Genomic DNA, 72,089 nt, shown 5'->3' with positions numbered 1-72,089 from the left:
TAATTGCATCTTAATTAGTATCTGTATTGGTCAAGACTGGTTTTTTTCTTAATCTTTTCTTTTTTAATTAATTTATTTTATTTATTGATTTTTGGTTGCATTGGGTCTTCGTTGCTGCACGCCGGCTTTCCCTAGTTGTGGCGAGTGGGGGCTAGTCTTTGCTGCGGGGCGCAGGCTTCCCATTGCAGTGGCTTCTCTTGTTGCGGACACAGGCTCTAGGCACGTGGGCTTCAGTAGTTGTGGCACGTGGGCTCAGTAGTTGTGGCTCTCGGGTTCAGTAGTTGTGGCTCTCGGGCTCTAGAGCACAGGCTCAGTAGTTGTGGCACACAAGCTTAGTTGCTCCGCGGCATGTGGGATCTTCCCGGACCAGAGCTCGAACCCGTGTCCCCTGCATTGGCAGGCGTATTCTTAACCACTGCACCACCAAGGAAGCCCTGTCCTAGCTCTGTTTTATATTTAAATAATAACGAAACTGTCATTTGGAAAAACAGTAGAAGAAGCAAATAAACAGAAAATGCCAAGAAAAATAAGTAAAATAGGTTTTGAACTTACATTCACTTTTAAACTGATAGCTTTTCTCTTATTTTTCAGATAGTCTCTGTCTTCTTTCCTTGAGTTAGGTATATAGCTTTTGAAAGCAATATTTGTGTCTTGAATTTAATTAAAAAGCTTTACCCTGGGGCTTCCCTGGTGGCACAGTGGTTGAGAGTCCGCCTGCCGATGCATGGGACACGGGTTCGTGCCGCGGTCCGGGAAGATCCCGCATACCGCGGAGCGGCTGGGCCCGTGAACCATGGCCGCTGAGCCTGCGCATCCGGAGCCTGTGCTCCGCAGCGGGAGAGGTCACAACAGTGAGAGGCCCTCATACAGTAAAAAAAAAAAAAAAAAAAAAAAATCTTTACCCAGTTGAAGTCTACTCTCTAAATTTTGAAATGTATTACTTTTTAGACTAGTTTTGTGAATGATATCATTTAGACTTTGAAGTTTATGCAAAGAAAGTCCAAGGAGTAATTTGAGATCAGTGAATATTTATGGACGTTGGTCTTCAGGCGGTTAAAAATATCCTCGAATATTTTCTCGATTTAACTACAGGTCAAATTGCTTGGGGCTGTGAAAATGATGATTTGTGTACAAATATGTGATTATTGTATTCCAGAGTTAAGTACTTTCTTCATGCTAAGAAATCAGAATGACATTTACAAATGGTCTTAGAGATGATAAACTCTATATAGAGTCAATGGTTTGTAACACATTTTCTTGAAAGGATGCAATAGAATTCTGGTTCTAAGAACTCTATTCATTTTAATTTTTTTATTGATACTAAATGACTGTTGTGTCCCTAAAGCCACTTTCTTTGCTGTTTCCTTTTAAAATGAATACAAAAAATATTGAGGGATTGGAAGATTAATTTGTTTCTGAATTGACAATACTTTTATCAATAAGACAAAACTGTAATGCGAAAGTTTGTGATCAAATGTAATTCCTGATTTTTTTCCTTCTTTTGAGGTTTTAATACTATTTTGCAGTGCTTGTCAGAATATTTCTCTTCAAGTTCCTTCTTATCTTCAGGCTGAAGCACTTGTAGGCAAAGGTGAGAAACCATGTTACGAATTTCGTAGTTTTAACTACTACATTTAGCTTCCAGCTGCTCTTGTAAAGTTTGGGATAAAAGCCATATGGTAGCTACTTGCATTAAAATTCGACATGAAATGAAAGATAAACTACTTGTTTTTTGGTAGTGGTTAGAAACAAAGTACCAAGTTAGCTGTACACTTTTCTTGCCAGAAAAATTAGCAAACATCAGAGGACTAAATTATCTTAGTTTAGTACAAAAAAAGAGAGGCACCAAAACCAGAAACATGTTTTAGTTTCCTATGACTGATCTGCTTCCAACATTCTTTACTTGATTACACATAAAACAGATGTGTCAAAATTGAAATGTCCCAAAATAAAATTTATGCTTGAGTTTGATTACAACGACCAAGTACCCATCAAGAATTTATGTGATCTATTTCACAGAATAGCTTCAGAAAGTCAAATAAAAATTTAAGTAGTCTTACTATCACAGCCGTACCTGAGGCATGGGTTGGTTGTTCTGAGTCCAGGGGTAACATTCCTTTCATCAGTGTTTTTCATTAGCCTTAAGTTTACATCGAGAAAAACACACCTTGTATACAGAAGTGGTATACTTCTATATACTTTGCCCAGTGCTTTGAGGTTTTGAATTAATCCCTTATATCTTTTTTTTTTTTTAATTATTATTTTTGGCTGTGTTGGGTCTTCGTTTCTGTGTGAGGGCTTTCTCCAGTTGTGGCGAGCGGGCGCCACTCTTCATCGTGGTGTGCAGGCCTCTCACCGTCGCAGCCTCTCGTTGCAGACCACAGGTTCCAGATGCGCGGGCTCAGTAGTTGTGGCTCACGGGCCCAGTTGACATGTGGGCATGTCAACTGGGCATGTGGGATCCTCCCAGACCAGGGCTCAAACCCGTGTCCCCTGCATTGGCAGACAGACTCTCAACCACTGCACCACCAGGGAAGCCCCTCCTTATATCTTTTAAAAGCACTTAAATGGTACACAGTCTATACTCTAAAGACACATAGTAAATATAGTAAATATATTAAATATGAATCAGTAAAGGAAATATTTTGATACAACCACTAAGCATTATTAAGCTTGGGGTTTATTAAGCCTCCAAAAGGTTTTATGGAATTAGTACTTGCAGTATTACTGAGAAATATTACTTAAGTATAGACCAGTTTTCTTATTTTTTGCAAGATAGTTTTAACTATCACAGATTATTGCAAACAAGTTCAAAATCTGACATCATACAGTTTACCACATATAATAGAAAACAACACATTTGTACATATACACGAGTTAAAGTGGAAACAATAAATCCAGTGACATTAAAAATATTTAAATGATGAAGGCAGTGGAAACGGTGACTCCATCAATTTAATTACTTAATTTTTATGGCCTCTAAGTTTTAGAATAGTAATTATTCCACACATTCCAAGCGTAACCTCCACCTTTTTGCTTCTCATGCACTAACTGGAGGTTGTCATTCCTGTAAAACTTGTTCTATTCTTGTTTCACTTTACAAATTACAGTGAAATTTCTTCCCTGCAGTGAATCTGAAGGAGTGTTTCCAGTCGGCCAGCCTAATTCAGTCAAGTGATCCTGACTTCAGAATTCTAGAAGATGGCTCCACTTACGCAACACATAACCTCATTTTGTCTTCTGAAAAGAAGAGTTTTTCCATTTTGCTTTCAGACACTCAGAGACAGGAACAGAAGGAGATAGAAATTGTACTGGAAGCAGGAGGAAGGAAGTATATTAGGCAAGACTTAAGCGCAATAATCTCACAAGGGCCCTTCATCTCACCTATTTCCTTCTGTGCTAAAATTATTGCTCTTGAATGCTCACTTGTTTGTCTATTCCACTTATAATTAACATACATAAAGACTAGACGGTTTTAAGGAATAATAGGGCTATTTACAACTGGTGTAAAAATGAACAACGCAGTAGCCAGGGAGCAAAGTCAGAATATCAGATGTTTTCAGGTGTGGCAATAAGAACGACCTACCTGCAGAACAAGGCAAGGTGGGTCAGTGAAGATTGATTCTGGCTGGAGATGTGGTGCTCCACCCTGAGTGGCTTTCTCCCAAGTAACTATGGATTTGAGTCTCTCTTTAAAGAGGAGATGAGACCATCTACAGTTTATTCCCATCTTAATAGAGCATTCTATGAGGTCCCTCTCTTCAGAGAATGCAGTAGGGCCAGTCCACCGGATTAGTTTGAACGTTCTGACTCTAAGCTCGTCTTCTTGCAGTGGGTGGTGGTAACCAGAGAGTGGGAAGGGAGAAGGTTACTGGATTCACGTAAACCTCACTTTAAGCAAACTCTGCACAATGAATCTGGTCTTATGAGATGATTTATTAATAAGGGATTCGACTTATAAGAGACTTTCCCAGCTAAATTTGTTTTGATTACAAGAAGTCTTCATCAAATTTAGAATATGCTTACATATTACATGTACTTTACATTTGTTATACATTTAGAATAAGGCTTACAAAATATTATTTTATGTCCAAATTGTAAAGAGTCTCCATATCACATAAAATAAAATATGCTGGAACACACGCTGACCTGTGTGTCTTTATATAGGTATACAAGTGCTTTGCACAGTAGCTAGTATTTTAACAAATTTTCATCGTCCCACTTCTAGTGGAATAAAATCAATTCTTTAATATTTGTTAGTGGATTATCTCTTTTTAGGCAGGTCAATATTTCTCAAGATAGCATCTTTCACCAAAACCCTATAAAGTTCTGGTTGGTTAAGTGACAAGTGATTAAATCAGGAAATAGGTGAAACTGGTTCTTACTCCGTGTGTGTGTGTGTGTGTGTGTGTGTGTGTGTGTGTGTGTGTCCTATTAATAAAAAACAGAACTTATGAAAAACAGAAATTGTTTGGGCATTATCCATGATATTGTTATATACAATCGTTACTTATTTTCTTCACGTTACTATGTATGTGAAAATCATAGTATCTAGAATGACAAGCAATGCTATATTTCTTCACTTTAAACATTTTGACCTTTTTATCAAAAAGCCAAATAAATAATTGATAAATATGTATATTTAGATACACGCGCATGTAAATATATAAGTTTCTGCTGCTTTTATAGCTTCTTCATAGGAAGAAAAGCTCTAACACTAGCAGTCATTCTTGTGGAGAAATAAAAAGCTGCCTACTCTGTACGTTGTGATGTACACTTCATTTCTTATTCTGCTGATAACATACTGTTTATGGATTTTTGAGGTCTTTAGCTGCTTCTCACTGGTCAATCTGCTGTCTCTTTTGGCTTCTTATTAAGATCATTGCAAGAGGGAAGGGAAAGAGAATAGTTTATAATTTAGATAAGTTACTGTGAATTCCCTGGCGGTCCAGTGGTTAGGACTCTGCACTTTCGCTGCTGAGGGGATATATATGGTCAGGGAACTAAGATCCCAAGAGCCATATGGTGTGGCCTAAAATAAAATAAAATAAAATAAAACAAAATAAAAAAGTTACTTCACTATTTTTTGACATCTTTTAAAGGACAAAGGAATAAAATAGTTTGGAATTTTTGCCCAAAGTTGGCCTTTTGAGTAATTTTCCTTCAGAATTACTTGTGTTTCTATAGTTTCCATTAACATGCTTAAGATTGAATTGACATTAATAAGAAACACCAACTGCAAATCAACAAAATTCATAAAGTATAACAACCAGATGTAAACATGGTGCAAGTTGTAAAATCTCTTGAGACAATGTGGAATAGAAGCCTTCTCTGTCAACGTAGAGGTTAAAATTAAAATAGTATGTCTTTGCTTTTCTATCAAATCAGTTTCATTTACTGCTTTTTACTGGAAAGCTTATTTCTCTGGAAATTAGTGGTATCTGCCACTTTTGCTTTTAGTCTTGGACAAGTCACAACTTCAAGAATCTGTTTTCTTCTTTGTGTTATGGGCTGCTAATTGTTGTCTTATCTACCTCAGAGCTGTTGTGATCATTAAATGCCATAATGCTGGCAAAATCACCATATAAACAGTAAAGCTCTCTAAAAATATTCTAATGGCAGAGATCAAATAATGCACATATTCCAGAATTTTGTCCTCAAGACTGGGGCTTTTGATGGGATTTTCCAATTCTTTGCTTTTATCTAACCTATTTGAACGTTAAGTGTTAATAAATTATTGTTGTTCGAAATAATTAGATTTCCTTGATTATTGGGAACAGGGTCTAATTCAATACATATCATTACTGTGCTCCCATTTGCTCTATTGCCCCATGTTGTATTGTTTAATTTTGGCGGGTAAAGATTTTTCTGGATGAGTCACACCATTATTGCAGTTGAAGGAATTTGTTTTAAACCATTCAATGCATCTAGTCTTTTAGGAATTTATATAAGGCCCTTTTGCAAGTTCTTTAAAGAAGAGTTGTATAAGAAGTGAATTTCCTTCAATAATTCCAAGTTATTTTATGAAAGAAAGCAGCTGCAAACACTCTTCCTCTTTGAATTTTGAGGAGAGTCTGTACCTTTTATAAGTTTATAGGGAAAAATCAGCTCAATCTGGTCCCTTCTTACCTATCCAGCCAGAGCCTTACTATCTTGTAACATATGATTTCTTTTCCAGACACACAAGTCTATCCATTGTCTTTAAATTCATGTTGCTAGTTACATTCTGTACACACTCAGCTTTGGTGTCACTGCTCTCTCCCTTCCTCTGCCCAGTCTACACTCAATACCCCTCTCTACAAGGGTAAATTCAAGCCCCAACTTCTGTTGACAACTGTTTACACATTCTCAAAGATGAGAGCAATTACAGAGATAAAGGCAAATTACAGGGCAAAAGGGCTAAAAGAGATGAGGTTCTTCAAGCTACAGAAGAATTCAAGGGGGAAATATCACAATAGTAGACACAAGAAATTTAAATAATACTCTTCTAACTTAGCTAAAAATATGACTAATTCTACTAAAGTATAGTATTCTATTTATAGGTATTGTAACAATATTTAAATATATTATTATTGCTTTTCATATAGAATAATGGGAACTAGACTGCAAAACCATTAGTTGTACTGAGCTTTCTGAAACTGCTGCTTTAGTGACTAATTATGAAAATATTTATAATTAGTTCCTTTATCATATGAATATTAGTGGATTCTCCTAGGGATCCAGGCTGTGGTTTAAAGTCTGGCTGCATTTCTAGTTTAAATCATCTTTACAATAATTTTTTGAATTTTTATTTATTTTGGAGATGCTCAGCACATTAATAGTAAAAAATCAAACTAGTACCTGAAATAGTACCAGAAACAAAATCACTACATCTGGAAATCAGTGGAACGTGGAATAATGATATTTATTTGTAGTTGAGCATCAGGACCTATTTTAAACTACAAGTGATTATACAGCGAGAAGTAGATGATCATTTCCATTGAAGAGAAAAACTAGCAAAAATTAGTGTAAATTACAGCAGGATGGACTTAGGTTAGATAGGGAGATGTTTTAATACCAACGTGATGAAGTAGAAGAATTCATTACAAGTGGTCCCATAGAATATTTACAACAGTTTTTACAGAGGGCAAACTTAAGGGGTGGTTTATTTTTCCTAAGAAAAAAAAGATGGATGGAATTGAATGCAACAAGCTATTTATTGGTGAATTACCCAATGTAAGGCACTGTGTTAGGTGCTTCAGTCACACAAACATCCGAAGTCTCAGGCTTCACCCCTGAGGACAATTGGAAACTAATAGGGACATAAAACAATTACATAGTTTTCTCTAGCCAAAACTCTCAAAATGACAGCAGTTAAAGAAAGAAAAAATTACATCAAATATGAGGGGAGAGGGAGAGATTGATAGGAAGGCTGAATAGTGTGGTGGTAGTGGTGATGGTGGTGGTGGTGAAGTGGTGACAATACACTCCTGTATCCCTGAGTGCAGAATTTATTAAGATACAGGGATCAGACTGACAGAAATCAAAGTGTAAGTTTTATTACTGAAAAAGCCCAGCTGGAGGTTGTTTGGGGAAAAGTGAAAAAGGGAACAGAGAGGACATGAATGGTTATTTCAAAACCTTCTGTCCTAGAGATTGGAGTGGAAATTTCTTCCCCTCCAGGTTAGCATGTGAAGATGAAATGTTTCCTTTCCACACAACAGTGAGGATTTTGTGTTACTCTGGTAGGTGATAGGAAGATCACTGAAAAGTCTGATTAGCTAATATCATGATTAAAATTGTGCTTTGTGGAAATGAATCTGACCCCTGAGGGCTACATAGTTTGGAGAAGGTCAGTTAGGACAACTGTAGGAAAGTTGGTAGGACATGTGTGTAGGATACAATATGAAAGTTGATAGGATACATTTGGAGTCACATGAGGATAATGGCATTGAGAATAGAAAAGAGAAGTGAATGACAGAGACACAGAAATGCTGTAATCTCTAGAACCTGGCAACTGACTAATATAAGGCTAAAGAGGGGGAGGAGTTAGATACCTGAGACTTTAATCCTGGTTCATTTTAGAAAATGGTTAAGGTAGGGAAATCAGGAAGGCTAGTTGTGGTGAAGAACTGAGTTAACACAGACTTCACTTTGGGCAGGTTTAGTTGTTCCTGTCAGTGAAGAAAATCTGTTTAACTCAACCATTTACCAGAAAACTTCAGAAATATTTTGATGGTATTTAAAGAAAAAGGGCATTAAATCCTCACATTTGGGACCAAGATATATCATTTTGAGATAGAGTTTGGAATATATATATATATATATATATATGATTTTATTAGCATTTTTACTACACAAGAAATACATGTTACTGATAGAAAAATGAGAAAATACAGGTAGAGAAAAGAACACAATCGAGTCACCCAGAAATAGTTGATATTTATATGTGTATATAAATCTAACAATAACTGGAATCATATTTTGTATAAACTTTAGAAAAAAATACTTGTTATTAGCATCACTAGGGGAAGTCTACATGCATCCTAACAAGGAGAATTGCATGCAGTTAATTCAGGGAACAGAGTAGCCTCCTTCAGCTGGACTGCATGGTACTTGGTGAGAGAATAATGAGAAAGGATTGAAGCCATAGGGCAGGCATAGTCTGTGCTGCTGTGTTGTCTCTCTGTTGCATAAGTTCTTAGTTACATAGGCTTTTGCCAATGATTTTTTAAAATATTACATATTTCCCCAACCGCTAGGTTTAATTTTGTGCCTAATTTGTTATTCAAGAATTAGCTGATGGTGTTTGTCTACCTTTCAGATCTACGCCTATGCAACTACTGTGGACGGTTATGCACCTGAGTACACACTCCCCTTACTATTCAAAGTTGAAGATGATAACGATAATGCCTCATATTTTGAAGACAAAGTGACTGTCTTTAATGTGCCTGAGAATTGCCAAACCGGTAAGTTCACATCTTAGGAAAAACATGAGAATTTTGCTTCAGTTGAATTCATTAATGTTTTAGGCACAGTTATGCAAAACATTTTTAAATGCTTGACTTTCATGGATATTCTACATAAAACTTTGTAGCCTTATAAGATCATAGGCTCTTCAAAGGCAAACCTTTTTGTGCTCATTTTCTAGGCACATGTAGAAAGCAGCTGATACACAAAGTTACTAGCTTTGTTAGATTAATCCACAATGACAGACAAAGGCTGTTTATATTTTCTATTTTGATCATGTACATATGTGTCCCAGATGTATTTATAAAGCAGTAGAGCATTTGAATCTTTATAAAGTCGCAATACATTTTCAAGGACCCAGAAATAGATTATGGTATGGAAATACTGATCTGGCTTATAACAACGTAAGCATTTCTTTTTTTTTTTTTTTTGCGGTACACGGGCCTCTTACTGCTGTGGCCTCTCCCGCTGCGGAGCACAGGCTCCGGACGCGCAGGCTCAGCGGCCATGGCTCACGGGCCCAGCCGCTCCAAGGCATGTAGGATCTTCTTGGACCGGGGCACGAACCCGCGTCCCCTGCATCAGTAGGCGGACTCCCAACCACTGCGCCACCAGGGAAGTCCTGCATTTCTTTACTTAGCTTATTTCCCAAACAAACTGAAAAAATTTAAAACTGGTTTGATGCTCTCACCAGCCAAGATTGTGGCCTCATCAAACCAAAGGGCATAGCAAGTCTAGTTCATTCTCAAAAATCGCAAGATATGTTCTTAGTTTCTATGTGCATATTTAATATTATTTTGTGTGCATATTTAATATTATTTTCCCACAGTAAATGGTTTGCTAAAGTAACATTGCCAATAATCTGATTTCTGAGCCATAAAGCTTGTCCAAATGATATTCAGACTGTTGCATAATGTTTGTCTTGTATGTATTAACAATTCAGCACATTTATTAAAATATAAAAGCATAAAACCTTTGTTATCATATGCAAAGCTGTGCTTTTCCTTTAACACTATCAAGTGGGGTATTAAAGAAACAAGATATACAGAGAAGGTCCCATCAAAATATGGCCCATGGGGCTTCCCTGGTGGCGCAGTGGTTGAGAGTCTGCCTGCCGATGCAGGGGACACGGGTTCGTGCCCTGGTCCGGGAAGATCCCACATGCCGCGGAGCGGCTGGGCCTGTGAGCCATGGCCGCTGAGCCTGTGCGTCCGGAGCCTGTGCTCCACAACGGGAGAGGCCACAGCAGTGAGAGGCCCGCGTACCACAAAAAAAAAAAAAAACAAAAACAAAAACAAAATATGGCCCATGAACTGGATTGAGAGGAAGAATTTGAGAACCTCTGCTACCATCGGTGGGGTGGATGTTCTCACATATGCAGAACACAAATTATGTTATCCACAGTAGCCACCTAATTGAAGTTTCCAGGTTAGGAGAACTTGGAGTTGTGGGAGAGCATTTAGATACTTCTCCACTTATCTGTAAAATCAGTCAACTTGTGGGTTTTTTGGGAGAATATGCCACAGCAATGCCTTGATTTTATTTTTGTTTGTAATTCAATTATATCGCTATTTTAAGTTGTTGACAGTATTGGATTTATTTAACAGGAACTTCAGTGGGAAAAGTGACTGCCATAGACCTCGATGAACCTGATACTCTACATACTTGTCTGAAATATAAAATCTTACAGCAAATTCCAGACAATCCAAAGCATTTCTCCGTACATACAGACATCATCACCACAACTACACGTTTACTGGATAGAGAAGTAATGAATTGCTTAATTAATTTCTCAGTCACTAAACTATGTGTAAACTGATCATGAACTCCCAAAGAAGTTACAGTAAGTATTTTCTTAGAAGTGATATGCATAAATTTTGCTTTCCTTATAAAATTTTTAGAAACTGTCCTTTAATTATAATATTGCTTATTTTTCCTTTCTCTTTTTAAATTTCTTTAAAAAATATTTTTGGACTTTTTTCTAGATTTCTTTCTTTCTTTTTTTGTTATTTTGATAGATTTTAGTCTCTAATCATTTATTGTTTGGGGATTCTTTCTAGTTACTCAGTTCATGAACTAACAAATCCGTATATAATATACTTTGAAAAGGTGCTGCTAGATAATATAATTATATCTTTTGACTCAGATACTCAGAGTAACTGCTCCATTATAGCCAGATCTCATGTCCTAGTAGTCTTATCACCGAACCAAGCTCAGGCCCGCTTGCCCGCTGGCAGTAAAGCCAATCTACTGACACCAGGTTGTAGTGAAGGAAAGTGCAGCTTTATTGTAAAGGTGCCAATACAAGGAGAACAGGTGGCTTGTGCTCAAAAACTCCAAACTCCCCTAAGGATTTTAGCAAACCATTTGTAAAGGCAAGGTGAGGGAGGGGCATCCCAGAGTATGTGATCAGCTCCTGCACAATTCTCTGATTGGTTGATGGTGAGGTAACAGGGTGGTGTCATAGGGGTTAACATTATCAGTCCTTAGGCCTGTGGGCTATGAGCTCATGGTCATCAAGTAGTTAACATTTTCCATTTGGTGGGGGCTTTTCACATCTTTAAAACAACTCAGGAAGTGTGCATCAGATACTATTATCTAGGTACTACAGAAAGGAGCTAAAGCAGAGTATATGGGGGAGAAGTCTGCCCTGGGAAGGCCCCATAGGGTCCTGCTTTGTTACATTGTATCTAATTATTTTATATACTTAGCTTAGAGGGACTTTTGCTAATTTAGTTATCACTGTTATCCCATTTGATAATAATAAAATAATGAGAAATAGTCCATTTGAATTTATTTAAACACTTATTCTGTATTTCTAATTAGTATTTAAACTTGTAATAATAAAAAAAATTGAAAGCAGGACCTTTCCAAAGGAAAGCGAGAAGAAAAATTTGTTGAATCTTAAAAATCAACAATTTTGCATTTGATAGTGTTTGTCACTATAGGAAGCTAATTATTCGTCGTTAATACATTAGCAAAAACTTTTGGTAACATTTTATACATAAAAATGATTTTCCCTTTCGTGCTAAAACTTGGAATCATAGTTATGTCTTCTATATATATGTATATATATAGAGAGAGAGAAAGACTCATTTTGGTATGTTTATCGAACAGTCATTGAACTATGAAATACATCGCCAAATGGTTTTGCAAATTGGTGTACTTAACGAAGCACAATTCTCTAAAGCAGCAAACTCACAAACTCCTACTATGTGCATTACAACTGTCACTGTTAAAGTTAAAGACCATGATGAGGGCCCCGAATGCCAACCACCAGTAAAAGTTATTAAGAGTAAAGGTGGCCTCCCGTGGGCACAACACTCCTTGGATACGAAGCAGTGGATCCGGACAGTAGCACTGCTGAGGGCTTAAGGTAATGTATTTTCAAAATTTCCTTCTTTTTAATTGTGATGATAATTGATTTCAAATTTGGGAACATTCTATGTATTATTAGGATGACAGATTTTGAGATTATGTCCACTCTTTGGTTTGAGTATTTACATTTGATTTCTAAAAACTAGGTATAAGAAGGTAAGCCATAAAAAGAAACGAAATTGAGCTATTTGTAATGAGGTGGATAGACCTACAGTCTGTCATACAGAATGAAGTAAGTCAGAAAGAGAAAGACAAATAGCGTATGCTAACACATATATATGGAATTTAAGAAAAAGAAAAATGTCATGAAGAACCTAGGGGTAAGACAGGAATAAAGACACAGACCTACTAGAGAATGGACTTGAGGATACGGGGAGGGGGTAGAGTGAGCTGTGACAAAGCGAGAGAGAGGCATGGACATATATACACTACCAAACGTAAGGTAGATAGCTAGTGGGAAGCAGCCGCATAGCACAGGGAGAGCAGCTGGGTGCTTTGTGACCACCTGGAGAGGTGGGATAGGGAGGGTGGGAGGGAGGAAGATGCAAGAGGGAAGAGATATGGGAACATATGTATATGTATAATGGATTCACTTTGTTATAAAGCAGAAACTAACACACCATTGTAAAGCAATTATACCCCAATAAAGATGTAAAAATAAAACAAACAGAGATGAAGATAACTGGTTTGAAATTAATGAATACACTGGTGACTTGAAAACTGTCAAAGTTCTAGACAGAAAATCAACATTTGTAAAAGACAACCAATACAATGTTTCCGTGATTGCAATGGATGTAGGTGAGTGCAATTTTCTAGAAATAAAATATAAATATAGGACATATTTTAGGAAATCTTGGAGCTAAATTTAAATTTGTTTGTTTCCGGATCAAAATTTAATGCAAAAATGTTTGCATTATGATTGAGTAATTGCTTGGAAAACACCCAATTTAGGTCCCAGTGCATCACTAATGCAAAACTAGGAGGTGGTGAATGGCCCAAGTCCCAGTTTCGAGGTCCGTATTATTTGACTTCTTCCATGGACATAGTGGCATCATCAAGGATCCCTATTTTTCTCAGGAGTACAGATTTAGACTATTCTGATTTGAACTTGCTGGAGGGATTCAGCCCACCTTCAACAGTTGGGTTCAGATAGATTTGTTCTCAGTCTCTCTTACTGGGGAATAAAACATTTATCCTATTTCCTAAATAAATGGTCAAACAATGATTTTTAATGTCTTTTGCTGAGGTTTGCAATCATTCTCCAAGGTTAATTCTAGAACCTGTTTTGTGAAGAAATGTCCTTCAAATGTCCTAATGTAGAGATCTCAAAACTCTTTTGAATATATCCTCCAAGCAGTAAATCATTTTTGAATATGAACCTTTGCAGTGTAAGCCCTGTCAGTTGGCTTCTCTTTTTGTAATGCAAGTGCCTGACTTAAGCTTTGATTGAAATCTCAAATAAACACATTGCTAACCACAGAACTAGATCAAGAGCCAGGCTGACCCCTACCCCATCTCCCCAGGCTCATTCGTTTTAGAGATCTTGGTTGATTTCAGTAACTCACCATTTGGGCTGCTGGTTTTATCTCTTCCTGTGCTTTAAATTCCTGCTCTTGTGTTTTAAATTAAGAGTGAGCCTGGGAAACCCAAGGCCCCAGCCTCCACCTCAATAAAAGAAGAATCCCAGGTGTCACTCCCCTTGCCCCACCCCGTCCATTCCCCACAAATTTACAATTGCTCTGTGGCCCCAAGTGTGCCATGTAATTTCCAGGACTTGTAAGTAATAAACCTTTTTTTTTTTCAGTGTTTCCTGATCATTATTACTTAGGGCATCTTGCAATCATAAGAGGAACCATAAGGGCCAGTTCAGCTACAACCTTCGTTATTGATAGGCTGAGACCAGTCCATAACCACTCCCATATATTTACTAGCGTGTTTATTTATACACATATACTACTATGCTAATGTATATATCATAAAAATAGATATTAAAAGAAGATGATAAAAAATATAAATAGAAGTTACAATATGGCATTCCACTACACCAATTACACACTCACTCATTTGGGGTAAATTTCCATTGATGATAAAGGTGAATGAACTTGGGCTTTTATGACAGAGCCTATGTTTTTGACTATCTGCTTAATCCGAGATGGTTTCCATTATTTTTATGGTTAGCATGTTTTTATACACTAGATGTTCAAAACAAACAAGTTGGAACGGCAATGTTGTGGTCTTTTTCTATAGAATCACTGAATTTCTTTAGAAGGAATGGGCGAGTGTATGAACAAACATATCAAATCTCACGGAAATAAACAAAAGTTGCAAGTAAGTCATGAAATGTTTCATGTTTATTCATTTTGCCCCTTGATATTTTGATAATAAGATAAAGACAGATGTTTTCTCATATATTATACCCATACTTTTTTCTATAGCTTTACACTAAAAGCCACATCTATGAAAAAAATAGATTCTCTGATGAGAGACAAAGGTTAAACTAATGAAGATACTGCTGCTTATGATTTATAGAGGAAGGGCAAGCCAGTTCATCTACATGTGTCCCATTCAGGTTTTTTCCTTACTTCCTCTCTCAGCCTTGGTCTATTCCTGTTACCCTGGGATGGAAATGGTCTGTTGCACATCATAATTAGTGAGATGACCAAGCAGTTTGAAAGAACTATGCCCATAAGCCAAAAATTTTTAGGTTTCAAAACCTGAAAGAAAACCTCAATTTGGATATTATTACTTAATCGTGTGCATATGATCTTCCTTTCCTCTTGATACCTCTCACACAATCTTTTAATGTAATTCTTTCAGTATAAGTACGAAAAAAATCTACTAAAGAATGGGAAAAACATTAACTGAGAAATACAGTTAACATTGCCACTCCTTTATAATCCTGGTGATTTGCTGCTTCTGTATAAGCAAAAGTGAAATCTGAATGGTTCAGGAACACAATTATGATGTCAAACAAGGATTTATATTTACTCACTTATTCCACAAATGTTGATTGTCTTTTAAGTTTCAAGTACTAGGCCATGAAAATTAGGATTCATAAGACAAGGTCAAATTTTCACACAATATCAGTTGAGGGATTATTATGTTCTCATAACAGATTCCCTGGTATGAAAATTTTCCCCATCAAAGAATGTATACATATCATGAGAAGTGGAAATCAGTTAAAGAGTTGCCCACCCAGATTAAAGGGTAAAGGGAGGAAACTTCACAGAAATGCAGAAGCTTGGTGATAAAAAATGAAGTACTTTTTGGAGAGAAGGAAAATATGGAAAACAGAGATATAAGAAATTAACTTGGTCTTTTGGAGACAAAAGAATGTCTTTAGATACAGTGATCATAGCACAAAGAAATGAAATGTCAAATCTAAACTTTGTGAGTCTATGTCTCAGGCCCATGGATAACCTGGATGTGCTCAAGAAGTAAAGATAAGGGTGCTATAAATGTTAATGGAAGACCGTATGGTGTCATAAAGGATTTTGTTTATTTGAACTTTAATCCATTTAATATATGCTTCCAAAGGCCAAATATATAAGTAAGTACTTATATTTCCAAATGAATGTTTAGTTTTGATGCTCATAAATATTTTATGATGATGATCTAGGTATTCCAGCTTTCTTAGAATCCAGTTTATTTCCTTGTATTTTTTGTGTCAATTTTTTTGTCAGTCAGGCTGGTTTCCCTGCTTTCACTCTAGAAAGCACCGTTTCATACACCCTCCACCTAGAATTAGACTGCCCCTCCTGTTTGAAATTCAGGTCCCTTTGCTTCTTCAAATGAATGGCAGTGACATCTTCTGTGGTAGCTCTCACTAGTCTTTGTTCAGCTTTCACGCGGGCGTTCTCTAGTTGGCAGCGAGTGGGAGCTACTCTTTGCTGTGGTGCACGAGCTTCTCATTGCGGTGGCTTCTTTTGTTGCGGAGCACGGGCTCTAGGTGTGCGGGCTTCAATAGTTGCGGCATGCAGGCTCAGTAGTTGTGGCACACGGGCTTAGCTGCTCCGCCCCATGTGGGATCCTCCCAGACCAGGGCTCGAACCCATGTCCCCTGCACTGGCAGGCGGACTCTTAACCACTGCACCACCAGGGAAGTCCCTGTTCAGTTCTTCTATGAACACCTTTTACGCCCTCCTTCCCTGGGAATAATATCGTAATTATCACAGGTGATGTGTCTTCTCTATAAAAGGGTGCTCTCATTGTTTCTCATGTACATTCTTTTCCTCTAGCTAGACTCTGAACTCATTTTCATACAAGGACCCTTATCATTGCTAAATATCTTTTCTACCAAGCATCTGGCAGAGATCTTGGCATGTTTGCTTCGTGTACGTACTGATATTTGTCATTCCTCTGTTGTTTGAGAGCCCTGTGAATCTCCAGGTCCATGTTGTGAATTTCACTACCAAAAGCTTTGCAAGTTCAGGTGCATAATAGGCACCTGGAACAATTAGTTTTAATGTATTATAGAAACTTGACTTCAAAAGTTTACAAATGCTTTGTTATATTCGGCTGTAAGAAGAATTTTCTTAAAATAAATATTTCAGGGTTGTCATGTGGAAGAGGTAAACATTTTGTATATAGTCCAAAATCACCATGAAAAAATTGGAAATGATTAGGAGGTGTATTATAGCTTGATAAGAAAGAACCTGAAAACTTTCTAGTGGTTAATTAAAGAGTTCTGTACATGGAGTGGGCTGATTCATAACAGTGAACTTCTGGTTCCTGGAAACTTAAATAATGGGGAACGCTTGCATTTCAGAGTCCCTATTGTTGACATGTAAGTTTAGATTTTAGTTAACCCAAGATGTACTTTCTAGCTCCAAGATTATGACATTCCTTACTCACCGATACTTGGCATTTTCTTATGTGCTTAATTTAAAATAAGATTTAGAAGTAGACAAACATACACACTCAATTACCTTTTCACAATCTTCAACTATTATCAGTAACTACTTATTTTTTGCTCTATTTCCCAGAAGTAAGGAAAAAATTTGCAATCAGTCTTTTATGGTTTTAGAAGGCATCTAGGACTTTGTTTTCAGCTGTGGCTTTGACTACTATCCATTATAACAATTTCAAGTTTTCCTCTTTTTAACAACATGCTTAAAACAGACTGTGATGGAAAATAATCATTGATGTGATGAATGTTGGTTGATTTTTTTTTTTTTTTTTTTTTTTTTGCTGCACTGCGGCATGCAGAATCTTAGTTCCCCAACCAGGGATCAAACCCGCGTCCCCTGCATTGGAAGCACGGACTCTTATTAACCACTGGACCTCCAGGGAAGTCCTCCTATTTCTTTATTAGATTTTTTTAAAGTGTGATTTCTATTGTTCCTTAAAGAGAAATAGTTCTCTGCTTAAATTTTAAAAAGTAAAATCAGAGTACACATGTTGACTCACAGGTAGTATCTGTAACTATTTTTTTTTAATTAAAAAAATAAAAGCTTCTTTTTTCCCATTATTCACTTCTTTGTTAGGGTTTGAAGTTGTTACTTGTATTCAAATTTATTTACAAACTTATGACAGTCCCAAATGTTTATATGCTATTGCAGATTTTTTTTAATAAAAGTTGTATCTCATTTTTTAATAAATTTATTTATTTTTGGCTGCGTTAGGTCTTCGTTGCTGTGTGAGGGCTTTCTCTAGTTGTGGCAAGTGGGGGCTACCATTGCAGTGGCTTCTCTTGCTGCAGAGCACGGGCTCCAGGCATGCGAGCTTCAGTAGTTGTGACACGTGGGCTCAGTAGTTGTGGCACCCAGGCTTAGTCGTTCCACGGCATGTAAGATCTTCCCAGACCAGGGCTTGAACCTGTGTCCCTTGAATTGGCAGGCGGATTCTTAATCACTGCACCACCAGGGAAGCCCGCTGTATCTCTCTTTAATTTCTAGATATTGTAAAACTTGTTCAGATAAAATAGGTATATACTGCAGTTACCTTATGTAAGTGATTAATTTAAAAGTCACTTTGAATAAATTAATTTTTTAGTTATTCAGCAGAAAAAGTTTCACTGAAGTACACTATCCAATATGCCTTAATTGTTATTTCAACCTAAAAAGAAAAAACAGATTACATTTACACATGATTTATGGTAGTCTTTATGATAAATTCAATATTTATGCACCAAAATTTAGACTAGCATTCAAAGCAAAAAAAGTGAGAAATTTCATCAGTTATTTTTCTGTTTATTTCAATTTTGAAAGCTTACCATTTATAGCAGTTTGTAATTTTATTACAAATTATAAAATTTGAATATGTTCTTTAAACTTCATTATCTCTTAAACACCAGTAATGGGCGTTATGTTAATTAAAAATATTTATTTAGACTTATGTGCAAAACATTAGGCCAATAATAGTGGAGAGCTGGAGATGAGTAACAGTTCTTATTCTCTTTTTTTAAATAAATTTATTTTATTTGTTTATTTTTGGCTGTGTTGGCTCTTTGCTGCTGTGCACGGGCTTTCTCTAGTTGTGGCGAGCTGGGGCTACTCTTCGTTGCCGTGCGTGGGCTTCTTATTGCAGTGGCTTCTCTTGTTGCAGACCATGGGCTCTAGGCGCGTGGGCTTCAGTAGTTGTGGCTCATGGACTCAGTAGTTGTGGCTCATGGGCTCTAGAGCTCAGGCTCAGTAGTTGTGGCACATGGGCTTAGTTGCTCTGCGACTTGTGAGGTCTTCCCAGACCAGGGCTCGAATCCGTGTCCCCTGAATTGGCAGCCGGATTCTTAACCACTGTGCCACCAGGGAAGCCCAACAGTTCTTATTCTTAAAAGCAAATTGATTAAATGGGGGGGGGGGTGCAACTTTTTTACAGTTTATTCAATTAATTTTTTTACAAAGTCTAAAAATAGTAAGTGCATTATATTCAATGTGTTAGTATTAAGTTTTAAGTTAGCCAAGAAATACTGTGTCCAGATCACTAGGCACTCAAGATGAATACAACTTAGCCCTTAGGATGAGCATGTTCACAGTTCAGTGCGTGAGCCAAAGATGAACCAAGGGTTCTGAGAAATTGAAGGAGAACGTGGCTACCATTGTCTGTAGAAGTCACAGCAGGTTTCATGCGGAGGTGATGTTTGAATGGATTCTTAAAGGATAATAAGGTTTTGTCAGGCAGAGAAAAGAAACGTATTCCCAGCAGTGGCAATAGAATGTGCCAAAGCTGCACACAGGAAGGAGCACACCTACTGAGTTTGATGATCAGTTTTACAAAGTTTGAACAAAGAGTAGATGAAGAAAAAGCTCAGGAGAGGAAGTCAAGAAAGTGACTATGACCAAATGTAAAGTGTTTGTATTTGAAGCATGAATGTATGTTCTTCCTAAAGAAAGATGTAAGAAATCAATTTTCTTCTTAACTGGTTATTCCTTAGTGACATTACTTATAATCTCATACCTTTTAGTTTTAAAAAGCACCTCAAGATACCATCTGATACAGCTACCAATCTCCAAGGAAGAGTAATGTCACTATTTTGTACTGGTAGCAATGCTATTTGTGGTTCGGAAAGTGTATGAAATTCCAGTTCAGACAACTAGTAGAAAGCAGATGTCAACTGTACATCATAGAGATTGTTGAAAATAGACTTTAAGTGAAGAAATATCCTATTTTTTGTTTTTCTTATATAACAGATCTTGCACTGGAACATTAGTAGTTCTTTTGGAAGATGATAATTGATCACTCACCACAAATTGGAAAAGAAGTGACAATTTGTTGGCATGATAAGGATTTTGCTGTTCTCAAACCTGTAGATCAAGATGGACCTGATAATGGGTCACCTTTTCAATTCATTCTCGATAATTGTGCCAGCAAACTTTGGACAGTAGAGACATTAACGGATGGTATGTAGTTATGTTAAACCTTCTAATCAATAGGAACTTAAGATGGTGGTCCAGATTTTCACCTTAGTTCATTATAATAAATAAATATTAATTTTAGTAAATTATTTTATTGATCCCAGAAAAAGGATAATACCTTGTTTTTTAAAGCAATGAATAATATACTTACGTTTAGACTCTTGTTCTGAATACCTTTAAGAAAACATACAAATCCATTTTAATATAATATTTGAATAATATATTAAATATAGAATAATATAGGTAAGCATAGAGCAATGTCAGTTAATTTTCCTGGCTTTTCAAGAAATCAAAATCTGTCTTTTTTTCACATAGGTAAAACTGCCATTCTTCGTGAACTGCAAAATCTTGATTATAACTATTATTCTGTGCCTCTCCAAATAAAAGATAGACATGGCGTTTCTGCAGAACACATGTTATCAGTGAGAGTATGTGACTGTACAATTCCATCTGAATGTAGAATGACTACTAAAGTTCTGAGAGATGCAAGGCAATCAAATGCAATACTTGGAAGATGGGCTATTCTTGCCATGGTGTTGGGTTCTGCATTGTTGTCATGTAAGTATAATTATCTAGAATGTGTTAGCTGAAATGTTATCTAATATTTTTAAAAACATATGGCAGTTCTTTACATCAATGACATTTATAGCCTTTGATAAATGTGTCCTTTTAAAAATCTTGCGTGGGGCTTCCCTGGTGGCGCAGCGGTTGAGAGTCCGCCTGCCGATGCAGGGGACACGGGTTCGTGCCCCGGTCCGGGAGGATCCCACATGCCGCGGAGCGGCTGGGCCCGTGAGCCATGGCCACTGAGCCTGCCCGTCTGCAGCCTGTGCTCCGCAACGGGAGAGGCCACAACAGTGAGAGGCCCACGTATCACAAAAAAATAAAAACCACACTTGATCTCAAATCCTTGCCACTACCAATAAAATAATAACCACTTTCAAATATATAGATAGAATAATTGTGTAAGAAATGGTATGTGCAAAGTATATTTATAATATGCATTTCATGTGGATAGATCAAATTATTTTAAAATCTTTACTTAAAAGTATTTTGATTGATAGGAATAAAATGCCCTTTATAAAATCAATCTATGGAGTTAGACGTTGTTTATTTACTAACTTTAGAGAAAAAAACAATTAAAAATAAGTATGACCTTCCTCCATATTTGGTCTGAGTATACATAAGATTTCAAATTTTTAAAAATTTAGTTGTCAGAGTGCAACAATGAATACCTGTAATTGTGGAGTGTTTTTATTTGTCCATGTTTAGGGACCATTAAATGCTATAACATGGAATTATTATTAAAAGGAAATTTCAAGGCTTCCTTTGAGATACCTGAAGTTTTACCCAGAATTCATACCAAAAATTCACATAGAATTATTTTCTGCCAGGTATAGTTCAAGAAAATCTAAAAGGAACCCTCTAATCCAAGGTGGAAATGAAAGAATTTTCTTATTTTGACTTTGTCTCTCTTAAAATATGTAGAAAGCTTAGGAATTAAGAGTGGATGACATTTATATGGTTCATTTACATAAAATTTAAAATCCAACTTCACAAAGACCTTTCGTCCATAGTAGGCGTTCTGTAAGAGAGCTAGGTTACTATTCTACATCCACCATATTTCTCACCTCTTTGAGATCCATAATGAAATTCTAAATCAGTGGTTCTTGAAGTGTGATTCCTGGACCAGAAGCATCAGCATCACCTGGGAATGTGCCAGAAAGGCTAATTCTTGGGTCTCTTCTCAGATCCACTGAATAAAAAACTCTGTGGGGGAGGCCTTGCAGGTGTTCCTAGTGTACAAGCTCACCTCTGTACTAGGTCTTTGCTACTCAGTGCTGTTCATAACACCTGACAGCAGGTGAAGAAAGTGGATTCAGGCCCCACCCCAGACCTAGTGAATCAGAATCTGCATTTCAACAAGCTGCCCCAGGAGATCCCTTTGTACATGAAATTTGACAAGCACTGTATAGATGATCCCTTGGTTAGAACCTGCAAAAACTAATAGATGAACAACACAATTAGCCAATTGGAGTGAGTACCCTGGTAGTCTCAGGCAGCAGGTCTACGGCTGCCAAGTGGTAAGGAAATTTGCCCCGTCTCGCCTGGTGACCCCAATTCAAGGCCACATCTCTTCTGTCCACCCACACAGCAGAATCTCCCACCCTACTCTGTGTTCTTCTGTACTGAATAACTGTAACTGACTCTCTGTATACTTTGTACCTTATGGTTGCATATATTGGAGGGTATACAGTGGCACACAGGGTAACCAAATTTAGGTACCTGGCATACTCACTGCCACTTTACTTAGTGAATATATTTTGCCAACCCATAATTGAGGGAAAAAAAAATCACATTTTGACATTATTTTTGGTCAGGATCTATCCAACAAATTTACTAAATTATGTTTAAAAACCAACCTGAATAACCTGGATAGTTTAAGCAACGCACTCGCAGTATCCTGAGATCATTTTGGCAAATAGATGACTTGACGTATTCTTTTCTTACTGAGCCAGTTCATCACCATGTACGTTTTTAAGCTTTTATTTTTCTGGGTGTAGCTGACTTTGAATATCATAGGTGTGGCTAGGAAGCTGTCAGAACCAGTTGTGTTTTACTGAGTAACCATATTCTGTCACGATTATTTCTTTTCATTTCAGACTGGGAAATCAGGCAGAAGGAAATGAAGGCAAATTTTCAGAGTTATTTTAATCTTAATATTTTAATCTAATATTTATGTGTCATTAATATTAAATAGATAACAAATTATTAAAACTAAATATGAATTTCGTATTGATAGTTTAATATTAAATACACTTGAAGTTAAATATCAAGGGGACACTTGCCACTGACAAACACATGTCCCTTGATATTTTGTGACAGTTGTGACAGAGACTTCTGGTTGTTTACCAACTATCCCCTAACCTAACTATTTCTTAAAGATGGACCTTGATTTCATTCAGAATGGCTATGGGCCTCACAGTATTTCCCAATCCCTTGAACTAAGTGTGACGTGTCCTAGATTGTGGTCAACGAGAAGCAAGTGAATTGCTGTGTATGAAATTTCTGAGTAGGTGTTTTAAAGGAGCTGATTCAGCTGGAAGATGTTTTTACGTTTTTTTTGTTTTGTTTTATTTTGTTTTTTGCATCCCTCAATTGAATTTCATGACTTCTAGAACACAGACGTGATGGCTGGTGCTCAAGCAGCCATATTATGATGCTTCAGATTGGAAACCATGAGCCATTTGTTGAGAATGGTGGAGCATCAAGATAGAAGGAGCCTAAATCACTTGTGACTTTGTGGAGCCTCCAAACCTGCCCTGGTCTTCCTGCCTCTGGACCTGTCCACTTGAGTGACTAAACCTTTCTGGGTTTACGCAATGAAATTTTAGATTTTCTGTTAAATGTAGCTAGTCTAATCTGATATAGGGAGAGAACAGACTGGATGGAAATAATTGTTTTACTTAAGTCATGATTCAATCAATCTGCCTTGGGAACTCATTTTTTTTTTTGGCTAAGATTTCAAAAATGGTTGTTCTTGAAGATACTTCTGTGTTCTCTAAACAGTCTCAAGGCAAAATGAAGTATTAATTAGTTAATGGAAGTCAAAAAGGTGTACCTTTTCTTCACTTGAAAATACTCTTTTCTGTTCTCCCTGAAGTCAGAAGCCTGACTTTGTCAGAAGGCATGGGTCTAGGAGTGAGGCAGTCTGGACTTTGCTATTAACCTTTTGTATGATCTTTAACAAGTCATTGAAGCTCATTTACTTCAATCCCCTCAACTATAAAAAGGATTTTATTTGTTGGTTTTATAAGCCAAACTGACGTTCTTCAATGCAGCGATTATGTTTCAGTCATCACTGTGCTCTCCCTTACACCTGTGCTTGACAAGAGTTTTTGTTTGTTTGTTTGCTTTGTGTGTGTCAATAGTATATATATACACATGGCATTTAGTATTTAATTGATGCATTAAATTAAAAGCTTCAATGAAAACATCTTCCCTAATTTTAAAACACACCTTTTAAGATTTAGCATACTATTTCCACTGCTTCAGTCTCTGTCCCTATAAATTGTGTGATCAAATGGATGTGTTCCCTTAAGTCTGAGGGATTCAATGTTTGGTTGCATTCTAATAGCTTAAGGCATGATCTCATTTTTCAGTTAATTAATATATAGGTAAATAAAAGCAAATACAAGTTATTTTCCTATTAATTAATCCAACAAATTACATCACAGTCTAAAATATTTCTTATGCCAATTCAACTAGACTTCAAAATGAGTAAAGGTGATTTTAACAAACACAGGAAGTTGAGGAGGTTTCAGCAGGTGACAAAGAAGACAATTTTATGGTTTTGCTGTATGACAAATGGTGATTCCACATGCCTATTAACTTAGTTGGAATTCTGCTCTTCCACATTAGAGGTTATATAAAAAGGTATTTTAAAAATGATCTCAGGGGCTTCCCTGGTGGCGCAGTGGTTGAGAGTCCGCCTGCCGATGCAGGGGACACGGGTTCGTGCCCCGGTCCGGGAAGATCCCACATGCCGCGGAGCGGCTGGGCCCGTGAGCCATGGCCGCTGAGCCTGAGCGTCCGGAGCCTGTGCTCCGCAACGGGAGAGGCCACAACAGTGAGAGGCCCGTGTACCGCAAAAAAAAAAAAAAAAAAAAAAAAAAAAAGATCTCAGGACTTGTATTAGACTACTTGGTAACAGAAATAAAGTGGCTTATTTATTTATTTAGACATCATGAACCACCTGATCCTGCCTGCTCAGGGCACATTGTCGCCCAGTAGCCAAAGCCAGAAACCTGGGCATCACCCTTGACTCTTCCCCCTCTGCCCTCCCCCATCCAACATCCCACACAGAACTACAACCAGTTCTCTCTACCTCTTAATTATCTCTTAACGTAATCAATTTCTTGTAAAGAATCAATTTCTTATAAAGTGGTTTAAATAGGCAAAAGTTCATTTTCACTAATGTAAAACAAGTTCAGAGTCTTGGACTTACAGGGGCTTCTTTATTTTTTTAAATTTTTTATTTTTTTCGGTACGCGGGCCTTTCACTGCCGTGGCCTCTCCCGTTGCAGAGCACAGGCTCCGGACGTGCAGGCTCAGTGGCCATGGCTCACGGGCCCAGCCACTCCGCGGCATGTGGGATCCTCCCAGACCGGGACATGAACCCATGTCCCCTGCATCGGCAGGCGGACTCTCAACCACTCGCCACCAGGGAAGCCCTACAGGGGCTTCTTAATATCATCAATGTCCCAGGAGCCTTCACTTTTTCTGCTCAACCATCCTTTGTACAAATTGCTTCACAATCACAAGATGGCTCATGCAACTCCAGCTATCACGTCTGAGTCTGAGGCAGGAAAAAAAGAGGAAGGAGGAAGACTTTCTTTTTAGGGAGCGTTTCCAGAAGCTCCCTCCAACAACTCCTGCCTACATACCCTTGGGAGAACTTAGTCACTTGTCCATCCCTAGCTGCAAGAGAGAGTGAGAAATGTGGTTTATCAGCTGAACAAAATCAGGGCACTGTAACTAAGGAAGACGTTTAATAATGATAGGAGGTAATCTGGGGGCAAATATGCAGGAGAAATATTGTTTCTTATTCTTAACCAGTGTTTCCTGCCCCGGGTCAGTAAGATTCTTAGCAAAATATTTATTCCTTATATAATGATTTGCAGGGCAGGAATAGAGACGCAGACATAGAGAACAGACATGTGGACGGGGGTGGGTGGGTAGAAGGGGAGGGTGGGATGAATTGGGAGATTAGGATTGACATATATACACTATCATGTGTAAAATAAATAGCCAGTGGGAACCGGCTGTATCGCACAGGGAGTCAGCTCAGTGCCCTGTGATGACATAGATGGGTGGGATGGGGGTGGGAGGGAGGTCCAAGAGGGAAGAGATATATGTGTACATATAGCTGATTCACTTCGCTGTACAGCAGAAACTAACACAACATTCTAAAGCAACTACACTCCAATAAAAAAAAATAGTTAGTGGACTATGTAGTAGTTTGAGTGGCTCACACTCTTTCACATGCCAAGTTTTACAAAATACTGCCGAGCTAAAGCTTATTTTTAAAGTGCCATAAATAAAACCTCAGTTTTTTTCAGAGATTTAAACCTGATTACTTCCTTAAACCATATGTGGCCTGCAAATTTTGGGGGGTTTTGGGGGAGGAGAGGAGAAGCTTTTACAGTTGAAAAAATTGTGAATAAACTGCTATATTAAAAATCAGGATATTTCACCCCAAATGCAAATTTGTGACTTTGCTTGAAAAATTGGCGGGTCTGGCAACACGGAGTCCATATTCCCAAAGACCACCACTTGCTTGGAAGTAACAAGTGACTTTCCCAGGGTCTCTGCCAGTGCCAGAGCCCTAGGAGGCTTTGCCATTTATGTCTCAGATAAGAAGGCTGTCAATTGCCATTTATCATGACACTTGTACTATTGTTTTCTGAAGGTAGATGTAGGAAGGAAAAGAGATGTATTTTTTGTGCTCTTATCTTCACAAAAGCAGAATAATAAAAAGGGCTGCTCTTTTCAACCAACCTAACTTATTTATTTTGATTACTTTCCTGGACCCTGCAGGTGTTAAAGGCTATGACTACTTACACTACATGAATTTTCAATATAAAATGGATTATGTTGCCATTTGGTGTACAATATAATTTGTTTCTTCATTATGTTCATTGTTTTCTTTCCCCTCCCCACATCTGAGTGTAAGCTCCATGAGGGCAGAGATCTTTGTGCTTAAAACAGTGTCTGGAACATGGAGGAAACTCAGTAAATGCTTGTTGAAGACATTTACTGAGCACCTACTATGTGCAAGCATTACAGGATACTATCACAAATGTTATCTCATTGAAAATATTAGTAACATACTTCCAAGTTTAGGTGTTTAGTATTCCTTTTCCCAGTAAGAAAACTGAGGCTGGGAGAGGTTAGCTGACTTAAACAAGATCAGACTGCTAGGTTTTCATAGAGCAAGGATTTAAAGGTAAGGCTGACCAGTGATTACCCCCTGAACATTTCTCCTGAAATGGCCTTCTCAGGTCCATACTACAATGGAAAGTGTTTTTAGCTTATCAATCCTAAAAGAAAAAATACTTCCTATGAATCTGTGTTAAATATTTTACATACATCCTTCTACAATGTAAATTTCAGTCTTCAGCTGGTACATTTCTGTGGGAAGGTGGAAGACACACAGTCTTCCTCACATTAGAGCCATTCTCTCCACAGCAGAATCAATGGGTTAAACAGATAGATGGCTTTCATTTGGAGTTGCCCTAACTATCCATATCCTGATAATGATCAAGTTTGCGTCTTCAGATTGGATGTCTCTTTTGAATTCCACATCCATATTGCTTACTAATTATTCCAGCCTGATGGCTCACAGAAATCTCAAACTCAGTACCTTCAAAAGCAAATTATTTAACTCCTGCACAAACTAGCGCTTTCTTGCTGTTCCCACCTTTGTTACTAACAATACTGTACACTCTTTGTCCAAACATAAATCAAACCCAGAATTCTGCAATTATTTGAGTATATAAAGAATAGAAGGTTAATGCACTCCAGAGGAGACAGATTTATAAATGAAATAATTACAACCCTTTGGTCAGATAACCAATTACAGAGGCAGATATGAAAGCTGCTACTTACACAGAAGACTCAAAGTGCTTCCCCTCCATGGGGAAGTAGGGAAGGCTCCCTGAGCAAAGCAGAAGACTTTCTAGATGGAGTGGAAGTAAAGCTTCCCAAGCCAAACAAAGCCAAAACAACCAACCAAAAGCAAAACGAAACAAGCAAAAAACAAGATCTACTAAAGTTCCAAACAACACAAATTCAAAACCACTCTTAGGGAGGTTGGATTGGAGGGGTTGTAGAGCTGGAAGACCAGTGAAGATGGTCCAGATGAGAGATGAGGGATTAAATACAGCAATGAAGCTGGAGACTGATGTGATGTGAAGGTGAGAGGGTGTCTAGGATGACTCCCTGGTTTCTTTCTTGAGTAAGTGCAAGGATCGTGAAACCATTAACCACATGAGGAGAGAAGCAAAGCAGTTTTGTTCTGGAAAGATAATGGCTTCAGTTTGGGATATTCTGAACTTGAGGTTTTTTTTTTTTTTAAACACATGTGCTTTCTTATTTTATTCTTTCTGACAGAGTTTTTGTGGTTTTTTTACATCTTTATTGGAGTATAATTGCTTTACAATGGTGTGTTAGTTTCTGCTTTATAGCAAAGTGAATCAACTATACATATACATATGTTCCCATATCTCTTCCCTCTTGTGTCTCCCTCCCTCCCACCCTCCCTATCCCACCCCTCCAGGCGGTCACAGAGCACCCAGCTGATCTCCCTGTGCTATGCAGCTGCTTCCCACTAGCTATCTACCTTACGTTTGGTAGTGTATATATGCCCATGCCTCTCTCTCGCTTTGTCACAGCTTACCCTTCCCCCTCCCCATATCCTCAAGTCCATTCTCTAGTAGGTCTGTGTCTTTATTCCTGTCTTACCCCTAGGTGCTTCATAACATTTTTTTTTCTTAAATTCCATATATATGTGTTAGCATACGGTATTTGCCTTTCTCTTTCTGACTTACTTCACTCTGTATGACAGACTAGGTCTATCCACCTCATTACAAATAGCTCAATTTTGTTTCTTTTTATGGCTGAGTAATATTCCATTGTATATATGTGCCACATCTTCTTTATCCATTCATCCAATGATGGACACTTAGGTTGTTTCCATCTCCTGGCTATTGTAAATAGAGCTGCAATGAACATTTTGGTACATGACTCTTTTTGAATTACGGTTTTTTCAGGGTATATGCCCAGTAGTGGGATTGCTGGGTCATATGGTAGTTCTATTTGTAGTTTTTAAGGAACCTCCATACTGTTCTCCATAGTGGCTGTACCAATTCACATTCCCACCAGCAGTGCAAGAGGGTTCCCTTTTCTCCACACCCTCTCCAGCATTTATTGTTTCTAGATTTTTTGATGATGGCCATTCTGACCGGTGTGAGATGAAATCTCATTGTAGTTTTGATTTGCATTTCTCTAATGATTAATGATGTTGAGCATCCATTCATGTGCTTATTGACAGTCTGTATATCTTCTTTGGAGAAATGTCTATTTAGGTCTTCTGCCCATTTTTGGATTTGGTTGTTTGTTTTTCTGTTATTGAGCTGCATGAGCTACTTATAAATTTTGGAGATTGATCCTTTGTCAGTTGCTTCATTTGCAAATATTTTCTCCCATTCTGAGGGTTGTCTTTTGGTCTTGTTTATGGCAGAACACTGTATGACATAAATCACAGCAAGATCCTTTTTGACCCACCTCCTAGAGAAATGGAAATAAAAACAAAAATAAACAAATGGGACCTAATGAAACTTCAAAGCTTTTGCACAGCAAAGGAAGCCATGAACTTGAGGTATTTATGGGAGTTCCAGGATGGTACTTCTGGTTCCAAATCTGGATAGAGCAAACACACTTGATGCCCGCCACCTCCTCTTCCCACTCTATTACTTAATAGCTGTGTAATGCATCCCCAAATACTGGAAGTTCATTTAGTGCAGGGAACACTTTTTCTTTGGCTTCCTATCTAAGTAACTAGTGGTATAAATACTTTTATCTGCATGAATATTCAAAGCATCTTTTCTTTTCTCTGCTCTGTGAGAACTGGCTAGACATCCCCCTTACACCTCTTTCCTTCTCTCCCTCTCAATCCCCCACTCTACTGAGTGAAATAAAATGAACATGAGAAAAGATGTGAATTATATCTGGATAAATTTGTTATTAAAAAAAGAAAGAAAAGAAATGAAAGAGAAGGAGAACTCAGAGAATGAGGAGATGGTTTATTTTATTTATGTGGCGATGGTTGTTGCTGTTGAGGAGTAGAAAGTGAGAAGTAGGAAAAAGGTACCTTTAAATTTTTGGGAAACAGCAGCAAACTGTACAAAGGGCACTCAGAATGTTAGCCATGGGAAGAAAGCATTTTTAAGAAGGTTACTAGGTATTAAGAATACCCCCTGAAAAGGCTAGCATCGGGGAGAAGGCAATTTCCACTTTACCCTCTTGAGTTCTTGTGCCAGACTAATAACAAAATTGACACATGGGGCTTCCCTGGTGGCGCAGTGGTTGAGAGTCCGCCTGCCGATGCAGGGGACGTGGGTTCGTGCCCCGGTCCGGGAGGATCCCACATGCCGCGGAGTGGCTGGGCCCGTGAGCCATGGCCGCTGAGCCTGCGCGTCCGGAGCCTGTGCTCTGCAACGGGAGAGGCCACAACAGTGAGAGGCCCGCGTACCGCAAAAAAAAAAAAAAAAAAAAAAATTGACACATAACAGATTAACAAGAGAAAGAGAAACATATTTTAATTTGTATGCACAGAAGTGTCATAGAAATGGACCTAAGCAGTGGCCAAAGCAGGCAGCTTTTATACTTTTTAGGCAAAGAAACAATAAATTTGTGAGGAATTGACAGGACAAAGAAACTTCGGTTTTGGGTGCTTAATGAGTAAAGAATCTAAACAGAATTTGGGCTTGGGGTGGTAAATTAAAGAAGTAACAAGGTTGGTTTATACAGGATCTCAGCCCGAATTCCCTGTCTCTGGAGATAGGGGTGTCCTTCTACCTCCAGATGCAGGAGGGCACCTTTCACAGGAGATTTATTTCCTGCTTTCAGGAAGACAGAAAGGAGGGTTAGAGTGTCCCTCTCGCATCGGCCATTTCTTCAATAACTTTAACTCAAAATAATCACTAAGCCATGGTGGCATATTTGGGGATGGCCTGCCCTGAGCCTCAACACTGGAAAAGGTTTGAAGTACTTGAACAGGTTTTCTTTATTTTGGACTGTGTTTCCTAGAAAGCCCATTCTGCTGGGACTGGGCCCGGGGCTGGCGTAGGCTAAGGACACTAACATGGTAGCTGGCCAGGTAAATGTTTGGGGAATGACTGGATTTGTTTTTGTTTTCAGTTTTATTGACAAAACTGGTGTGCATAAAATGTACAATGTGATGATTTAATATCTGTATATTTTATGACATGATTATTAGAATTAAGTTAATTAACACATCCGTCAACTCATATACTTAAGAAGGCTTGCACCCTTTGACCAGATTTCCCTATTTCCCTACCTCCCAGACCCCCTGGTAACCACATTTTAATCTTCATCAAGATATCTATATAGATCTATAGCTCTATGTATCTATCATCTATCTATCTATCTATCTATCTCTATATCTATATTTTTCAGCTGGCTTCCCAAAATCGAATAGATGAAAAAATTACCCACATTTAAATAAATTACTATTACTTTCCTTGCTATTATTTTCTTTGGAGTGAGTTACATAGAATTGTCTCTATGAACTGCAATTACATTTCCATGCCTGTAATTAAAAATCAATGTTGTAATTAGGAATTTGTTTTGTTTATATACACTTGGGGAAGATAGAGGTGGATTAAATGATGACATAGGAGAGAAGGAACAGAATTGCTAGAGCAATGTTCTCAAGGAGGTGGGAGGAGACGGGAATTAATGCCCAAGTGTACAAGCTGACCTTAGCCATGAACAGAGGCAGTTCTTCTACAGCATAGAAGAAAAGCCCATATATAATATATATGGCACAGATGCAGACAGGTGGGTAGGTGTGGGGAAGCTTGTAGTATTCCTTGATATTTTGCATGTGAAATTGAAAGCTATTTTGTATGTGAAATTGAAAGCTATTTTGTATGTGAAATTGAAAGCTAAATCAGTAAAGGAAACTAAGGATAAAGGAGGGTGTTTGGGAGGTTTGAGCAGAAAAAAGGAGATATGAAAATATTGCCAACGAGAAAAGGGAAGTGAATGGACTAGGCAAATAGAGTGAGACTGCTGGGCCTACTTAAGATACTGATCACGGGACTTCCCTGGTGGCGCAGTGGTTGAGAGTCCGCCTGCCGATGCAGGGGACACGGGTTCGTGCCCCGGTCCGGGAAGATCCCACATGCCGCGGAGTGGCTGGGCCCGTGAGCCATGGCCGCTGAGCCTGAGCGTCCGGAGCCTGTGCTCCGCGGCGGGAGAGGCCACAGCAGTGAGAAGCTCGCGTACTGAAAAAACAAAACAAACAAAAGAAGATACTGATCATGACCTTAACGTGGAACTCCTGAACTTGGATATGAGTTTCATCTGCAGCCACATTCAACTGTGAGTGTGTAGCAGTTGGGAGGGTGGAGAGTTAGATGTAATCAGGGAGTCACTTTGACAAGGAAGCGTGAGCTTCCTAATTTTTGTCAGTCCAACAGGTGTAAAGGATATTTTATGATTTTAAAATGCACTTCTCTGGTTTCCTAAAATATGCGTTGTAGGCTTTGGGATTCCTTTATTGTAAAATGCCTGGTCACACCCTTTGCCCATTTTTTTCTATTGTGGCTCCTGTCATGTGTAAGAATTCTTTGCACATTCTAGATATTATTCCCTTGTCTGTTTTAGTCATAACTAATGTATTCTCCCAATCTATCACCTATTATCTTTATTCATGGTGTCCTTTGTTGAATAGAAAGCCTGAATTTTAATGTAATCAAATGTATCTTTTAAAATTTTCTTTATGGTATATGCTTTTTGGGTGTTATTTTAAAAATCTTTCTCTACCCCTGGGTCATAGAGATGTTCTATATTGTCTTCCATTAACTTATATCTTTGTCACCACAGGAAGTTTATCCCACCTGGAGTCCACTCTGTACATGATGTTAAGTAGGGAATCAGTTCTGTTTTGCTCCAATAAAGAATCAGTTTTCCTAACGACACCACTAAATAATTTCTTCTTTTTTCAGTGGCGTGTGCTGTCCACACTTTTATCATATATTAAGTTCCTATTTCTGCACTGGTCTCTTTCTGAATTTTAAAACTCTTTAGCCTATTTGTCTGCTCTTGTGCAAAAACCATACTAGAAATTCTTGGTAGGTCCAGCTCACATTTTAACAAATATACTAGTACATGTCCATTATGTTTGAGACCAGATTAGGAACACTCACCCTGCTAAATTTGACTCAAGACATCATTTTAGTAGGCCTATAAACATTAAAAATAGAAAAACAAAGAATTACTTACCAAAAAAACCTCCCAGGAGTCATTCATTCATTTATTCATTTACTCACTCATTCAACAATTATTTATTAGGCATCTACGATGTGCCAGGATTCATGCTGGTTAGTGCCAGGGATACAGGGAGAACCAAAAAAGGTCAAGTGCAGTCATGAAAATGTATAGTCTTTGGTGAAAAACAAATATTAATCAAATAATTACTCAAATTTAACATTGTAATTGTGACAAGTGCTCTAAAGAACAGGCAGTTGGTTTTTTTGGGGTTTTTTTTTGTTTGTTTTTTTGCAGTACGCGGGCCTCTCACTGTTGTGGCCTCTCCCGTTGCGGAGCACAGGCTCCAGACACACAGGCTCAGCGGCCATGGCTCACGGGCCTAGCCGCTTCACGGCATGTGGGATCTTCCCGGACCGGTGCACGAACCCGTGTCCCCTGCATGGGCAGGCGGACTCTCAACCGCTGCGCCACCAGGGAAGCCCTAGGCAGTTTTTTAATGAGGAAGATTTGACCTGATCAGAGAGGGATTTGACCTGGTGGGAGAGAAAATAAAAGTTGCTATTTATTGGATGGGCCAGGCCAGAGACAGAAGAAAGTTCCAGGTAAGGGAAGAGCATATACAAAACACCCATGGTAGAAGGAGCCTCTCGAGTACAGATCTGAAAAAGTGCAAATGTGTCTGTGTGTGGCAATATTTAGAAGTCAGGTCGAGCAGAGGAATCCAGGCGAGGAGAATGCACAGACCCAGCCAGCAAGGGAAGAAGAAAACAGGAAAAACAGGAGACATGACTGTCAAAGAAGCCAAGAGCAAATATGTTCTAAGTGAAGTGATCTCACAAAACAGTGAGTTTCCTGTCCCTAGGTCCGTTTCAGAATTTAACACATGAATTTTAGTCGGTGATTTTTCATCCTTATAGAACACTCTTTATATATCATTTTGCACTTAACTTGAGATTAGTCTTTTCTTTCACAAAAGAGTCCGCATGAGGTGAATAGCAGGTGGAGAGTACTTGTTCAGCCCAATTGTACTTCCTTAGGCGTTTCCTTCCGGCACATGCCCTTTCTGTTTTGCTCACCACAGCATTCCCAGGGCTGAGAAAATGCCTGAGACATAGTTGATACTGAATAAATACTTGTCAAACTAGTTAGTTAGTAAAGCAAATAATTGAAAATTCTGTGGTTTTAAAGATATATTTGCTCACAGCACTCCAGAGTGGCACATGTCAATGGCATTCTATTAAAGGCAAGAGTAGACACGGTCATGTTCAACACAACTGCCTCAGAATTCATTCATTGGCTTGTTTTTTAATTGAGGGTCTTTTAAGTGAAAGTACTTCGATAAGAACGGACTGATTGTTTATTTCACACTCTACCCCTTATTTATTTCAAAAATATATTTTGAAAGGTAATGGAAGTTGAATTTGATTAGTACTCTTTTATTGAGGACAATTTTGAAGAGAACTTCAAAGAAATATGGCAGCATTAAAAAATAAATATTTTATTTATCGAACAAGGCAGCACTTAAAAAGCTTTTCTCCCATCATATAAGAATTCTGATGGTCCTTGCCCTAAGAAGCTCACAGTGTAAAATGAGAAATAGAAAAAGTGAACAGAATTTCTATTCAGTATGTTAACTGCAATACTAGGAATGCATGCCAAGAGGGCTATGGGCATACAGGGTAGACATTCAATAAATGTTTGTTAAATGTTGAAAACAAATTGGTCCCAATTTTCAGTAAGTACAAAACCAGCGTGAGCTGCGGCATCTCATTTTGGTATTGCATAGTTAATCCTTCTGAATCAGATGAGGTCTGGGGGTTGTGTTGGGGGGACAGAGCCTGAAGGATTTGGAAGTGGTGAGTGAATTAACACTGGGGTTCAGCCCTAGACCAGTACCTGAGCAAAGAGGAAGAACAGGAACTAGGGAACTGTCATGAGCATGAAGCCTGGTGGGCGATGAGTGGGTTGTAAAGGTATGGTAGCAGTGGGCAGAAGAGGGATACCCATATTAACCAACATTCATGGAGCTCTTAGAATATGCTAGGTTTTATTCTGCATCATTTAATCTTGTAACAACTCTGAGAGGTAAATAGTCTAATTGTGCTCATTTTATTATGGTTATCTGATGTTTTCCTCTTCACTTTCACCTGTAAAGTAACTAGACAATGTTCTTCAACCTCATTTTCCCCCCCCTTAGGTCTGTTTCCTTTGCTTTGAGGTTCCATTCTGTGTCATTGGCCACGCCAAGATAGAGGCACCCTAAAGATCACGTGTCCACATGGACCCTTCTCCCCAGGCTTCAACAGTGGAATCACGCAGCTCAAAGAGAGCTGTCCCTGTGTACATATCAGTAAGTGGTATTTTTTTGTTGCCATTAATATGTTCAGTTTCCGGTTTCTGAAATTAGAAAACTGTGAAGCTAGGTTGCAGAGATGTGCCCCAAGTGCCTTGCTGTTTGTTCAGTTTTTTAAGGACAACTCTGGTTCTGACTTTCTACTTGGAAAGGAACACCTATTTCCAGCCAACTTCTCAAAAATAAGCCACAAGGAGTCTAAGTAGTTTAATTTTAGATGTGGAAGGTGCCATAGACAGCATCTAGTATTACTTTAATTATCTTACTTAACAAACAGGCGTGCTGAGCGCTAAGGTTACATGAGTGGCCCAAGACACAAAGGAACTTGGTCCTGACTTTTGGTCGGGTGCACTCTTTACTATAGCAGAATGGAAAACCAGTTCAAGTCAGCAAAATCATCTTCACAGCCAAAAGACATACTTAAAAATTTCATCTTCCCATATTTCATTGTCTCTTCAAATTTATACCTGTTGTTTCAAAATTGTAGTATAGAAGAATCTATTTCAGAAGCCATATAGTCTAATTTAAATCGATTAAATTAATTGGGCCCCTTGTTTAGAGTTTATAATTCATTTCTTTGTTTAAAGAATCACAATGAAACAAACAAATCACCATATTAGTAGCCTCAATCAGTTACGTAATGTGAAAGATGAAAATAAATATCTAAGGCGAATTCTTTTCAAATTGCTCTTCTCCCCTTTTCTGGAATGTGGAAAAACATGAGCTACCCTTAGGCATTTTAGTTGAGGGGTAGGCAAGAGTTTGGAAATGTCCTGTTGTCAAGGGCTATGATGACAGCCTGAGTAGATTTCTTAAACCTGAAACTAGCTTGCTTCTCTTCCTCTGGAAAGCTTCACGCTAGAGATCATGATATCTTCATTAATAGGATGAGGTGTGTTTATGAAAGCATTGCTGGAAAAAACATGAGGGTTAAAAAATTATGGAAACAGAACGATGTCAACCATAGTCTCATGCTGATGACCCAGGCCTATTTTACAAGCAAAGTTTCAATGATAAATTTTATATACATGGAGACAACAGAACAGCTCATTATTTGTCATTCAGTAATAAAATAGAGCATGGGACTAATACATAGAATGTAACACGGGTACTGTTTGACAATACTTTTGAATTTAAGTATATGGTCAATATTATAATAATTTTGGCTCTGTGTATAATGGTATTAGGACTGTACATGTTTTCAAGAGCTGAAATGTATCACGGCTGGCTTTTCAAACAAGTTTTCTCCACACATCCCTGTGGAGACAAACCAAATGAAATGGAACAGACAAGTTTCTCCTTTGTGGTCAGCATTCCCTGGTTTAAGCCATAATTGAAAAGAGGTGCAGGAGGATGATTCAGAATGCCCTGTCATTGCTTTCTGAAGAGCTGCAAGCATACCTCTTTTATACTTTAATCTTCCAGGTTAAGTACTCCTATAATTCATCTAGTTTAAGTATACTTCAAACCAAAACATACATTTTATCCTATTCTTTTTCTTTTCTTACCACGAACTCTGGTTTTTATGGTGGAAAGGGAAGAGAGAAATCTCAGACGTCCAGGAGTCCAATTTAGGAGGTAAGTTACAAGAAGGTCAGTGGTTGGCTTTAACTGTGACAAAGGAGGGTCTTGGATGAAATCAGTAGGCCCACATTTAACCAACGTCTACAAGATGTATTTTCAGTAGTAACTCACCCTTGATGCCTGGATTCCCTTATTTTAATTGATTAATTATTGTAATTTCCTTGTATCATTGCTATACTGGCCAGGACATTTCTGTTAAAAAAAAAAAAGACCACAACCAAACAAGACCCCAAGAAAGGTGTGCCACAGATGAAACCTCTGTCTGAATTGCACTTGGATGTCTGCAGTAAATTAACTCCAGCAAAGAGTGTATAAAACAGTCTACCTGGGGTCAACCCTCTAATAGGCGGGTCTTAGCTAGCTGTGACACAAAACGCGACCTCTCCAGCTCCCAGGCGGCCTTTGCGGGTCTGAAACTGGCCGCTGCGCACGGGGCGGAGTCGGGGCCGGGAGCGCGCCCCCTCCTGCGGCAGGACGCGCTCGGGGACCGAGTCTCGTTACAGTCAGGACTTCTGCTGGGCAGGGTCAGCTGTTAATCCTCAAGGCGGATACCGGGGCGGTGGGGAGATGGGGCATATGGGTGGTGTCCGTCGGTGAGAAACACCTAGCACAGAAAAAGGGTGGCGGCGAGAGGGAGTTCCCACCTGTTGGCGTTCTTCCAGAAATAAAGACTTGAGAAAATACCAAGGAGGGGCCGATCGGTGTGTTTCGGACGCGCCTAGAACCCCACCCTCGGTCAGAGGAAAAGCTCCTGGGGTGAGACGCAGGAGCTTCAGAAAAACCAAGAAGAAAAGCAGCTCCCTCCGCGCGCCACGTCCTCTGCCTCGCACTCCTGCGCGGCCGGCCCAGCCTGCGCCTGGCCCGCGGCCCTTCGCCTGGCTGCGCCTTCCCACCCCGGCCTTCCGGGTGCCTCAGCCGGCGACCTGCCTCCGAGTCCTCCCATGGCGGTAGCGCGACCCACAGGCTCCGCGAGCGGAGCCCTTTGCTGGCAACTCCTGCTGACCCTCGCGGTGAGTGGCTGCCCGGACCCCGGTCCCGAGTGGGCGCACGGACCCATGGGGGAGGGAGGGGAAACTTTGGGAGCGGGGGTTGGTGGTGGCGGCGGCCCATGCGGGCTGTTCTTGGCCCTGGGGCTGGCTGAAAAAAGTGCCGTAGGCTAGGGGAGGGGGGAGGGCAGACAGAGGAGAGCGAGCTGGGCGCAGCGATCCCGCAGGGGAGGGGAAGAGTGTCTCCGGTATATGTGATCAGCGCAGGCAGATGAGCGGCTGCAAACGCCCGTCCCAAACCGTGGCCTCTGGGTACAAGCCGGCGAGCGCTGCGCGCCGCGCGCTGCTCCTCTGCGCCTCGCGCACCTCCCCGGGCGGGGCGGTCCGTTCGACCTCAGTGCCGGGCTCCGGGCGCAGACGAGGGGAGCCGCTGGGGATCGAAATCGCAGGTCCTTGGGTGAAAGGACTAGGCGCCTTTTCATCTTAGTGTGTGAGTGAAGGGGGGAGGGAAGAGCTGGGGCTGGGGCGGTCTCCACCCTCTGCGCCTAAAGATAGTAGATGGGCCGGCCCTAGGTGGTCCTTGGTACGGTTTCCATTGTTTGTCAGCACGTGAGATTTCATCCCCCTTGAACTTCGGGGAAGTGGCTTTCCCGATCTCTCGCCTCGGAGGCATACAGATTCTCCCCGCTCCTCCATCCCCCGCCAAGCGCTCTAGCTCTAGTTTCCTTCCCGCTTTAAAGAACCCAATAGCAAAGACCCCAAAGCTGGGAGGGAAAAAGGAGGTGGCCTTATTCGGAAGGGATAGCCCCCCTCCCTGGCAGGAAAGACCGAGGTCTCTTTGGGGGACCTCAAGGCATAGGAATCCAGTGCGGGGAGAGCAGCCCCTGGGAGACTGTGGGATCAGAGGTTCCCCAGTCAGGGCTTCCTGGGTCCCCTGGAAGGACAAAATTTACATAGACCAAGTACAGAGGTCAAAGCGCGTAGTGTCCTTTCACGTTGAGCCGCAGGCGTTAGGGCTCCAGTCCCTAACCCTGAAGGACAAGGGGACGAACCTGGAGAACAGACAGAGGGAGGATTCCTTCTGGGAGGGGTGCAACTGGCGGCGGGAAATATCCGTGTAATTTCCCTTACTCTACCGCTCTCGTTTTACAACGAAGTCCTGAAATTTTTAACTAATGAAATTGTAGTTGTTACTGTTATTAGAATGCCTTTCCCATGGAACTCCAGGGACTTCAAACCCTTAACTAAATTCCCGGGGCACATTAATAACATACACAGGGCCGGGTGCACAGCAAGTAACAGTTCACAGCTGAGGAAATCAAGAGGGGAGTAAATAACGGTCGTAAGATATGTCTTTGATGACAAAAGGAACGGATTTTGCTTAGATTCTTAATAAAGTTGACACTTTTTTTTTTTTTTGACACTTCTTTTTAAACACTGCCCTTGAAGGAAAAGGCATGATTAGGCACGGGTACTAAAAGGCACAGGCCATAAATAGCTTTGATCTTATATACTGACACACACAACTTTCCGTGTGTTCTCACTTCCTTTTTAGAAGAAAGCACATATAAGGGAATAATAATAAAGTTGAATAATAAAGTTGAATAATCCTCATTCTTTGGCCTTCCTTAGCTTCAAAGCTGGATAGGCCAGAAGTGGGGTGGCTGTGGCTACCCGCCTCATCCTACTGCATTCTGGCTGGAAGGCTTGGTGGGTCTTAAGCTGTTCTGATGCTCATGTGCATGTCTGTGCAAAGTCCTGCTAGCCTCAGATGCTTGTTGTGGTTGTGAGCCTCATGTGTGATAGACGTGTTAAAGAAAAGTGGGAACATTACTAAATAAAAATGGCTTGGGGGACACCCCTTACATTTCCCTTCCATCACCCTTCTGTGAATCAGCTTCTCCCAACTTCCTCATCTTGCCTCACCTCACACATTTAGTAACCACTTGAACGCTGCCTCTACCTAAACACCTAATGAAGTTTCTGTCTCTCTAAGGTCATCAGGGATCTCCACTGCTAAATCGAAATCATTCCTTATACAATTCCATCTTGTGGTTGGAGCTCTTCTAAGTCAAGAAGTCCAGCATGAACATGGACCTGAAAAACCATAAAGTAATAAAAATGTCCCATAAAATATTTCAGCCTTACTCATAGTAAGGAAAGATGAATTTAAAACTACATTGGTTGTAAAGCAATTATACTCTAATAAAGATGTTAAAGGAAAAAAGAAAAAAAAAGGTCTATATCAGAAAAAAATCTTTAAAAAAACAAATAATTAAAAAATGGTATTGCAAAAAAAAAAGAAAGAAATACATTGAAATGTCATTTCTCATTTGGCAAACATCCAAAAGTTTGACAACAGGCCCTGTAGGCAAGAATGTGGAGAAATAGAAATTCATAAATGGCTAGTGAGTGTTAACAAAAAGTTACAACCCCTATGGTCTATATACAATTGTAACAAATGTAAATAGAAACTTTTACTTCTTCCTTTCCAATTTATATGCATCTACTCTCTTTCTGTCTATTCATATACCAAATACTGCATTGTTTAATTATTGAGACTTCATAAGACCTTTCAGTATCTGCTAAAGCTAATATCCTTTCATTGCTTTTCTTTTTCATAATGTTTCTATCTTTCATTGTTTATTTTTCCTTATTACATTTTATATCTGCTTGTCTAGTTCCAGAAAAAATATTGATGGGATTTTTTTTTTTTTTTTTTGCGGTACGCGGGCCTCTCACTGTTGTGGCCTCTCCCGTTGCGGAGCACAGGCTCCAGATGCGCAGGCTCAGTGGCCATGGCTCACAGGCCCAGCCGCTCTGCGGCATGTGGGATCTTCCCGGACCGGGGCACGAACCCGTGTCCCCTGCATCGGCAGGCGGACTCTTAACCACTGTGCCACCTGGGAAGCCCAATGGGATTTTTATTGGGATCATAAACTTTATAATTTAACTTAGTGTAAATTGATATACTTACGTTGTTGATTTTTTACTATCCAAAATAATAATATATATTTCTTTTGTTCAAGTCTGCTTTTGTGTCCTTCAGAAATAGTTTCAGGTTTTTCTCAAATAAACTTTACATGTTTCTTGTTAAGTTTACTTTTTGGTATTCTAACTTTTTATCACTTTTGAAAATGATTTCTTCTTTTCCATTATATTGTTTAACAGATTTTGTTTATGTGTAGGATGACTAATGATTTCTGTATTTTAATAGCTGTTTCTGCTCCCTTATGAAATTTTCTTATTGTTTTGTGGTTAATTTCCTTGGGTTTTCCAGATAAATAGTCATATCAAATGCAAATAGTGGTTTTTTTTAACCTCTTTCTTTTCAATTCATATGCCATCTAATATCATTCTCTTGCCTAATATACTTTAATGTAATGTTAGCTGTAGATGATGACCCTTGGGAAGTCTATCTTGTTTCTGAGTTAAGTGAGGCTACTGCTAATGCTTTTCCATCGATGATGTCATTATAATATAAAATAAAATTCTATTGAAGTAGCACTTATCAATTCTTATTGGGGGCACTTTTTTTAAAAATTTAAGAATGGTTATTGACTTGGTCAAATGGTTTTCAGCACCTATGGTGCTGATCACATGCCAGGGCTTCTTTAAACTAATTAGCGGCTTGTGTTTCCTAGAACAAATGAGTGATGTGAATGTGGATCACAAATCCATGTGAGGACCAGTTTACTTCTAGCTTACTCTTACAATGAAGGTTTCGCATTTGGAGATCCAGATTAATGTGGACGGATCTTCTCCTAGATCTTAGGCAGGTCTGTGCTTTGATTTCACTCCCCTCTCTTGAGGCCAAAAAGCCAGAATCTAATCTTTTCAGATTAGAAGTTGTTTCTGGTTACTACTGTGTTCCAGCTTTATCCTCAGGTTTTGCCTAGCTGGATGGTTTTAGGATGGTTTAAAAACATGTATCCATCATTTTTAGTTTTGGCCTGGGGGTTGGACTGAATGCCCTAAGTCCCATTATTGGAAATGAAAATTGTTCCCCTAATTCATTTGTCACACTGGTCAGAGTTAACCTTATTCAAATAGAAAGCTGCTTATGTAATTTATCTGCTTAAAACAAATCTTTGGTTTCTTATTATCTTTAGGAAGAAAAATATATGTGTGTACTTTCTTAAGGCTGTTCAGGACCTGTCCCACACCTACTTCTGTGAATCCATTTTAAACTCCTGTCCCTCTTGTGCTATATGCATCAACCATCGCAAATTGCATTTTCAAGTCTGTGTCATCTCTGGGCCTTTGCATATGCAGTTCCTATGTTTGCAGCATACAAGCTCTGCCTCCCTGTGACATGGCTAACTTGTTGCCCCTCTTCACCTGGCTCTTAGAGGAGGCTGGTTCCTAGTGCTCTCCCAAAGCATCCTGTACTTCTCTGTCATAGCTTTTATCCTCCATTATTGAAATTACAAATAAGTCTTATCCTTGAATTGAATGTTTCATGAGAATCCCTTTTACTGCGCTGTGTCTAGTACATATTAGAACATTCAGTAAGTATTTGTTGAATGCATGAATGACTGGATGTCCAGGATACTGTTATCTGAAATATTGTCTTAATTCGGCCACTTCTCACCTTTTCCATCGTTTTTACCTTAGTCCAAGTCACCACCTCTCCTCTCAGATAGATTCCTCCCAATGGGTCTCCTTGCTTCCACTCTGTCTTCCCCATAGTCTGTTCTCACATGGCCACCGGAATGAGTCTGTGTAAATACTCACCACGTGACACCACTCCACAGTGTCTAAACCTACTGTGCTTCTCTTTGCCCTCAGAATAAAATCTGCACTCCTTACTGGCCTTTTAGACCTACATGATATGCCTATGATTGTCTCTTCAATATCATGTCCTCTCACTCTTCCCTCACTGTGTTTACTGCTACACCCTTCTTTTTGTTCCTTCAACGCACCAGGTGAAGTCCCCTCCCAGGGCCTTTGGCCTGGCTTTTCGCTCCACCTGGAAGACTCTTCCCCAGTTAGTGAACTGGTTTGCATCCTGCTTTCACTCAAGTTTCTGGTCTTTATCACCCTCTCTTCCTGTTTTATTTTTCTCGTAACACTTACTCTTGGCATTGTGTGACCTTTGTGCATTTGTGTATTTACTTTTTGTCTTTTAGTGTAAAATAATCTCTGTGAGGTCAAGTTCTCTTTGTTCACCGTAGTAGCCTTTGAACACTTCCTGGCACCTAGGCAGAAAGAAGAAATGTTGGTTGAATGAATCAGTGGGTGTATGCCTTCTGTCACCTTGAGCTGGACTCTTCACATGTCTGATTCTACTCCTATTCTCTCTGGGCTATGCAACCAATGAAGATTCTTTTCATCTTTTTATTTCTAATTCAAGTACAGTCTCTTTGTCATGTCCATCTCTGAGTTCCAAATGAAATGTAATCTCTGCCATGCTTGGCCCTTCATACATAATTAAATTAGATACTTCAAGGGTCTTTAGTGTATTTTGGAAATAAAAATTTTCATCCAAATTTTGATGATTTTAATTTATGTTTATAGACTTTTAAATAACAGTGTAGGGACTTCCCTGGCGGTCCAGCGGTTAAGACTCTGAGCTTCCACTGCAGGAAGTATGGGTTCGATCCCTGGTGGTGGAACTAAGATCCTGCAGGCCGCGCGGTATGGCCCAAAAAAATAAAAGCTTAAATAACAGTGTAAATTCTGGTTGGCTGTTTTGCTTTTCGTCAAAAACCTTTGCAAAAAACTGTGAAACTTTCAGAAGCATCCATTATAAACTTTCAGAGAGAACAGAATTTATTTTCAGTGTGCTCAAATATATATTGTATTGGAATTGGTTCAGCATAAATCACTAAATCATTTAAATTTTTTAAGTGAAATATTTTTAACACTGACCTTAATTCTCATTATTGAGAACTTCAAAATAAGTTCATATTTCAAAGTCATGTGCTTATATGCGTGGGGTCATATGTAAATACTTTTTAAGTCACTCCATGGCAATGAGTCAGTGCTTCTCTTTAAAAGCATTGGAATTTTCTTTAGGATATTTTTGATTTGGTAACAAAACTCATAGACAGTTGACAGTTAATTGAAACAACTTGCTGGCTCATTAAATTTGTTTTTGTTTCTCTTTCCTTTTACATACCTGTGCTGCCTTCCTAATAGTTTCCAGTGCTTTCCCACAAAAGGGTGTCATTGGTTTCTCAGTATATCCACTAAGTTAGTGAAATTATTATTAACTTCATTTTACAGACTAGGAAACAAAGCCCAAGAGGATAAGCAATTCTCTGAGTTTACATGCTTTGTGAGGGAGGGATCCATGGCTCTTAGTCTGTTGTTTTTATTCTTCTCTTCTATGCAGTTTTTTTCTGAATTCTTAATCCAGTGTATGTTTTTATTTTATTTTGCTAATTATATAAACAGATTTATAATTATACAAATTTGTATAAACTATGTACACATGAAAAGGCTCTTTTTAATGTATAATACTGATTTTTTTAGATCTTAACATTTGCCTGTGATGCCTGCAAAACAGTGACACTACATGTTCCCTCCAAACTAGATGCTGTAAAATATATTGGTAGAGGTAAGAAAGTGCCAAAATATGTACTAAATCCTAATTCGGTATATGATCTTGTAAAATTAGTGTAATCTTTAGGAGGATAACTCTATTGGAACTAATAGTTAAAAGTAATATAGTACATTCCAATACTTTTTAAAAAATATATATGGTGTCAATCCAATGAACGGAATATTGTACTTTATTGAAAAACATGATTATATAAAGTAGTTAAAATTGTTTAGTTTGAGTAATTACTAATATTTACGTTAGACGAAGGATATGGTATATGTTATAACACGTCTATGAAATTGAGAAATAGTATTGAAACTATTTCTTGAGTTTAAAGGTGTTGCTTTTGGATTTTTATCCTAAAATATTTTGGCATCTTACAACATTTACTTCCACATATTTTTTTTCCATTATTTTTTTCATATAACTCAAATGTATACCAAAAGATCAGACCAATGAAGACACAGAATACGATGACTATTTAACAACAGATGCAAAGAGTTCAGTAATAATTTAATGTAAAAACTGCCAGTTTTAATCTCTAGATTCTGTTTAACTTATTTTAAGTGTTCTCATGTATTGCTCTGTGGCTAGTTTCAGTTAATAAAGAAAAACTTTTTTGGTGTGAGTTTAATATTCAGACTGTAGAGTTCACATGCTTTGATTTCAGAACAAATGTCTCTTCTTTAAAAGGCTGTGAAGTAGGTATCAGAAGTGATGGATACGTTTAGTTAAGCACAACTGAATTAACCGTATAGTTTCATATATCCTTTGAAAAATGCAAAACTTACAAGTGTCAGTGTAATTAAAGTTTTTGACTGCCCCACCTCAAATGCATAGCTTACTGTTAAAGCTGTATATTGCTTTGTTTTACCTTACAAATGATTGCTTTGTACATTTTCTACAGTTAACCTGAAGGAATGCTTTAAATCTGCAAATCTAATTCATTCAAGTGATCCTGATTTCCAAATTTTAGAAGATGGTTCAGTCTATACAACAAATGCCATTCTTTTGTCCTCAGCGAAGAGATCTTTTACCGTATTACTTTCCAACACAGATACCCAAGAAGAGAAGAAAATACTTGTCCTTTTAGAGCAACAAACAAAGGTATACCAAAGTATAAAAATGAAGTATGACAAACTGTTTTCTTCAGGTGGAACTAACATGACTAGGGAAGATGTGAATCAAAAAAGATATGGGATAATTTAGCTTGAAGAAGAATAAAAGTCATGACTCAAGTTAACATTTTTGAAATGGAAAAGGGTTGTTCAACATATGTTATCACAGATTATAATTTCTTTTTATTTGGGACATAAAAGGAGAAATTGGGATATGGGACAGCATGAGAACTTGAGATTAGACACAGAGAAGCATTTCTTGATCTTCACTGTGGAATAGGTTTCCAAAACAAGAAACATTATTGTTTAAGATATTTGTATATAACTTGGACTTTGTAGCTTTTAATTATTCAAGAACTCATATGGCATGTTAATGACTTAGGATGGTGTCCTACTCTAGGCAGCAGTATAGGGTCATGACATGGTTAATTACTCTGAGATACATGAGGCATCCAGAGATAGGTCTCATGTATCTTAGCATAATTTTTAGTCTTAGAAAATGGAGGACTATTTTAGGTTAAGGTTTGGACTTCACACATACTTATGACTTTTTGACATCCAAGATCAAAATGACTTCATTCAACCACTGGCCATTACTCATGACAGCTGTTTGAGAGTTGTCACCATGTTTCTCTCCTCGTTCTGACACAGATCTCTCTGTTGGTCCCCTGGCTCTTCCTAGTTGCTGGTGAGTGGAAGATGCTTATGCTAAATTTAGAAGGGCACCTGTCTACTTACATTCTTTGCATATTTCTCCTCCCATGTTTTTGCATGGCAGTGTGGCAACAGTACAGCTTTTTTTTTTTTTTCAGTTTTGCTTCTAGGCTTCCAATTTCATCTCTCTCTCTTCCATGTTCCCACCAAGTTATTTTCTCAAGAGGATTGCTGTGATAACAGTTAGGGCAGGGATTTCTTGCTTATTTTTTTTCTAGTATTGACATTTCGTTTGGTTTTCAAGCACTACCATGGTCTTACGCCTCCCCAGCTAATCCTCGTGAGAGGAGAAAGATGTATCAGAGTTTTAAAGTTTGAAAATAATGTAGTTGTTGGCTTTTAAATAAATAATATTTATTATTAATATTTTTTTGTCTTCTAAATTGAGGTACTGAGGAAAAGGCGTTCTCAAGAAAAAGTTCTAATACGTGCCAAGAGAAGATGGGCTCCTATTCCTTGTTCAGTGTCTGAGAATTCCTTGGGTCCTTTCCCACTTTTTCTTCAACAGGTATAATTTACTTTCCTTCCACTGTGAGAGTCTATGGTTTCCATCTTTGTAAAAAATTTAGACAATGAGTATGCAGTTATTTAAAAAGTATGTGTGTATGAATGTATGGGTGAGTATGTCTATCATATGTTTCAATATATTGTATAAATGCATCTCTCTATACCTACGTATACTTTTTTTTTGCAGTTTTAGTCATGCAAAAGCCATTTATAAAACTGTAAAACCCATATAGCACTGTCAAACACATGCTTCCTTAATGAATTTTCATATCATCAACGGTATCTCAGAGCCTGGGCATAGTCTAGAAAATCCCAAAACATCTTCCATAACAAAGGATGAAATTGTTGATAACAGGTCAAATGCCATGAAGGGGAAAGACACGTACACCTTTCCATGGTTTCTTCCCAGGTCCACTGCTTAAATCATACTGGATCCACATTTTCTCTCCCGTTTCATTTTTAGTGGAAACTCCAGCAAATCTTCTTTCCTTCCTCCCTTATCAGTGGTCACTACCATTCAGTTTAGCTCTTAGGTTTCTTTTCCCCCAGTTCTTGAAATGGTGAGAGAGAATCCTTGTTTATATCCCATCAACAAATTCAATGCAGCTGAGAAAAGAGCATTTTAAAGTTGAGAAAGAAATTGTTAGAAAATAATTGTTAGTCATCCTAATAGATAAGGATCCTACTAAGAGGATAAAAACAATTTGGAAAAAAATTTTTTTTGAATCAAATACCAAAGTAGCACACTTGCCAGGATATTACGTCATTTCCATTCTCACTCATTTTCATCCTCCCATTTAGCCCCTATAATAGAGAAGATGCTGAGAAATAACAAAAACTAATTAAGGAAACCACTTTCCAAATGTTTGCCTGCCGACAGTATACTTTAAAACCAGTGTCTCAAATATTATGTTATATATAATAAAACTTGAGGTGTAAAACTTTGACAGAAGGATAAATTTTCATGCTCAGAATACTTTGTTATCTAAGACAGGGAAAGTCCAAAATGCTTGATCCATGTAGTTACATGTAGCCTTTAAAGTACTTCTTAGTTATTCTGGAAAGCTAAGATGCTATTACATTATTTTCCTCATGCCTTGCTCTTGAATTTCACAATTATTAAGCTTCCTTATTCTATTGCTGCTTTTTATTCAGACATAATAATAAATTAAAGAGGGCAATTACTTATTGTAAAATGTCAGTATGATTGCATAAGTATATAAATGAAAGTTTTGCTGAAATACAAATTTGTCTTTTATGTATATGATGTCTACTTTCTAGATTCAATCTGATACAGCACAAAACTACACTATTTACTATTCCATAAGTGGGCCTGGAGTTGACAAAGAACCTCTAAATTTATTTTATGTAGAGAGAGATACTGGAAACCTGTTTTGTACTCGTCCTGTAGATCGTGAAAAGTATCCATCTTTTGAGGTAAAGTCTAAAGTTTACATATTGTATTAGTAAAATTAAACGTGGCTATTTCGTCTGCCTTCCTCAGTTCATTTACTCTTGACTGTTTTCTGACTTCTGGCATCCGTGCTCTGGGTATATCTGGTAGTACGGACCTGACTGGCAGCAAAAAGAATTTTATAGAATAAATAGCCTTCGATTCTATTAGATTGTTCTGGGAATTACAGTTTACTATTTTTCTTTTCAAAAGAAAAAAAGAGTACCACTTTGAACAGTAGCTATTTATTTGGCAGAAAAGATCTGTGAACCTCTTTATGGTACTGAGAGTGATACCGTAGGAGGTAAGTCAAGTTCAGAAGTTAAGCCTTGGTACCTTTGCAATGAGAGAAAGTTAACTTGTGGTGAGCAAGTAAGGAGTGTGGACAGTGCTTAACTAGCATAACTAGGTCTTTTCATCATCTGGGCAACCTCCTGTGGTGGGATGAGCGTTAATATATAAGAATTTAACCTAATGTTGTGTTGATTTTCCAACAGGAGCTGGTCATTTTGCTTAACTTAGTTTTAATTATTTTATATCTATTTTGGATGATGTAATTACTTAGCTTTAGAATTACTACAACATGACCTTCTAAGTACCTGTGATGGTCTGTTCTTTCTATGATAGCTGTTATGAGAAAAATTGGAATTGAAATTCATATTATAAAATCAAAAGAATAAATCGCACTCTAGACCCAATTTATAACCACTCATTTGGTCCATTTCTGACTCCCCCCTTTTTAAATTAAAAAATTCTTATGAAGAAAGTTATCTAAATACAATCATCAATATGCCTAAAATTCTAATTAGAAAATAAAATAATATCTCAGTTAACTGCACCTGGGGAATTTGGAATCCTAAGAATTCAAAGTTATAAAAGATCCAGAAAATTGTATTTAAAATTCATGCACCTGAAACTTTCAAACAAAGCAAAATAGTTCTCAAGACACTTTCGGGAAAATAATAATAAAAACCCTTACACTCATGAACAACAATACAGCAATGGTGAGGTAACCAAATTTAGCTACGTTATTATATTAGATAAATTTAAACATAAAATGCTATAGTGCACCATGAAATTAACCATCTCTTCTGGCATTAAGGTTATGTTCACATCCAAAAACAGTAACAAATGGTGAAATCCACACTGTGATGCTGAACAGTCTCCAAATGAAAGCCAAAGCGAAAGCAAGTTTGAACCATATTTTTTTTTGCTTTTTTTTTTTTTCAATTTTACTCTCTTCACAGCTAGTTGCCTTTGCAACAACTAAGGATGGATATACTCCAGAATTTCCACTGCCCCTACTAATCAGAATCGAGGATGAGAATGATAACTTCCCAATTTTTACAGAAACAACTTACATTTTTAATGTTTCTGAAAACTGCAGAGTTGGTGAGTACCTACCGTGGCAATATACGGCAACTTAATGTTTAAATTCATTAGCTGAGTTTCACTCTGGCCCCTGGGAGGTGGCACATCCTGCTGCCAAGAACAAGGGACTTGCCAGACAGGTGGCTGTAGGTGGCATTTTACTCTGCCTTTTGCTAGCTGTCTGACATGACCCTGGGCAAGTTTCCTAATCTTGACAAGCCTTGGTTTCCTCATCTGTAAAATGGGATATTAATATACAAGGTTGTTTTGAAGGTTAAATGAAGCACAATATACCTTGAAGGCTAAGCACAGTGCCTGAAAAATAGGAGTGACTCAATGTTACTTTGCCTTCCTGTGTGAGGTAAAATAAATACTTTTAAGAGACCATATTTTCTAAATATTCTAAGAATATTTTTAGAATATTCTTTTCTGAAAAAGAATAAGTCTTTGAGCAATGGATGTCTTGGCCTTGAAGAGAGCTGGCTGATGTTCTATAGTGATTAAATGATAGACAGTATTCTGAGCATTATCATAAAGGTCATGGAGAATAATATATTTTCTCAATCTTTTGAAAATTGACCATTTCAACTAGGAGTCGGAATGCAGATTTTGAGTCTTCCCTTAGAAAGATCTAACTAAACCAAGAATTTTCAGAGCAAACTGACCCATATGATCAATTTAAGTGTAGGCTTACAAATAGAAAAAGGTTGAAGAATAATTGGAATTCTTTAGTCTAGGAATACAAAGGCCATGGAGGGATATTATCAACATTTATAAATTTATACAATAAATACAGTAAATACAAATATGGTCACCAAATTCCAAAATGTTGGAACGCTGGGATATTTAAAAGTAAGTGCTATTTTATATAGAAGTCTGAAAATGTATAAAACCTATTACTATTATCAATTATGTGGTCCAAAACTTTTTTGTGGTAGATGGAGAGGAGTCAAATAAAGGGAAAGTTGAAACTGTAAAAGTTTTTGAAATTAAAGAGGATTTTTCTATATGTAGGTACTACCGTGGGACAGGTTTGTGCAACTGACAAAGATGAGCCTGACACACTGCACACGCGTCTAATGTACTCCATCATCGAGCAGTTACCAGCATCACGCACCCTCTTTTTTATGCAGCCAGCTACAGGTGTGATCACCACAACATCATCTCAGCTAGACAGAGAGGTAACATAAATATTAACAAATAAAGCCTGATTATCACATGGCTACTTAGCAGTACCTGCATATCTCTGTATACCACCTGCAGATATGCTTTTGAAAAGCATGTTGTGAATCTAATTTAACAAAAATTATTTTAGGTAGGTTGATGGAGGTCATTGACCTTGCAGTGCTCAATTTCCTAATATAAACATATTTATAGTTGTAAAAAACAAGAAATGTCATATATGAAAAGTAAAACTTTCAGAATTTTCTTATCTACAGATAACAATGCTTCTTTTTCTATCTGTGTCATTTCTTCATCAACAATCTCATCTATACTCTTTCCCCTTACATAGATTAAATGAAAAGTTTATCTGTCTCTGATCTCTGGTTTAACATTTTCAGTTGACTGCTAGAAATCCTTATTTGAACATTTCACAGGTACCTAAGATTCAGTACATCTAGAAATGAATTCTTCTTTCCTTCTAAACATGCTCTCCTTCCCATGTTCTCTAGTTAAAATGCCATTAGTACCTTCTTTTCCTTTACACATTTTTTCTAATGTCACCTCGGATTCATGTTCTCAAAATTGTATTTGATGTCTCCTCTTGTAGATCAAATTACTTTCCAAAGCATTTGATATTGACTCCAAAGTGATCGTAACATTCACATTCTGCCCATTTCTCCTGCAACTACCCCAGTTTAGTAATTGTTCATTTTGTTATTAAACTATTACCTCCTCCACCAAACCTTTATTCTGGCCTACTTCCTATGTTTATAATCCTTAATATTAAAATATAGTAATATGTGTTTGTCACGTTTTTCTTTGATTCCTAAAACTCATATCGATTCATTTCCTCTCCCTCTCGCATGGATTAGAGAAGTGGTCTGCAACTTTTCTGGTCTCAGGACCCCTTTACAGTCTTAAATATTATTGGAAATTCCAAAGATCTTTTGTTTATGTGGGTTATATTTATCACTATTTAATCTGTAAGTGTTTAAAACTATAAAAGTTTAAACTATGTATTTATTTACCCAATTAAAATAATATATTACATGTTAATGTAAATAATATTTTTATAAGAAATGATTACATTTCTAAACCAATAAGTAATTTAGTGAGAAGAGTGGCATTATTATGCATTTTCTAAATCTCTTCAATACCTGACTTAGTATAAGACCAATGGATTCTCACATCTCCTGCATTCAGTCTGTTATATAGTTTTAGTCGAAGTATGTAAAGACAATCCAACATGATATGAAGTTAGAAAAGAGTATGTTAACAGTAATTTCAGATCATTGTGGAGAGTCTTCTTTGATACACCAAATCTTGACAAGTGGTAGTGTCAGAAATGTGTTTTGCAATGTGCACTCTGAAGAAGCCTTGTCCATGAACTTTTTTACTTTGTTACATCAAAATACATTGGTCTTTCTTCTGCTATGAGTGCACAGTTTTACCATGTGTGATTTTGTAACATCGTGCATTAGTCATATGGGAAATATTGGCTCACTGAGTTATGTAGATCCTCCAAATATTGACACATCTAATTAAACAATATTGGAAAAAAATCACCTCCTCATCTCCATTAATATCACGATGGCTCATAAAAGTTTTCCAGAATCCTCATTTTGGGTTGAAAACTCCAATTGACCATTGGCAACAAATAGCTGTTTTCCTTGAAATGACATATTCACCTTACCTATGACAAAATGTCTTCCAAATATACCAGTCTGAATAACCATAGGTATCTTTCATGTAAAAATGGTATTCTATGAAAAAAAAACCCGGTAGCTAGTTCAGCTTATAAATCAGTCACACAAGTACTTTTCCATGAAAAGAACATCGTACTGTGTTATGCAGAAGTGCTTTATATATACCTCCCATTTCTTTAGATAGACTATGGGTTGATATCTAATAAAATTTATTAAAATTAATCATTTTTACTGCACTTACAAGGACATTCCTAGGTAAATTTTTAATTTTAATTCAATTTTATAATTTATAATTTATTTATTTTTACCATGAGTACATGCCAGTGAAGAATGCAATTTCGTTTGCAATGCAGATTCATTCAATTGCTGTCACAGCTGTACAAATTATACAGATTCTTCATGGAATTTATGTGCTCAGAAAGAGCAGATTATAGACCAAATTCTCTTTTATCATCAAGCCTTGAATAGATCCTTCTGATAAATCAGTTGAAAACATTTTACTAATGAAGGAGTCTTGGAGTGCTTTTACCCAAGAGAGCTCTGGACTCACTTTCTGATCCCAGGTTTCCAATTTTTTTTATTGTTGGCCTTCAGCCCTTTAAGCTCTTTAAACATCAGAATTTTTCTTCCATCTGAAGATATCACAAGTTAATATTTAGGTCCCAAACTTGATTTCTTTCTTTGTTTTATCAGCCAGTTGATCATTCCCAATAAATCATAGTTTATTACAAACAGAATACATATTCCCTCCCATAAGTAATACTAGTATGAGCTTTTAAAATTTTTTTAATGAAATAAGGCCATGAAGTTTTAACTCTCATGTGACTGATTATGAGAGAAGAGTAAATTGGGAAAAATTGGGTTTGTAAAAAGCATAGTGATCGAGAGAAATATTAGTTTTATTTTAGGTAATACATGAGGGCTAGAAAGTTTAAGAGGTCTAAAGGGAAGAAGGTGGCTTTTTTAAAAAAATTAATTAATTTTATTTTTGGCTGCTTTGGGTCTTCATAGCTGCACGAGGGCTTTCTCTAGTTGCGGTAAGTGGGAGCTACTCCGTTGCGGTGCGCGGGCTTCTCATTGCAGTGGCTTCTTTTGTTGCGGAGCATGGGCTCTAGGCACGCAGGCTTCAGTAGTTGCGGCACGCAGGCTCAATAGTTGTGGCTCGCGGGCTCTAGAGCGCAGGCTCAGTAGCTGTGGCGCACGGGCTTAGTTGCTCCGCGGCATGTGGGATCTTCCCGGACAAGGGCTCGAACCTGTGTCCCTTGCATTGGCAGGTGGATTCTTAACCACTGCGCCATCAGGGAAGCCCAAAGAAGGTGACTTTTTAAGAGAAGGGTGAATATTCTAGGTGGACAGTTAGGATAGTTTTTTACATATAATTTAGTCTTATGAAAAGAGGTGAATTATAAAGGAAGGTGTTGTTAGAATTTTATAGAAGAGGAAAGCTAGGGAAAAATATGTTTCCAACTGCCCAAGAGTACATTTGTTATTTTTGAACTTGGAAGTAGAACCCAAGCCTCCTAATGTTCAGTCCAGAGACATTATTATTAGTGTTGTTAATCCTTCCATATCTCAACACTTGTGACAAATGAAACCATTATGAGGAGATACACTTTTTTTTTTTTTTTTGCGGTACGCAGGCCTCTCACTGTTGTGGCCTCTCCCGCCGCGGAGCACAGGCTCTGGACGCGCAGGCTTAGCGGCCATGGCTCACGGGCCCAGCCGCTCCGCGGCATGTGAGATCTTCCCGGACTGGGGCACGAACCCGTGTCCCCTGCATCGGCAGGCGGACTCTCAACCACTGCGCCACCAGGGAAGCCCGGAGATACACATTTTTTAAAACCAGTGATGAGCCTTCTGTAATCTCTGAAGAACGGAAAACCCTTAAGAACCAGAATCTATTTTCCATGAAGAAGAAAAAATTACATAGTTCCAGAACTTTGTTTTCATGATAATTTAATGATCTTTTAGTAAATGTAAAGTAAATATTTAAAATCCACCTTTTTTTACAGGAGGATACCTTTATTGCTTCATTACGAGACTGGTATAGAGTAACTGTTGTGTATTTTTGAATATAAGAATGTACTTTGCATAGGAGATAAAGATTTTGATTAATTACTAGGCAATTTAAAATGTACTATGACTATATCTTCTCTTTCTGTTAAGTAATGCTAAAACCAGTTACTTCCATGAGTAGCATTTTCAATTTGAGAAACTACTCTATTTTTGTAAATTAATTGAAAATTACTAGTGTGAGGAAATTGTTCTTCTGCCAGTACATGAAAACTATGAAATCTAATAGTGTACCTCTTAAATTTTGAATGCAAGGGAAATTATAGAGTGTAAATTAAGATTTCATTTACAATGTTGCTTTCACTCAGTAATTAATACTTACTTTTCAGGTAACTGATAAATACCAATTGAAAATAAAAGTACAAGACATGGATGGTCAATATTTTGGTTTGCAGACAACTGCAACTTGCATCATTAATATTGGAGATGTGAATGACAACTTGCCAACATTCAACCGTTTATCTGTAAGTGTGTGATATTAATAAAAGAAAAATGTACAATGTAGTGTTAGTTGCTACATATGTGCACCTCCACCCATGCCCCATGATTTCAAATGAAGTATTCCCAGCCACGTGTCAGTAGTTTGGACTTGGGGTTTAAAGTCATGTTAACCCAGTACTTTAGAAATTAGAAGAACTGGGCTGACTTTACCTGGTGTTTTATTTTTGTGAGAGTTACTAATTAAACTTTTTTTTGTTGTTTTTTATTATTTTAGTATGAGACATCAGTGGAGGAAAATATAATTGATGTGGAAATCTTACGTGTTGCCGTTACGGATAAGGATTTAATTAATACTGCTAATTGGAGAGCTAATTATACCATTTTAAAGGGCAATGAAAATGGAAATTTTAAAATTGTAACAGATCCCAAAACCAATGAAGGAGTTCTGTATGTGGTTAAGGTAAGAATAACTTAGGAAATTAGTTATTTGTAGCTTATAATGTCACAGATTAGCATACTAGAGTTTAATGAAAAGAAAGGAATTATGGTAAATGTAGGAATAAAATAGATATTTAGGTAAATGTAAACACTATGTTTTTCATATATATAGTGGGATGAATACACAAATTTTGGAGAACATTTTTTTTTATAAAGGCATGATAGTTTAAAGTGATTATATATGCATGTTCAATTAATACGATATAGTACCCACTTTGTAACCAGTATCTCTTAACAATTAAAAAACTAGCACAGCTTTGACACCAGTGGGACACTGCCAAACTTTCCTAGTCCATTCTATCTATAGCTGTGTCCAGGAGCCTCTACTTAATTACTGAATTTCCCAGATGATGAGTTATTCCTGGTCAGACCCATAGGGAAGCTGTTTATAGATCTGTTCATCTGTATCCAGTGTACATTACATTCATAGCTTCCTGGTTCAAAATGGGAATCCTCACCCATTTGAAGATGTAAATACTTCTAAAACCTCTTTCTAATAATATTCTACAATTATCTCAGAAGACATCACTGTGAATTCAGGAGGCAGAGTTAACCCATAAAGTGATCTGAGCTCTGGCTTTGGACAAAACCATGGGCTTATTTCTTCTGCCTCTAAAACATGATTCTATCCTGGGTCTCTGTAGCTTCCCTTCTGTACATATTCACAAGGAGAATGGATCAAACATGATGAGTTCTTTTTTTCTTACAATGATGAAAATTAGCTGCAGTTTGTGGGTTAATTTCTGTTTCAAAACAGCAAAGGGATTGTCCCTTAAATCTTATCTCTTTCTTCAGATATCAGGCAAAATAAAATGAAAACCTTCCATTAAACTTGGTACTACCCATGTTTTAGAGAGTAACTGGGATAAAAGAGATTAAAAAGGAAAGTGTAAAGCCCATAAGCTTTCTATTTTCTTGTCTCTTATCTTGAATACAGTTCATAAAATTTGACCCACGTTTTCTACCCCAAACCAGGTACGAATAATTGTACTCATCTCAGAAGTGTAGGAAAAGTGGTTCCAAAATTAATGGACTAGTAAATTACTGTTGATTAGGGTATGGAGTCCCTAAAGTAATATTTCAAATAATATTTCATTAAATACTATCTGAAATCGCCATCGGGACCTATAATATTACTTGTGTTAAATTTGCAGTTGAGGAATTTTTTTTTTTTTTTTTGCTGGCTCCACCCAAATGCTCAATCAGTTGAAGGATTTCCCTCCTTCCACCACCATCATATTTGTGGGTATATGTTTAATATTTTCATGACTGTTCCCGACACAGCACTTACATATTTCCACAGCTAACTAGTTACACACTAGTTCACATTGCCAAGTACTATTTCTTGATCTGATTTCCAACACGCTTGCTTTTGTAGCCACTGAATTATGAAGAAAAACAAGAGATGACCCTACAAATCAGTGTAGTTAATGAAGCTCCAAATTTTGCTAGTTCGAGATCAACCATGAGCATGGCGACAGTCACTGTTAATGTACAAAATCAGGATGAAGGCCCTGAGTGTCGCCCTGCAGTGCAAATTGTTCGTATTAAAGAAAATGCACCAGGGAGCACAAAGGGCATTGGATATAAAGCACATGACCCGGAAACAAATAGTAGCAGTGGCATAAGGTACTTGTAATTCTATTTTAGTTGATTTCAAATTTACCATGTTTTTAAAATGTATAACTTATTTTGATACCAGTATTGTAATTTGGCTTATGATCCATTTTGCTATTTTAATTCATCATTACTTACAGGTATAAGAAATTAAGTGATCCAGAAGGATGGGTCAGTGTTGATGAAAACTCAGGATCAATCACAATTTTAAGAAGCCTGGATAGAGAGGCAAGGACCATCAGAAATGGTATATATAATATTACAATCCTTGCCTCAGACAAAGGTAAGAACTTTGTGTTTAAGCCAGCTGTATACACCCCCAACTACAGACATCCTCAGTTTTTAAACAACATACATTTTTAAGTCAGCTGCATACATTCTCAAAATTTATTTCACCCCAGATGACAAATAGAGTAATTGAGAGGTTTGCTATAATTTATTAACTCATGTCTGCTTTCTAATAGTACCCTCAGTTTTGTATGTAATTATGGTATAAAACAATTTAGTCATAGAAAATACTTGAGACTATAATTTATTAAAATTAAATAATCATTAAAAATTGAGAAAATTACTTTAGAAAAATTAGCTTCAATTTAGTCATATCTCTTAAAATATCTACTTTGACAGGAAAATTTATTACAGAGAGAACATACTTACTGCCTCATAGGTCAGTACTCAAAAAGTTATATCTTTCTACAGGAAACTGACAATATACTTGGCGGCTAGTATTCTGATATTATAAAATTAGAAAAATTCTGTGAATCCACAAAATCACATAAAATGGAAAATCATTTTCTATGAGCCCTGTAAAATTGGAATGTGAGCACAGTGATTAGGAATGAGATCCTTTTACTGCATAAAATATAATTTTACCGTAATATACATTTGAACTTTTTGCCTCTGTAAAATAAATATGTTAACTACAGTAAACATAAATTATTATACTATAGCTTGCAAAATTAGAATTTAGAAGTGATTTTGGAAGATGTTTTAGATATTTCAACTTTTTCTAAATTAAAGAGAAATGGCTCATATCCATTGATTGAATTGGTAAAGTTGTAATCATTGTTAATTTAACTTCAACCAATTAAAGACTGCCCTTTAAGGCCTCAACTTCCTTTGTCCCTTTGTCAAAACATGCTTTTTGGTCAAAGCAAGTGAAAAGAAGAGAAATAATATGAAAATCAAATCCATTATTTTTACATTTTTAATTGCACTTGGCAAATCGTTTTTATCAATGAGATAAAAATTACTGTCTGGAATGAGAGATTTTGGATGTAATTTTATTCCACATTTTCCTCTGTTGAACAAATGTTTTTATAGCATTTAGAAGAGAGGCACGGTTAATCATCATTGTGGTCGAGAATAAATGTGTAACAGGGCCTTTTCCATTAATTTCTTTTGAAGCTGGTAGGGGATAAATAACTCCACATCTTTTTATTTTCTGAACTGAGATCATACTAAAGTATGTTTTTTATTTGTTTTTGTCTTTTACCTTTTTAAAAATCTATCCTGGCTCATTCCCTCTGAGCCCTCCCAGCTGCTGCTTCTGTACGAGAAATGTTCTCTCCTGTGAGCACTGACCTCTGAGCCTGTGCTCACTCCCTCTCCTACTTTCCTACAGCGCTTGTTTCCTCTTTTTAAAACTCTCCCTCAAGGATTCTATGTCTCAACTTTTCCACACATTTCTCTCTTATCTACATGCATTCTAGCTTTACTTCCTTCTCCTCTTCTAAACAGAGCTCTTTCTTAAGCTTTAAGTTCCATTTCTCTTCTCTTCTCAATCTAACCTCAGTTGGCAGATTCGCCCAGGTGTTTCCTCTGTATAGCTGAGTTTTAGGTTTCTACTTTTGTTGTAAGATTCTAACTTTGGGGAGGAGGAGTGTGCTTTCAAACTTTTAAAAAACATTTATCAGAAGAGTGCCATGCACATAAATCATGGACCCATAGGTGACTCACCTTCCAAGACTTCATTTTAGGAATTGATATTTACCCGTATAGAATTATATTAATATTAGAAGGTGAGCATTGCATGCGTACGTTCCAGTGAATAAAAGAATATTATTTATTAACAGATGAAAAGCAGAGCTGTGAAACACTGAGTTAGATGTCTAAAATCTTTGGTTGAAATATTGTCCACTACTCATCACAATGTGCAAAGACAATGGAGTTTATTGAACAACTCTAAGTATTTCATGGAAGGGAAATTCAAGCATTTAGCACCGTGGTAGCACAGCAAACACTGTAGAGGTCAATTTTTTTTTTAATTAATTAATTTATTTTTGGCTGCGTTGGGTCTCCGTTGCTAAGCGCGGGCTTTCTCTAGTTGTGGTGGGTGGGGGCTACTCTTTGTTGTGGTACGCGGGCTTCTCATTGCAGTGGCTTGTCTTTGTTGCAGAGAGCGGGCTCTAGGCGCGCGGGCTCTAGGGCACAGGCTCAGTAGTTGTGGTGCACAGGCTTAGTTGCTGCGCAGCATGTGGGATCTTCCCAGACCAGGGATCGAACCCGTGTTCCCTGCGTTGGCAGGTGGATTCTTAACCACTGTGCCACCAGGGAAGTCCCGAGGTCAATTTTTAAAGACTTTATAATTAACCAGATTTAATCAGTAAGACATGTGTTTTCAACTCCATGTGTGGCCTCAAATGGAAAGAAATGGTCAAGACATCTTGCAATCCCAATTTTCAGAGAGAGCAAGAAAATACCACATGGCATAAGAACGAGAGAATTTGAGAGACGAGATTATTGTGTCCTAATAGAAAAGTTTCTCAGATGGATAAAATACATGTATACATGTCTCCCTGCTTCCTTTGTGTCTCTGTCTTTTCTTTAAAAGTTGTCCAGGGCTTCCCTGGTGGTGCAGTGGTTGAGAGTCCGCCTGCCGATGCAGGGGACACGGGTTCGTGCCCCGGTCTGGGAAGATCCCACATGCCGCGGAGCGGTTAGGCCCGTGAGCCATGGCCGCTGAGCCTGCGCGTCCGGAGCCTGTGCTCCGCAACGGGAAAGACCATAACAGTGAGAGGCCCGCGTACCGCAAAAAATAAATAAATAAATAAATAAATAAAAGCTATCCAAAGTGAGAGATAGTTGCATTGTTTCTTGTATCTCATTTCTTCTCTCCTAGTTCCCTTTTCTTCCTGCTGAACTATATCCTTTACTAGTTCCTTCAATGGTGCATTGTAAACCCTGTCAGTTTTATTGTTCTGAAAAATATTTTAATATTGTTCTCATGCTTGATTTGATCATTTGACTTGGTTTAGAATTTTGAGTTAACCCCTTCTTTCCCTCAGTACCCTGCAAGTGGTACTCCATCATCTTTTGGCATTACTTGTTGCTCATGCATATTCTACTGTCTGTTTAATTATTGTCTCTTTATAGGTAATACATCCAGATAACTTTTATAGTTCCCTAGGTTGTGTTCTATATATAGTTTTAATTCAGTCTTATGCTGAGAATTTATTTTTATTTACCCAGCACTACAGTCAGAATATATTTTAGAAGATCCATTTTTTTTCTTTAATTCTGGGATATTCTCAGCAAGTATTTCTTTGAGTATTACTTCCCTACCATTCTATTTATCCTTTTTTTCTAGAGTCCCTGTTAGATGAATGTTTATTTCTACTGGAATTTCAGTGTCATTTTCATGCTTATTTAAACAGTTAACCTTCTTTATGCTTTTGAAGATAGTAAATATACGTGTTTCGAAGATATCTTGCATAGAGTGAATTAATCTTCTGATTGTTGATTTTGTTGGTTTTCCTTTAAGCGTTAATCTTGCTCATTCAGGCATTTTAATTTGCAAGCTTACATTAAATGGGAGGTATTGGTTTGCCTCTGCTTTTGACTCTTTTCTTTCTCCCACTTTACCTCATAGTGGTCTTGTAGTTGCCTCCACCATGTTCTTTTCTGTGGCCCACATTTCTGTGGCCCACATTTCACAACCCCTTCTTAACTTGGTGGGCTATGGCTCCTGGCCCACGATGACCCTGGGAATATCACAGGTTCTTTTGCTGGGTGGAGGCTGTGACTGCACGCCAGTGCCTGGTCTTCCCGCTTTCCTACGTGGGCTGCTTCATATAAGGCATAGCCCCAGATCGCGGGTGGCACAGGTTTTTGTCATCCTCTTCTCCACCCCTGATGTTCAAGGCCTTCTTATTAAACGGAAAGAATAAACGATTTAAAGACACAAGTCCTGGATTTATGTTCAACTCCAGACTTCACAACCGTGTTACTAATTTGTGGCCGGGACCCATGACCACTTCATTTTTGAATCTCCAGATTTTCCACTGCAGTGCCCTGTACAAAGTAGCTATTCAGTAAGTTTTTACTGAATACGTAGATAGATGAATTCCTTAGGCTACACCTCAGAGTGATTATTCTGGTTTGAAAGTGTTTTTCCACTTCTGGAGTCTTTCATGCTTTGAACATTTCCGTGTACTAGTTTTGTTCTAATCTCCCAAATACATGCCTTCTGTCTTTCACTTTTCCTGCCCCCAAATCTTAAGTGTTTTCTAAATGCATATTAAACTCCAAGCTCCCTACGTTGGCTTTCAAGGACCCTTGGTTCTTCTTTCCAGCGTTAGCTCCCACCAGTGTGCCTTCCTCTTCATTATGTCCAGAACATAGGTGTGTGTATGTGCTTTCCCACCTCCTTAAATCTCTTTGTGCTTTTAAATATACCAGAAATATCCTTGTTGGTCCCCTCTTCCTTCCTCTTTTTAAAAATCTGTCAAAGCTCACCTCCATAAAAGCTCCCATATCTATTGCAGCTCTTTAGTGAATGAATGACAAATCTAAACAGCAGTTATTTTCTGTACAACCCATTTGAAATTGATAATGTCATTCTCTTAACTTACCTTAAGGACATAGCCTGGGACTGTGCTTGTCACTCTCATTTATATGGTACAAGTGCCTAATAAGTAATAAATTTTTTGCAATGTGTAATGTCCCAGTGAAAACTCAAAACATTAAAAAATTGTATTTTCATATCCAATTTTCTAGGTAAGAGAACATGTACTGGGACACTAGGGATTATACTTGAAGACGTGAATGATAACGGCCCATTCATACCTCAAAAGACGGTGATAATCTGTAAAACTGTCATGTCATCGGCGGAGATTGTGGCCGTAGATCCCGATGAACCCATACACGGCCCACCCTTTGACTTCAGTTTGGAAGGTGTTTCTGATTCAGAAGTACTTAGAATGTGGAGACTGACAAAAATTAACGGTATGTGTTTTTAAACATTACTTTGTCCTTCTCAGCATCAGGATATCTAAAATATTTTTTTTCTTGTTGGAGTAGAAGAATAATTCACTGAATGGTAACCGCCAACAAAAGAACATGAGTTTCTCAGTGTTGATGTGGTGGGAAGTGCCGGTCTCTGATCAGTCCTGTGCCGGGTTTCCCTTTGGTGTTGGGTGAATTCTCATTCGTACTCCACCCCCCCCACCCCAGACGAGGTCTGATGTAACCACTTCCTGACTTGGGTACCTCCCACCTACACAGAGTCTTCATATGACAGCGGTCTCCTAAGTCATAAGGGAATCCCCATCCCTTGCGGGTATGCTACCCAGGAAGCAGACTCTGAGACAGTCTTTCCAGGCTGAATGTTTATCAAGGAGTTTCCTTGGCATTAATATGTGTGAAAGGAAGGGAAGCAGGATTTAGCAAAAAGAGAAATCAAGCTGTAGCTCAGGCCAAAGGACAGCCTCGGCTGACTCACGGGGGGTCTGAACTAAATGGCCCTTCAGAATGGCCATTCTGTTCTGTGCTTTTACATTGCTTCATCAGTGGGTTGGGCTGCCCGCAGGGATGTGACCTTTGGCAGGAAGGCACAGTCACTGATGGTGCTGATAGCCTCCCAAGCAGCTGGGACAATACATCCCTGATTACAGGGGATCTGGGTATGCATCACAGTGTCCACCGTAGGATCCCTTCTTTCTGCACTGCATTGATTTCTGACCATTTCTTGTCTACTGTTTTCTATGTGGGATTCTTCCCCCACTTGGTACCAGTCTGTACTTCTGACTTTACCCATGTTAGAATCTATGGTGACAAGAATGGCAAAGACAAAGGGAACCTCCCTTTGTCCCACCATTGCCTCATTCTCTACGTCAGCTCTTAACTTTCCAGCACATTCTGCGTCTCCTGACCGCACTACAGTACCTGTGCATCATGATGTCATGTCACTCCAGCTTTCACGACTCAAGATCCACTGTAAGCTGAGTGGGGGGTGCCCTTGAAAGGTTTTCATTCCCATGCTTTCAATGAGTATTCCTTGACTTCCTATGATGACAAGTTGCCCTGTGAACTGACAACATTTTCAGTGGTTGTAACAGCATTCTAACATGTGCGTGCTTGAGAACTAACCTTATATTTAGATGTCCTTTCTACTTATTTGGTGTCATAATATTTCTTTTTACATAATGTTAAAGGAGGTGGTAATTTTAAAAAATATTCCTACTTAGTACAATGAAACGTCGTCAGGATTATGTTGGTCAAAACTTTGTTAGTTTAAAGTTTTACTGGGCTGTGAAAGAGCCCAAAAGCCTGGGAAATGCCAAGTTAAGAAGAACGTATCCTAAAGAGGCTTTAGGTCTCGCCATGCATCAATTTACTCATGTGTAAAATGGGATTATTGGGGGAAGTAAACAAGATAGTCAATGCAATAGACCATGGCATGTTTTGAATCATAAATTGTGGTTTTGTTAGTCTTATTATGATTTCTTACACATACATAGACTCACTGGGTTAACCATGCTTTCTCTTAAAATTGACTTGATTCAGTGATTTTTTTTTTTTTTTACCCAAATATCCAAGTTTATATTTAGAGCTTCAAATTATGAAATAATGAAAATGTCACACTGAGCCAGTTAAGTGGGGAGGATTATTCTTGGGCATGGGCATGTGTCATCTACATGTAGAGTAGTATATTTTTGGCGTTCCCAAGACTAGGATTTTGACCTGGATATTTTCTACTGTTGACCTAAGAAAACATACATCGAAACCAAAAAAAATACAGTTGGTCCCAGTGTCTTGTAGGACCATGAGAAGAAGTTCCAGCAGCATGACTCATGCCTTGAAAATATGTTCAAGGTTTGGCACAATGTATAGAAAACAAAATAAGGGGAAACATCCAGAATTTTAGTCTATGAAATTCTCTGATGAATCATGCATAAAAGAAAATATACACTGACTGGTATTTTAAAAATTTAAAAATTTTAAAGATGTGATAAAAATCAGTCTCTAAACAAGTCTGTTATTTGTTATAGGAAGGATTTGTTTATCCACAGATAAAATATATTATTACAAAAGCCAAAAGAAAGACCTTTCTAAAAAGAGGCAGTGTAGACAAACTTTTATATGATTAGAAAGACTTCGTCCATTCACGCTTACAATCGTGTAGCACTTGTGCCATTCCCATCAGGAATATCCAGTTGTAGGGAAATACGAATATTCTGTCACTAGTTACTTATTTATGCTCATGACATTCTATAATGCTTGGTTTTATGTCCTTTCAGATACAGCAGCACGTCTTTCCTATCTGAATGACCTCCAGTTTGGAGAATATACAGTACCTGTCAGAGTTGCAGATAGGCTTGGCCAATCACTTGTCACTCAGTTAAAGGTGATATTATGTGACTGTGTTACCCAAAGTGACTGCGACATTCGCTCATCTGTGATTCCCAGAAGACTGATACTTGGAAAGTGGGCCATCCTTGCAATAGTGTTGGGCATAGCATTGCTATTTTGTAAGTCCTTTCATGAATTCAAATGATAGCTTTTAAAATAACTTTCAGGACACATTCTTAGGATCAGCACTGTTATCTATGGCTGCTCATTTGTATATAGCTACATTTCTATTTAACACACACATATTTAATTTATTTATTGAAAGTGCATTTAGGTATCATTTTAGTGCTATCCTAATTAGCATAGACATAAAATTCAACACAAATACAGCACTTAGCATTGTTTGTGGCATATCTGGTTAGGGCAGACTTTTCTACTGGATGCTACTTCGACACAAGCAATACTGTTTATGTTTTCTGGAAAGTTGTTTTCATATTTGTCATCATAAATTCGTAACATTGTTTTACGATAAACTGAACATCTCTCTCATCCTCCAGGTGTCCTATTTACCTTAGTCTGTGGGGCTACTGGGGCAGCCAAAAAGCCAAAAGTATTTCCCGATGATTTAGCCCAGCAGAACCTCATTGTATCAAACACTGAAGCTCCCGGCGATGACAAAGTGGTAAATTGTTTGTCCTTTCAAAATACATACAGACGATAAATTGGCCTAACCAACAATAATGACCTTTTCTGGGCAAAGTTCTTTTCAAATCAGGTAACTTACAATATATAAAATGTCATCAGTCCCAGGGGACAGATAAAATGACATTGATCCTATGGTGATATATGGCATTTCAATTCGGCCATATAGTGTCACTTAATAGTAAAAATCCTTCGGCATGTCATTATTATTTTCTATTTCAAGGGTGTCATGGCTTCAACTTTAGACCCAGTCTTTTTTATATGTTGAAGCTGCTGGTTGTGTGTAAAAATGTTTCATTTAGTTATTCACAGATCATCAGCATGTGGTTTTAATTTTTTTTCTGGCAACAGCAATAAAATGACTACAGGCTTTGATCATCGTGGGAAGAACTTTAATGGAGGCTTTCAGGCTCTGATAGGTTAGAAAGGAGCCTGAAGTCAAATATATGAAGCAGTAATGCTAACAGGTGATTACACGGCTTCCGCTTTGTTTTCCAGCCTAATATGTGGTTGAGGAACAAGTAAATTCCCTACAAAAAGCATAATTGGTGATTAGAGCAGGAAGGATTTAGAAAACAAAAGGATGTTGACATCTAGGAAGGTATTTGAAAAAATAAAACTTAGAGTTTCCTACAGAAACGTAACATGGAAAATTAGTGGCCAGAGCTTTGGTGTTCTTATTTTCTCTGCTGATTTATTTGTATTGAATTAGATCACACGGATTTAGTATTGCTGCTAAGATTTTTACAGCAACTTTTATTTCTACTGATTTTGTTTCAGTTGAAGGGAACTCAGTTAGACACTAAATAAAAATACTGATTATTATTTCTGTTTCTGTTCTAGTCAGGTGAAGGGAATCAAGGGTCAATCCATGTGAGACAATAGTGTACAATCCTGATCTTGAGATGTGAGATGCTGGAAGGATTTCACAAATGAAGTTGTACAGTAGTCTAAGAAGTTTTTGAAGAAGGAGTATACATCAAGCTTTCTGACTTGTCTCAAGGCTCAGACCGCTTGGCATCTATAGTTTGCTTCTTGTATTGGACGCTACGTGAAGTACTGGGGTTACGGTAGTTAGGTACTTGGGATTGCCAGGACAGATGGGGTTCCTGCCCTCCAGGATGAAAAGTCCTGGAGGGCAGGACTTATAGCATGAAAAGTCACAGCATTATCTGCATGATTTGCTCTTTTTCTCATTTTTTGTTCTCCTCCGTATTTCCCCAATGCCAACTGTTTTGTTTCAGTATTCCACCAACGGCTTCACAACCTATACTATGGGAGGCTCCACTCAGGGAATTTGCAGCACCCTGGGATCCGGAGTGAAAAACGGAGGGCAGGAGACCATTGAAATGGTGAAAGGAGGGCAGACCGTTGAGCCCTGCCAGGAGGCCGGGCATCATCACACCCTGGGATTGTGTAAGGGAGGTGGACAGCACACCCTGGATTCCTGCAGAGGAGGACAAGTAGAGGCAGACAACTGCAGATACGCATACTCCGATTGGTACACCTACACTCAGCCCCGTCTTGGTGAAGTGGGTTTCCCTAAGTGACCTACAAATCTATTTTGCTTCCTTTTCAACTTTCTAAATGATTACAGTTTAGTGGCCTGATCTTTATTTTCAATTAATGATTAACCTACTAATAAGAAATTTGATTTTCCTTAATTTTGATTTAGTTATGATCAGATGTTAAGTGGATATTGACTTTTCCTCATATTTTGTTTGCTTTTTAATTGCTTCTGAAATCATATGATATTCAAATTCTTTTTCTCATGACTTTGTGTTGCCATTTCTCTGATGCCATTGTCATCAGACAAGTCATGTCTTAAAGGCCAAAAGTGGGGTCCAAGGCAATTCCAGCCTGCACAGCCACTATGCCTATCTGGAAAGCTCTGAGCCCACATGCATTCAGGTTCAGTGTAAGGGATGCATTTCACATTAGCCATAATCTTGAAAGAGAAAGCAGTGATTACTTAAAACAAACACTTGTATACTTGCTGCCACATGTGTGACTTTTAGAAACATGCTATGTAGTGAATTGATGGTATGATTGATGATATAGACCAATCATGGGTGTTTTTTATATGTAGGAATCCATTAGAGGACACACTCTGATTAAAAATTAAACAATGAAAGGTAAATCAAAGCAATTATTTTTATGCTAGTAAGTTTCGGTGTTTAAAATAGTAATAAAATATGCTGTGTTTTTCCTCTTGGCAGAAGGTCCAGCTGTGTAATCAGGATAACAGTCATACGCATGCACAAGACTACGTCCGGACGTATAACTATGAAGGAAAAGGATCGGCGGCTGGTTCTGTGGGTTGTTGCAGTGAACGACAAGAAGAAGATGGGCTTGAATTTTTGGATCATTTGGAACCCAAATTTAGGACACTAGCAGAAGCATGCATGAAGAGATGAGTGTGTTCTATTTAGTCTACAAAAGCCAGTGGCTTTAATTGTCTCTTTTAAATTATTATTACAAGCCAGGATTTTTTTAAAAATAGAAGATGCTGTTTTGGGGGCTTTTCCCCTTTATTTTGTTGAGATCTCTTTAGCCACATGTGCTTTTACAGAGGGATGCTGTGAACAACTACACAAATTTCCTGATTTTTCCATAGTTTTTAAATACTTGTCTTCCACCTAAGGACACCTGCAGATAGACAAGTTGAGACAGTCTGCATTATTGTTTACATTTGGGTATAGTGACAGCAGCCAATTTGTAGTGCAATAATATGTAATTAACTCAAGTCTATATCATAGACTACTTGGAGTATAACCGAATGGAAAATTGAAGAGGTCTTGCTCTAACATTATCTTCAGTTACCTAAATTAATTGTTTGTGTGGTGCTTGAAGACTGTTGTTCTCCTAAACATTCTAAAGTGTATACACTGCATTCTTGCTATTGTTTTAGTCTTGTAACATGACCTTGCTTCATAAAGCAAAGGGAGATTCCCAACTAAGCGTTGACTGTTATTATAATTCCACTTTGGTGGACTTTAGTTTTTGTGTTGTATTCTCTGTGAAATCCGGCACTGAATCTACATTTCCTCTGTTACCCACCTTCTCCGCAAAATTTAAATTAAAAAAATGCTGAGGAATGTATTTTTTACTCCTGCAAGGTTTTGGTCTTTGGTCCCCGCCACTCCCCACCACCCCTTCTGTCTGCCTCTCACCCTCTCTCTTCCCTCTTTCCCCCTCTCCCTCTCTTTTTCCCTCTATCTCTCTCTTTCTCTTCTTTTTTGTTCTTAAAATTCCGATTTGGGTTGGAGAATCTAAGTATGTTTAAAAGCCGCCTCTTTTTCCCTCGCTTATAAAGTGACTTATTCTGTGTTTCTGTTTTATGTAAGCACCTGTATTCTTGGCTTTTCTTAAAATCAATGTAATGTCAATTTTTTTGTTTCAGCTATTTTGGTGATTGCTTCATTATCTCCTCAACAAAGACCCTTTACTTTTGCCATTCAACTGTAGAAGCATGTCATGCTTTTATTTGATGCAACACTCTATGTTAACAAAAGGAATAGTGTAATTAAAATTAGTTTAGTATAAAATAGTATATTTACAGTTCATTATTGCAAAGATACAGTTTATAAATGCAAAATAGTGATTTTTTTGAAATAAGCTTTGCAGTACAGGGATTGTGAAATCTCTAGGAATAACTTTTATAGCTTTTTAGATCAGGTGGCTAGTTATAGCTATGTGTTTGTAAAGTTTTTTTTTTTTTAATATTTTGAGATTACAGTTTTTTAACAAATGTCGAACTGGTTCAAACTATTTAAATTTTGAAATAATAAGACAAAATTAAACTTAATAGCCAACCAAATTCCAGGCTACATTTCACAGCTGATTTCAGTCAATGAATTTTCTATCCGTACTAACCATATGGACATTTTTAAAGTATTTCTGATATTTAGGATTGTTAATAATATGCCTATTTTGAATTCACAGGATTGGCTTATAACAATTATTTTTAAAAATTAACACTGGGTAATTTATTCAATAATCAGTTTATCTTTTCAATAGTTTCATCACTACTCAGTCAAAAATACTATTTCTCAAAGTTATTTTTAATAAATTATGTATAAAATTCTTGTATATTACTAGTTATGATAAAGTAAATCAAGTAGTTTTTAAAAATCAGTGTGTTTGTTAATCATGTGTCTGATATGAGCTTATGGGATTGTATTTTTCTTACTTAGAGAAGTGAGTCTCTTTTTTAGAATCCTGTTCTACATTTTTTAGAATTTTAGAGTTTGATTTGGAGAGGAAATTGGTCCGTTGTTACATTTATCTAATTTTACTATTCTAAAGACTGTGATGCTATGGGATGTTGGTTAAGTTGCACAATTTCTCTGTGTCTGGTTTTCTTCATCTAAAATGGGGAATAATAATAGAACTCCTTTCCTAGGGTTCTATTAGGGTGGCTGTAAGACGTTTGAATAAAAAATGGTTTTTAAACATGAAAGTCAGAGTGGTCCACCTAAAAGGCACTCCTAATAAAACCAAATAATTTAAAATAAGTCACATATACAACCCATTTCATATTAACAGAAATCAATTAAGAAAACAGGATAATGAAAAGGTTGGGTTTTGGGGGGGATTATTTTTGTTTTTGTTTTTCATTTTTGAATGTTTGTCAATTGAGCATATGTTTCTCCATAATGATCATCTGATGACTGGGTCTTATATTTCCTGTGGTTCAGAACATACATTGCAAAGATTGCTGAAGTATCTGCAAAGGATTGCTTTGTTTGAAATACTGTGAAACTACTCTATTCAAATTGGCTGGAAAGAGGAACATCCGCTTCTTAAAAAGGGCACTAATTCTAAAGCTCTTTGAAAATTACTTGTGCTTAAGATTCCTCCTGTCAAGCCCATCCTTAGCTGCTCTGCTAGCTTGTTCTGCTAAAGAATGGTTTGCCTCCGAGGCAAGCAGTTGCTTGCCTGGGAGTTTAAGACTCTTGGCAGTCACCATGGTAATCTAAATGCAAAAACTCAAAAACTCCAGAGAGACTACCTTGATGCAAACTCCCAGCGCTACCCTTATTAGCTGTGGGTTTTGAGAAGTCACTCAGGCTTTGAGTCTAGTTTCCTCACTTGTATGACACCTATTGAGGGGGTTGGAGGAGTCTACTTCATAGTTTTGTTGTCAGTTAAATGAGTTAATTCATGAAAAGACTTGGTACTGGGTTAAGCCCTCAATATATGTGTCAGCTGCTGCTATTATCATAGGGGCAGAGGATGCCATAGCTGGGAATAATCATAGCTCCTGTATCCACTTCTCTACAGCTGACAACTTGCCATCATGTTCCCGTTCATTTTCCCCAGAAGCTCGATCAGTGTTTTTACCTGTGATGGTCTTTGGGAACTTCATGGCTAATAGTTTCCAGGTCTCTGATTCTTGGTAGTCAGGAAGCTACATCATATCCATAGCCCACAAATCAGTGTGTGATCAGTCTTAAGACTTAAATGAAAAGCAGATAAAATTCCTAATAAGCCATACATTGCCTCAGGAAGCAAAAAGGAGGCAAAAATCTTAGAGGTTTCCCCTACAAAATGTTGCTTCAACAGAGGAAGCCAACAGGGATCTGCCGTTAGTTCAGTGCAATCTGCTTTTGCGATCTCTGTATAATCATTTTCTGCTTTATTGGATTCCCTGTTTTAAGACAGGGCTTTATCTTCGTTCCTTTTCTTTCTTTTTTTTTTTTTAAGTGCAAAATCTGACTTTGACCACAAGCTTTCCCTTTAGTCTCTACCTCCAGCCTTTTCCTGGGCTCAAGACTGAAATCTCGACCCCAGATTTTGCCCTGGTCGACCCCTTAGGCAGTAACGTCCTGAGGACAAAATGCTTTTCCTTCTATGTACCTAGAACCATCCTTTTTTTTACCTCCTTGAATAATGAAGCTGTAAGAGGTTACATGATATCTGTGTAGAGCTACAGCTCTTATCCAGTTCTTCTTTAAGACCTCTATTATCCTATTATTTACTTTTAGGTCAAGACCTCTGTTAGGCTAGTACTTTTAACTCATTATGCATAAAGACAAACAGCATGTTGCCCCATCCAATCAGGCCTTCCTGAGTTTCCTGTATAAATAGTGTCCTCCTTCTTATTACTTAGGCTTGAAGCTGAGAAGCCTTAGCTTCTCTTTCTTGTCTGCATAGCACATCCTATTCATTGCCCCAAACTGCCAAATTTTCTGAGAATTTTAAACACAATTTCATTCATTCATTTTTTTGCATACAGTCATTTAATGCGCTCCCATTTACAGCCATGTAAGGCCTTCCTAATACAGACTGTTTGTGCTCATATGAGAAGGAACAAGCTGAATCAGCTACTCTTGCACAGGACAAGGCATGGTGTAGTTGTCCCTTACATCCCTACAGGAAACCTGCGCAGAGCTAAGAGGTTAGAACTGTGGA

At 37.9% G+C, this 72,089-nt stretch overlaps 2 protein-coding genes across 11 annotated transcripts in view; both read left to right on the top strand.

Moving 5' to 3' along the window:
* The window catches only part of LOC111181436 (desmocollin-1-like), a 25,834-nt gene extending 4,286 nt beyond the window's left edge, over window positions 1-21,548 (top strand). The window contains 10 exon segments of the mRNA XM_089894255.1: window positions 1,507-1,591; window positions 3,130-3,446; window positions 8,804-8,948; window positions 10,557-10,759; window positions 12,067-12,253; window positions 12,256-12,325; window positions 12,989-13,129; window positions 19,956-19,998; window positions 20,000-20,165; window positions 20,496-21,548. Of these exon segments, the coding sequence (XP_089750381.1) occupies window positions 1,507-1,591; window positions 3,130-3,446; window positions 8,804-8,948; window positions 10,557-10,759; window positions 12,067-12,253; window positions 12,256-12,325; window positions 12,989-13,129; window positions 19,956-19,998; window positions 20,000-20,165; window positions 20,496-20,770 (1,632 nt within the window). The 3' untranslated portion in view covers window positions 20,771-21,548.
* A 16,219-nt stretch (window positions 21,549-37,767) lies between these two features.
* LOC111181497 (desmocollin-2) lies at window positions 37,768-70,134 on the top strand. 10 transcript variants are annotated; one of them, XM_089895025.1, is made up of 17 exons: window positions 37,768-38,210; window positions 40,191-40,298; window positions 44,667-44,751; window positions 45,644-45,843; window positions 46,957-47,076; window positions 48,357-48,512; window positions 49,776-49,920; window positions 50,914-51,080; window positions 55,172-55,306; window positions 55,558-55,743; window positions 57,160-57,410; window positions 57,539-57,681; window positions 62,397-62,624; window positions 64,919-65,149; window positions 65,528-65,652; window positions 66,917-67,204; window positions 67,892-70,134. In XM_089895025.1, the coding sequence occupies exons 2-17, from the start codon at window positions 40,272-40,274 to the stop codon at window positions 68,087-68,089; spliced, it is 2,685 nt and encodes an 894-aa protein (XP_089751151.1). In that variant the 5' UTR covers window positions 37,768-38,210; window positions 40,191-40,271; the 3' UTR covers window positions 68,090-70,134. The 10 variants fall into 10 exon arrangements, with proteins under 10 accessions (XP_089751151.1, XP_022442602.1, XP_030616377.1 ...); XM_022586894.3 differs by having other exon boundaries at window positions 40,183-40,298; XM_030760517.2 differs by lacking the exon at window positions 40,191-40,298 and adding an exon at window positions 67,762-67,807 and having other exon boundaries at window positions 37,769-38,210; window positions 66,917-67,173; window positions 67,892-68,042.
* Window positions 70,135-72,089: the final 1,955 nt, after the last annotated feature.

Source organism: Delphinapterus leucas, chromosome 14 (genome assembly GCF_059928025.1).
Source record: "Delphinapterus leucas isolate spDelLeu-1000000601 "Yukka" chromosome 14, BTC_Dleu_Yukka2, whole genome shotgun sequence".
NCBI classification, from domain to species: domain Eukaryota; kingdom Metazoa; phylum Chordata; class Mammalia; order Artiodactyla; family Monodontidae; genus Delphinapterus; species Delphinapterus leucas.
This window is presented reverse-complemented; position numbering and strand designations above follow the sequence as displayed.

Excerpts from the sequence above, each read along its gene's own strand:
- LOC111181497 (XM_022586893.3), top strand. The coding sequence starts at position 38,142 with ATGGCGGTAGCGCGACCCACAGGCTCCGCGAGCGGAGCCCTTTGCTGG. Across the intron at positions 47,077-48,356 it reads TCCCACTTTTTCTTCAACAG|ATTCAATCTGATACAGCACA; the intron begins GTATAATTTACT and ends TCTACTTTCTAG. Across the intron at positions 65,150-65,527 it reads GGGCATAGCATTGCTATTTT|GTGTCCTATTTACCTTAGTC; the intron begins GTAAGTCCTTTC and ends CTCATCCTCCAG.